This window comes from Pristiophorus japonicus, chromosome 10 (assembly GCF_044704955.1).
Source record: "Pristiophorus japonicus isolate sPriJap1 chromosome 10, sPriJap1.hap1, whole genome shotgun sequence".
NCBI classification, from domain to species: Eukaryota; Metazoa; Chordata; class Chondrichthyes; family Pristiophoridae; genus Pristiophorus; species Pristiophorus japonicus.
In genome coordinates, this window is record NC_091986.1 from 139,581,862 (window position 1) to 139,653,950 (window position 72,089).

General features: G+C 45.8%; 1 long non-coding RNA gene across 1 annotated transcript; it reads right to left on the minus strand.

Moving 5' to 3' along the window:
* Positions 1-14,609: 14,609 nt before the first annotated feature.
* On the minus strand, positions 14,610-48,997 carry LOC139274812 (uncharacterized). The gene is made up of 3 exons (XR_011595616.1): positions 48,876-48,997; positions 17,495-17,686; positions 14,610-17,032 (listed from the first exon to the last, which is right to left on the minus strand). It is a non-coding gene; the product is annotated as an uncharacterized lncRNA (long non-coding RNA).
* Positions 48,998-72,089: the final 23,092 nt, after the last annotated feature.

The window sequence follows — 72,089 nt, forward strand, 5'->3', positions numbered from 1 at the left end:
AGGACGATGCATCAGAACTAAACGTTTACGGGGGTCGTACAGGGTCAACAATTTGTTTGAACAAAGTAGGTTTCGCGCCCGATCAAAAGCCCGTTCCTGATAGGCCCCCCAAAACCAATCGCAACCCTTACGTGCTCAAGTTCGACAGAAAGTTCCCGAAATAGTTCAACAGTCCCAGGAATGAACGCAGCTCCGATGTGTTGCAGGACCTGGGTGCTCGTCGAATCGCCTCTGTTTTGGATTCGATGGTCCGAATCCTATCTGCAGCAACCCTCCTGTCCAGAAACTCAACCTCAGGAGCTAAAAACACACATTTAGACTTCTTGAGTCTCAGGCCGAGCCGGTCCAGTCGGCGTAGCACCTCCTCCAGGTTGTGTAGTTGTTCCTCGGTATCTCCACCCGTGATGAGGATGTCATCCTGGAATATGATCATTCCCGGAATGAATTTAAGCAGGCTTTCCATGTTACGTTGAAAAATCGCGGCCGCTGATCAAATGCCAAACGGGCACCTGTTATAGGTAAACAGTCCCTTGTGCGTGGTGATGGTGGTCAGTAGTTTGGATTCGTCGGCCAGTTCCTGAGTCATATAGGCTGAAGTGAGGTCCAACTTGGTGAACAGCTTGCCACCTGCCAGCGTGGCGAAGAGGTCCTCCGCTCTTGGGAGCGGGTATTGGTCTTGTAGGGACACCCAATTGCTTTTGGCCTTGTAGTCACCACAGATCCTGACAGAGCCATCCGCTTTTAGAAAGGGAATGATGGGGCTCGCCCAGTTGCTGAATTTAACAGGCGAGATGATGCCCTCTCGCAACAGCCAGTCCAATTCGCTCTCGATTTTCTCCCGCATCACATACGGCACCGCTCTGGTTTGTGGTGCACTGGCCTGGCGTCCGGGGTGATGTGTATCACCACTTTAGTGCCTTTGAAAGTCCCGATGCCCGGTTGAAATAGTGACTCTAATTGTTGTAGGACTTGTGAGCATGAACTTCGCTCCACCGAGGACATTGCGTGAATATGCCCACATTTCCAGTTCATCTCGGCTAATCAGCTCCTCCCCAACAGAGCGGGACCATTGCCCGGGACTATCCAGAGTGGCAGCCAGTTCACTAGCCCATTGTGTGTGACAGCCATCATTGCAGTGCCTAGCACCAGAATGATTTCCTTGGTGTAAGTCCGTAATTGTGTCTCAATACGTTCTAACTTGGGTCTACTGGCTTTGAGTGGCCATAGTTTCTCGAATTGCTGAACGCCCATGAGTGACTGGCTGGCCCCAGTGTTCAGCTCCATGCATACTGGGATACCATTCAACAAACCCCTCATCATCATTGGTGGCGTTTTGTTGTATGAACTGTGAATGTTCGCCACATGGACCCGCAGAACCTCGGCGTCCATCGATTCGCCCCAAAAGTCATCCTGCCTCACAGAACCCTCTTCTGGTCCCTCTGTCTCATATATCAGTCTGGTTGCAGGTTGTCTGCACATTCGAACTAAATGGCCACTGAAATTGCAGATTCTGCAGACAAAATGTTGGAATCTGCAAGATCTGGCTGAGTGTTTTCCCCCACACCTCCAGCATGAGTTAAAGTTTCCATTGTTGGGGACAAAGGGACTATGGCCAGGAATTCCGTGCTGACTGTCCCTTTGACTGTTCTTAAGTACCCTATTAGTGGGTGTCAATGGCCCCATCCCGGGCCGCATTGTCCACTGTGATGGCGTGAACGTCCGTTCAGCCTGCCATTGTCTCTGTTGAGATCCTGCTCTGGGATCTATTGCTACCTGGTAAATGTCGGACTGCCCCTGTCTGCCTGCAGGGCTCTGAGTAGCATTTATAATATTGACTCCCTGATCCATCACCGCGTTAGAGGCAGAATTGCGCGTGTAAATCATTTTCGTCTCTTCCTCCCCCGCCATGAAAGTTTGAGCTAACAACGCTGCCACTTCCAAGGTCAAGTCCTTGGTCTCAATTAACTTGCGAAAAATTCCCGCATGACCAATACCTCGATGAAAAAGTCCCTTAGCATCTCCCCCCCGCAGGCATCTGTGAACTTACAGAGGCTGGCCAGATGCCGGAGGTCCGCTACGAAGTCCGGTATGCTCTGTCCTTCAAGGCGTCGGTGGATGTAGAATCTGTGTCGAGCCATGTGTATGCTGCTCGCCGGTTTGAGGTGCTCCCCAATTAATTTGCTGAGCTCCTCAAAGGTTTTGTCCGATGGCTTTTCGGGTGCTAGCAAGTCCTTCATGAGCGCATAAGACTTTGGCCCGCAGCTGGTCAAGAGATGAGCCCGTCGCTTGACGGCCGCTGCATTCCCCAGCCAGTCTTTCTTGACGAAGCTTTGCTGAAGCCTCTCGACAAAATCGTCCCAGTCTTCCCCAACACAGTACCATTCTTCTGTGCTACCGGTGGCCATTCTCGTGGGTCGTGAATTCCCGTTTCTCGTCGCCAATGTAAAGTCCTTACTCTACAGCATGAAACCACACGAGACACATTCCAGGGACAAGGCCACCCTGTGACCTTAACTCTTTATTACAGGACTCCAGAAGTGATGACCCTGCGTGGGACCTCCCTTTATATACCTGTGTGGTCAGGTAAGGAGTGTCTCCCACAAGTTCACCTCCTGTGGTCAAGGTGTGCATCTAAGTTGAGTGTATACAGTAATACAGTGGTGTTACATTGTAGTTACAAACATGACAGACAACATCTCTCAAACCCATAACTTCGACCACCTAGAAGGACAAGGGCAGCAGGCGCATGACCAGCAAGTTCCCCTCCAAGTTAAACACCATCCTGACTTGGAAATATATCACCGTTCCCTCATCGTTGCTGGGTCAAAATAAGAACATAAGAACATAAGAATTAGGAACAGGAGTAGGCCATCTAGCCCCTCGAGCCTGCTCCGCCATTCAATAAGATCATGGCTGATCTGGCCGTGGACTCAGCTCCACTTACCCGCCCTCTCCCTGTAACCCTTAATTCCCTTATTGCTTAAAAATCTATCTATCTTTGACTTGAAAACATTCAATGAGCCAGCCTCAACTGCTTCCTTGGGCAGAGAATTCCACAGATTCACAACCCTCTGGGAGAAGAAATTCTTTCTCAACTCGGTTTTAAATTGGCTCCTCCGTATTTTGAGGCTGTGCCCCCTAGTTCTAGTCTCCCCCACCAATGGAAACAACCTCTCTGCCTCTATCTTGTCCAGCCCTTTCATGATTTTAAATGTTTCTATAAGATCACCCCTCATCCTTCTGAACTCCAAGGAGTAAAGACCCAGTCTACTCAATCTATCATCATAAGGTAACCCCCTCATTTCTCGAATCAGCCTTGTGAATCGTCTATGTACCCCCTCCAAAGCTAGTATATCCTTCCTTAAGTAAGGTGACCAAAACTGCACGCAGTACTCCAGGTGCGGCCTTACCAATACCTTATACAGTTGCAGCAACACCTCCCTGCTTTTGTACTCCATCCCTTTCGCAATGAAGGCCAACATTCCATTTGCCTTCCTGATTACCTGCTGCACCTGCAAACTAACTTTTTGGGATTCATGCACAAGGACCCCCAGGTCCCTCTGCACCACAGCATGTTGTAATTTCTCCCCATTCAAATAATATTCCCTTTTACTGTTTTTTTTCCCAAGGTGGATGACCTCACACTTTCCGACATTGTATTCCATCTGCCAAACCTTAGCCCATTCGCTTAACCTATCCAAATCTCCTTGCAGCCTCTCTGAGTCCTCTACACAACCCGCTTTCCCACTAATCTTAGTGTCATCTGCAAATTTTGTTGCACTACACTCTGTCCCCTCTTCTAGGTCATCTATGTATATTGTAAACAGTTGTGGTCCCAGTACTGATCCCTGTGGCACACCACTAACCACTGATTTCCAACCGGAAAAGGACCCATTTATCCCGACTTTCTGCTTTCTGTTAGCGACCATGTTAGCTCCATTGTACGATCTCCTCAAGAAGTGGAAGTGGATGAAAGTACAACAGGAAGCTTATAATACTTGTAAGAGAAATCGCTCTACTTGCACACTATGACACAGAACATGAGCTTAAGTTAGCGTGTGATGCTTCATGGTGTGGGCGCTGTCCTATTCCACGTAATCGATGACGGCCAAGAGAAACTAATTGCGTTCACATCGCGAACCCTCACAAAGAGCGAAAGAAACTATGCACAAATTGAAAAGGAAGCACTCTCCATAATGTTTTGAATCAAAAAGTTCCAACAGTTCCTGATCGGCAGAAAGTTTGTTCTGATAACCGATCACAAACTGCTCCCTAGCAATACTGAGGCCCAAATCTGCCATCCCTGCAGTGGCTGCATCAAGAAGCAATGTTGTGCAGTGTTGTTGTCGCAATACGATTACACAATTGAATATTGCACATCAAAGCGATTGCAATCACAGATGCCTTGTCCAGGTTGCCACATGAGGACTCGTGTTGGGAGTGAAGGTGCTATTTTCACGCTATGTGCAGTTGACAAAGACTTTTCCGTGAATGCAACTGAGATTGCAAATGAGACTCAAAAAGGACTCAGTACTGAAAAGAGTGTATGAGAACACCTTGAATGGACGGACTGATCAGTGTCTGGACACAGAATTGAAACCATTCCATAACCATCGTACTGAATTGTCCTGTGAACAAGATTGTATCAAGTGGGGAAATAGAGTGGTGGTACTGGCTTCTATGAGAGATAGAATTCTGGCTAAACTAGTTGCTTTCTATCCTTCAGCCATCCCTCGATCCATCTTAACTTTACTGCCATGGGCTTTAATCGACACAACAAATTCTTTTTTGAATAATATGAATAAATGTAAGATAACTGAAGTTGGTTCAGAAAACATGAAATGTGTGTGCATCCTGGATACGTTTTCAATTTCAACAGTGGAAAAAGAAAACTTTTTATGTAACTATCGAACATGAATTGAAATCATCCAATTAATGTCTACCTATCATCAAGTACTAGGATATGTCTTTAAGCTCAATTGAAAACAATTTATTTTACTCCTCTATAACTCACTGATAAGGTCACACTTGGAACATTTAGTGTGTTGTTTTGAGCACCCTATTTTAAAAGGACTTAGATAGAGTTCACTGAAGAATGACCAGGATCAATGCAAAACCTAAAACCTTACAGAACTGATTTTTTTATTGGAGAAAAGATTTAAAAAAAGAGATACCATCTGGGTCTTTAAATGCTGACAATCACAGCTGATGCAGATGAAAGCAGGTTACTTGATTTAAATTGTGATCACAAAACTAGAGAATGGGTATAACCTGACATATCTTTTCACAGAAATGATGGGCCGAATGGCCTCCTCTGTGCCATAAATTTCTATAAATCTATGATTCTATGACAAGCCACAAGTTAGGTCAGACATTAAAAAGACTTTCTCATAGAATAGTGATTATATAAGCTGAGCAGCTAACACCTTTTCTGTTAATTTCTTAAAAAGACCTGGCCAACTATCGAGTTAATCAAGAGATTGTAAGAGGTAAAATTTGTAAGGTGAAACGCAGAAAATCGCATATTACATGGAACACAATACTTCTAATCTTCCGAATGGCCTACTCCTGCACCTATTTTCTATGTTTCCATATTTCTATGTTTCTTGAAACCTTCAGAGTGCCATTTGTGGAATGTAGCTAGTCAAGGATGAGTATTATATCAGAATGCTAAATTGTTACTCTGGAGTTTTCCCTTTAATATTCAGTGGTGAAAGAGTAATTTATGCCTTAATTTTCTTAGAAGTTATAACTGTTCTTATTCGTTCATGTCAGATGATTCAATATCTGATTTGACTTAATGACACTGCATATTGTACATGATCTTTGGAAGAATCCAACTCAATGGATTGATTTGTCTTTCTGATTCTATACTTCGTTGTGTTCTTACATCCTTATTATAACAGAAAATATGAAATCCCCAGACCAGAATGTAAACCAACAGGGTGGTGAGAAGGTGGGGGGCGGGCTGGCAGGAAATATTGGCAGTTGTAGCCTTCCCTGTGTTGCTCCACTATTTCAATGTTTACCTCTAGGCAATGAGCCAGGGAGCTGTACCTGTTCTTATCCACTTCACTCAAGAAATTAAATCATTGGAGTTGGATATAGTTCATTATATTCATAATTTACCACATTGGCTTCTGTTATTTTTTGAGCTGTTCTGATTTGGCCAGAATATATTGTGGTTGTGTTAAAGGAACTGTTAATGAGAACATAATCAAATTATTATTCTATTCCAATTATCTTTTTTTTTACTCTTTTTGTAAATTTTGTTGTTCTAAATTCCAATATTTTTAACAATGATATGTTCATTGGATGTGCTCCCCTACTTCAACCTTATTTAACATACAGGAATCATTACTAAAGACTAGATCCAGGATAGCTTCCGACCTAGTTCACTGTATGAAAAATTGAGCAAGGAAGCAAACCAGCAGCAAATCTCGGAATATGCATCCTCCTTAGTACTTCCACTGTGGTTTTCCCAGTCAATGGTTGAGTAACTGATATCGCCTATGATTAATGTTCTGGCTTTTCTCTGGTCTGTAAAACTATTTTCTAATCTATCCTCTTCTATTGTGTGGAGGTCAGCAACCAACGATTGCCTTCTTTCCTTCATTATACTTGACTTCAGTCTACATTGAGCATCAGCCAAGGCACTTGCCATTTCTTTCTGTGGATGAGATGTCCTCTCTTATTCAGATACACATCTGAAGTCCACCATAAACGTGACAAAACTTGAACTAGGTAAAATGATGGCGTACATCTGGTGTAGATGCTTAACTTTGATCTTTAACAGCAATATATATAGAACTAAATTAAATTTGGCCACACATTAAATTAACCTAACCTGGCCAAATACACTAAACATTCATAAATCCTTTTTAAATGTGGCATCTTCCGTGAAACACTCCAGTTTCTTAAAAATTAGATTGCAATGCCTCAATGTCGCTTTTACTGGCCAGTGAAATAACAATGTCCTGACATCTTTTATCCGAGACCTTGAACTTCATAAGGCATTAGCTCTATATATAACCAAACAGATGCTTACTATGAATACAGAAGCAATACCTACTGTTAAAAATATCCATCTAAAATTGTAACAGAACTAGTAGTCTAAGTATTATACACAAGAGCAGAGATTGATAATATTTTGAAATTACTTTCTCAATAATTCAGATATCTTTCAAATTGGGGTCATGAAACATTTCCCAACAATGTCATGTAGAATTTTTCACAAAGTATAGACGCTGAAAGTCACAATGAAATTGTGTCTGAGTGCCAGCTGGTTTGTGGAGAGCTAATATATTTTCTTTTGTCTTTTTCCCCACGTACCAATTAACTTAATGGATGACAATCTGCTCGAGTGCTTCTGTACGCTTCTTACTGGACCTGTTCTTTTACATAGAATAAAGGAAGCGTGCATGAAGCAATCTAACTGCTTGACACTTGGGAATCCAATTGTAAGTCAAAACAGTTATTTTAACCCTGCAAAATTCATTGCTAGGTCATATTCAGAATATTGTCATTAATTCTCTCTGAATATTGAGTAGGTTCAAAGATAGGCTAAATTGTACATGCTCTGTGGATGGAACAGGACTGATGAAAATGGGCCATTTCTTGTTCTCACTTGGCAATATGCTTCAATCTAATATGTCGCAAAAACATAAGAGCTGATTCATTGATGCAGCACTTGGGAAATTGCCCCTCAACGCAGCCCCCACCCCCTCCATGGAGCAGCCCCTTATCACCTATAGAATGAGGAAAGTAGACATCACTGCAGTTAGCACTAAACCTCCTAATTCTGCGGGAAGCAATCATTTCCCCGTTGGAGGCCATGCTGCTAACGTACACAGGCCTCAATAGTGACGAAAAAATTAAGTAAATGCATGATTAATTTGCCTCACAATGAATTGCCTGTGCTGTTCTGCATTGCAACTCTGGATTCACTGAGTACCTGTATAGCATGGGTGTTGCAAGGCCTGCAAGCTGCTCAATGAGTTATGTCAGGGCTTTTTAAATCCCTCTCCCCTGTCTCCTCCACCCTAACCTCCAGCAAGTGTGAGGAGCTTATGGGCTTCTTTGTCTCTAAGATTGGGACCATCCATTCAACTGCCTCTGCCGCTTCCCTCCATTCCCCTAGCCCACCAGGCCAGACTTCCTCTTTGTGGCCCTCGTCCCTAGCTCTGAACTCACATCGTTCTCTAGTTTCCCTTCTATCTCCCCTCAGGCCCTCTCCAAGATCAGCTTGTCCATAAGACCCACTCCTGCTCCCTCAACCTTATTCCCACAAAACTGCTTACTCCCATGTTAGTTGATATTGTTAACAGTTCTCTCTCCTCAGGTACTGTTCCCCTCTCCTTCAAATCTACCATCAATCACCCCCTCCTCAAAAAAACTAACCCTTGACCCCTCCGTCTTTGCAAACTACTGCCCCATCTCCAACCTCTCTTTCCTCATCAAAGTCCATGAACGTATTGTCGCCTTCCAAATCAGTGCCCATCTTTCCCAGAATTCCTAGTTTGAATCCCTCCAATCAGGTTTCCACCCTTGCCACAGTACTAAAACAGCTCTTAGCAAGCTCACAAATGATATCCTATGTGACTGTGACAATGGTAAACTATCGCTCCCCATCCTTCTCGACTTGTCTGCAGCCTTTGACATGGTTGACAACTCCATCCTCCTCCAATATCTCTCCACCATTGTCCAGCTGGGTGGGACTATACTCGCCTGGTTCCATCCTTACCTGTACAACCATAGCCAGTGAATCACCTACAATGCCTTCTCTTCCCGTTCCCACACTGTTACCTCTGGTGTCCCCCAAGGATCTATCCTTGGCCCCTTCCTATTTCTCATCCACTTGCAGGACTTCAACAACAGCATTCGAAAACACAGTGTCAGTTTCCACATGTACACTGACGACACTCAGCTTTACCTCAACACCAACTTTCTCAACCTCCCCACTGTCTCTAAATTGTCAGATTGCTTGTCCAACATCAGTACTGGATGAGCAGAAATTTGCTCCAATTAAATATTGGAAAGACCAAAGCCATTGTCTTCGGTCCACACCACACAAACTCCATTCCCTAGCCATTGACTCCATCTTCTCCCTGGCAACTGTCTCTGGCTGAACTAGACTGTTCATAAACTTAATGTCATATTTGACCACATATCCGTGCCATCACTAAGACCACCTATTTCCACCTCTGTAACATCGCCCATCTCCACCACTATCTCAGCTCATCTGCTGCTGAAACCCTCATCCATCCCTTTGTTACCTTTAGACTTGACTATTCCAATGCATCCCTGGCCGACCTTCTACTTCCTAATCTCCGTAAACTTGGGGTCATCCAGAACTCTGCTGCCTGGGTCCTAATTTGCACCAAGTCCCATTCAGCCATCACCCCTAGGCTTGCTCCAATCAAGCAACACCTCAATTTAAAATTCTCACCCTTGTTTTCAAATCCCCCCATGGCCTCACCTCTCCCGATCTCTGTAATCTCCTCCAGCCGCACTACCCTCCAAGATATCTGTACCCATCCAATTCTGGCCTCTTGAGCATCCCCAATTTTAATCACTCCATCATTGGTGGCCGTGCCTTCAGCTGCCTGGACCCTAAGCTCTGGAACTCCCTCCCTTAAACCGCTCCACCTCTCTACCTCTCTTTCCTCCTTTAAGACGTTCCTTAAAACCTACCTCTTTGATCAAGCTTTAGGCCACCTGCCCTGATACTTCCTTATGCAGCTCGGTGTCAAATTTTGTTTGATAATGCTCCTGTGAAGTGGCTCGGGATGTTTCAATATGTTAAAGGCGCTATATGAATAAAAGTTGTTGTTGACTGCTGCATTTTTTTTCCTGCAGCTTGCCACTGTTTTCCTGTAATTTAGCACAGGTTTAGTACAGACCTCAAACAGGTGCATTCTTACTGCCTACAGTTTAATCCTGGAGTTGCCAACATTCAGCGTGAGTAACCAATTGAGTCTATGTATGGTCATCTTGGAGGAGGAAGGACAAATGACCCAGGCTGAAGCACAACCATGCAAGCTGGTGTAAAATACACCAATTTTTCGTGAAACAAGGCAAAGGAAAGGCCACAAACAAACTGGTTTAAAGTAAAACAAACTGTGGGACTGCCTGGGAGGGAAATAGGCACTAGCCTGAGACAAGTGGTGACTCATCACTCATTAAAAGCAATCTATGTTGCTCAAAGACGACACTTGGTTATGCATACAGACAAACACATTTGATATCCCAGAGACTACGGGCCCAAGTTTCCACACGCGGCTAGAACGGCGCAGTCCCGACCTGGACGCCCGTTTTTCGTGCCACAAAGTGCGCCTAAAAAAATCCTCGGTATTCTCCACCTACTTGCAGGTCCTCTGGCCCTCGGCGCAGCCAGCACGAGCTTTGGGGGGGCGGAGCCAGGTCCCTGCGCTGAAAACAGTGCCGGGACCTCTGCACATGCGCACTACAGTGGGCACGCAAGTGCAGTAGCTCCAGGTGCCGAACTGTGTGGGAGGGACCCGAAGCACGCAGACCCTAGCCCTGGCTGAATGGCCTCACTGGGGCTGCGTGAATAAGTCTCCTCCCACGGCCAGCTCCTGCTCCCCCCCCCCGACCAGACCCGACACCCGCTCCCCGCCCCCCCCCTGCCTCCGGACCAGACCCAACACCCGCTCACCCCCCCCCCCTGCCTCCGGACCAGACCAGACCCGACACCCGCTCCCCGCCCCCCCCCCCTGCCTCCGGACCAGACCAGACCCGACACCCGCGCCCCCCCCCCCACCCCGACTGACTCGACCCGACCCGCGCTCCTGTTCCCGCTCCCCGCCCCCCCCGACTGGACCCAATTCGACCCGCGCTCCCGCCCCCCGACCCGACACCCCCCCCCCCCCCCCACTGGACCCGACCCGACTCCCGTTCCTGGACTGGGTCCGACCTGACCTCCCCCCCTCCCTCCATCTCTCTCTCTCTCTCTCCCCCCCTCTCTCTCTCCACCCTCTCTCTCTCCCCCCTCTCTCCCCCCCACTCTTCCTCTCTCTCTCTCTCTCCCTCTCTCTCTCTCCCCCCTCTCTCTCCCCCCCTCTCTCTTCCTTCCCCCCTCTCTCTCCCTTCCCCCCCCCCCGACCCGACCCGACCCAACCCAATGCCACCTACCTGTAAATCTGGTGCTGGGGACGGGCCGGCAACCTTCGGTCCCGAAAGGCCTGCCTGAAGCACTTTCACACAGGTACGAAGATGGTTTATTTAATCTTTTCTTTGCTTATAAATGTTTATTCGGGTTGGATTCATTTGTATAATATTTGTATAAGTATAAATAAGGATTTATTATAGAATTTAGTGACTTCCCTTCCCCCCCACCTCGTTCTGGACGCCTAATTTGTAACCTGCGCCTGATTTTTTAATGTGTCGAACAGGTTTTTTCAGTTCTACAAAAATCTTCACTTGCTCCATTCTACTTTAGTTTGGAGTACGTTTTCACTGTGGAAACTTTCAAATCAGGCGTCAGTGGCCGGACACGCCCCCTTTTGAAGAAAAAATTCTGTTTCAAAGTAGAACTGTTCTACCTGACTAGAACTGCAGAAAAAAAAATGTGGAGAATTGCGATTTCTAAGATAGTCCGTTCTCCACCAGTTGCTCCTAAAAATCAGGCGCAAATCATGTGGAAACTTGGGCCCTATAAGTCTGCAAGAAAAACAGGAGTACATCATCATCATAGGTAGTCCCTCAAAGCGAGGATGACTTGCTTCCACGCCAAAAAGGGGTGAGTTCACAGGTGTTTCAATGAAGGATCCAATACTCCAGATCCTGAACTACGTTGTGAAGGGTGGAAGGTGCCTGTGCTTGGATTTGTTTAACGTGTGGCGCCAGTTGCACACCAGCCACCACACGGGCTTGACAGAGCTAGGTCTTGGTTCAGTGGCAAGGATTACCCAAGACTAACTGGAGACCAGCTCTGCTGCACAGACTGAGCGCGCACACATATTGCAGTGTGGGCTGGCCCATGCTGCCCCTGGGCTCTCGTCTCTTCTCAGCCTCAGATTCGCACCTCTCCTGGGCCCCGGTCACTTCCCTCTATGGATTCTTGCCGCTCCTTCGCTCCTCCTGCTATGCCTGCCCACACATCAATCAGCGACCTGGCTTCGTAGCCGTCGCCCTCCTGCAGCAGCATGCGCTGCTCCCTGCAGTGGTATGCCACCGCACGCTGCTCCCTCCAATGGCCGCGGCCACTACTGCAGCAAAGAACAGGCGTGGTGAAGGACCCTACGAAATACACATTTTTGAATAACAGAGCATTTAGCATAAAGTTATCTTTTGCACTGTCGACTCTGTGTGCAAATTAGTAGCCGTTCAAACTCATCACCACAGCCAGTTAAACAAATCACCACATCGATAATCGGATCTCGGAAGCAGGAAAATTATTCATACTATGGATATAAATATACGGACACAGAGACACACAAGCAGATAACACAGGAAGGCAAGCAAGCAGGCACGGAAGGAAAGGAACAGAAGCTGCAGAGAACGGCCAGAAGACGAACCAACAGGTCACAGAATCAACGACCACGAATCTCTGGTGATTGTATGTCTAAAGTCAAATTTCTCTCAGCAGTCTAGTCCTGTAGTTTAAGTCAGTTGCGTAATAAAACTGACACTGGTTAAGCCTAAATTTTGTGCCACGTGTTGTCCTTTCCCACTATAAGTTCCGAGGTCTAAGGATCAGAGTAGAGTGAAAAACAAACACCCTACACAGGTGTGTCAAGGAGTGATCGACACAACTTTTAGCTAAAATCAGCCTTTGAGCCTCTGCAGGTGCAGTCACCTTATTACCCTGCTCCAAGTGTGTGTTCCTGCAATCAATATATGCTTCCTCAGAGCTTACCCTTGCTGAAAAGGTAGGGTGCATATCACCCATTTTCTAATCATGTTTTCCTTCTAAATGCCACCTCCGGGAGGAGCTACTGTGATGGCATACTGCTGCTCCTCACTCGGGGCCTGGTGACTCCTCTGTGGTGAATGCCTTTTTTCTGTTGTACCACTACTGCCAGCACAGCTGACTGCTTTTGTCCCCCAAATGCCTCGTGTATTCTTCTCAGAGGGCTGGCTAGAAGGCCAGAGTGGTCGTCTTTATCTGTCTTTCTTCCTCTCATGGCATAGCCACTGGCAGCCCTTTAAGGATCTGTATGGGAATAGGCCTCTGACTTCCACTGAAGTCTGCCATCAAGGTGTGCTCAAACTGATCTTCCAGCCTCTATGGACAAGAATTTATAGCCTCTTATAAATTGCAGCCCAGGAGGTGATTTTCACCTTCATCAGGTGAGTACTAACCTGGTGAGTGAATCACCTGCCCCTTGTAGAACCCATCCAATTGTCATTCCATTGCAGTCTCAATTGTGGCAAATGCTTTGCGGACAAGGAAAACTGCAACAGCGCTTGAGGGCACCACACAGGATGCCCTGGAATTGCTTCAACTCCATAGTGCTCTGCATGTTCCCAAAACCCTCCTGCATGTCTACAGATATTGGAATAGCTCTGCTGCATGTTCTCTGGCATTACACGCAGGGAGTTCTGAAGGTTCTCAGAGGAGTGCATGAAGAGTTTCAGGTGATTAATCAGTGCAGCTTGGTATGAACCCTTGTAGGATGAGTGCATGAGTCCACTAGCAGCTGCCTGTCTGACCCTAATCCTCCCTTCCTCTGCCACCTCCACTTGCTCCTGCTCATTGTTTGTCAGTGCCTTCCACAGTGCTCACTTCTGACTCCCCCTTTCCCCAACAGATAACCTAAAGTGGGTGCTTCTGGGCTGGTGCTTGTGGGCTGGGAGTGCTGGACAGGTGCTCATGTGATGGGCCCTGCTGCAAGTTTCTTTATCTGAAAAAGACCCCTGCATGAAGAGAAAGGAAACATGTGCATGCAGCCAATGGCTGTGCACACGGCAGCAAAGTCACTACAGTGCCTGGCAGTACACTGGACGATGACTTGACAAGTAAAACATGTGCAGAGAGCTTAAACAAATTATTCAAATTTGCCAAGTCCGCAGAATCTGGTGGGGTTGGCCCATCACTCAGCCATTGTGGATGCATCCATAAGTGCCAGGATGTAGCAAGGCAATGTGTGCGCAGTCATTGGCACCTTGCACCATGGGGAAACCTGCAATCCATATAAAACCTCATGCTCACTCCTCCTGCTTGTCTCTAGCAAGAGGAATGAGATTAATGTGTTTCTCTTGGTATAGAGAACCATGGTGATCTCCCTTATACAGTAGTGCACTACAAACTGCAAGATGTTGCTTATATCACCAGCAGCAGCCTGGAAGGAGCCAGACACATAAACATTAAGAGCCACGGTCACCCTGACAGCCACTGGCAATGCTATCCTTGCCCTATTTTGAGGATGCAGCAATTGGCAGATTTCAGTCATGACCTCTTTTGTGAAGCGAAGACATCTCATGCATTGGTCCTCACTGAAGTTGAGGAAAGAGAAATACTCCCTCAAGACCCATGGTGTGTAAGATTTCTAAATCTCTGGCATTAAATTGACAGCAAGACCGGTCTTTGGAATAGTTTATTAAACACACATACATGCACATCTATCAGAGAAACAGCAGTGCTCAGCTATCCTACGGATTTACTTAGTTACAACAGATACATTGATGTTACAATAAAAAAGGTATACTTTACTTCCCTCTGGCAAACCACAAGCACATGGCGTTCATCCTTACTTCTGCTATGGAGGGAAGTTCCTGCTTTGCCATGTGCTAAGGAAAAAAGACCCAGCAATCTTTGGCTTGACTTTTTATATTCCTTAAGGCCATTCTTTTTCAGAAAGCCTCAGTATTGTTTCCAGGGCCATTCCTGATTGGCTTCTCCTCATACATGGTGCCATTCCTTGATTAGGTTAATGGCTTTCCAATTAACACCTTTTCTAATTTGGTGAGTTTCAAAGCCATGCTTCCTTTGTAACTTGAGCTCTGCCCAGCCAGGAGACATGAACTTGGGGAAGGTATCAATTTTGTCTCTTCAAACTTGTCTTTTCACATAATGTACCTTTTTAACACTTTATATATACAGAATCAATTTTATCATTACTAAACACTTTGGGCTGGACTTTCCCCTGATGATCCCTGGGCTATCACTCATCTATCGCCCAAATAGGCAGGCTATCGCTCATTTTACCCAAAAAGTAGAAAGTTGGGCTGGAACATCGCCCAAAGATTGTCGGCCCAACTTTCGGCACACAAGAATTTCACATCGCCGAGGTGATCGCCCACTGCAACTTTCAGCACATCACCCACATATCGCCGGGCTGATCGCTCACCGAGAAGATCGCTGGAGATCGCTGGAGAAAAGCTGCTCCTGACTGACACTGTTCACAGGACTCGGCACTATGGACGCCATTTTGAATGTCGGAGGAAGTGAGAGGCTGCTTGAAGAAGGGGCTTATCAGGAGAAATAATTTATGAATTATTTCATGGGCCTTTATGATTCTTTGGCAATCATCTGCTCACATTTCTATTTATTGAGGACAAAATTTAGAGCATTTATAGCACTAGTGATGGGGTCTGTAACTTCTCTACTGTCATGTATCTCACATTACTGTATATAACTGTATCTTACCATGATATACATGACTGTGACTGGATATAACCTGTAACAATAAGCATACCTTACCACCAGGGGTGCACTTGCAGGAGACACTCCATACCTGTCTCACTGAGGTATATAAAGGGAGGTCTCAGGCAAGTGCAGCACTGGAGAGCTGTGAATTAAAGGTACAGGTCCTGAGTGACCTTGACTTCAGCATGTGTCTCGTGTAAGTCAGTACATTAGAGTCAGGACTTAACAGTGGCGATGAGTTACGGGATCACAGAATCCACAGAATGGCTACCAACAGCTCAGATGAGAAATACAATGCTGGAGACAATTGGGATGACTTTATAGAAAGGCTCCAGCAAAGCTTTGTGACCAAAGGCTGATCTTTGTCTTCAGTAGAGGAAGTGCATCCGGGAGGGCGCTGAGCACCTCGAGTCTCATCGCCGAGAGCATGTAGAAACCAAGTGCAGACAGTGGAAAGAGCTTGTGGCAAACCTGTCCCACCCATCCCTTCCCTCAACGACTATCTGTCCCACCTGTGACAGGGACTGTGGTTCTCGTACTGTATTGTTTAGCCACCTGAGGACTCATTCTAAGAGTGGAAGCAATTCTTCTTCGATTCCGAGGGACTGCCTAGGATGATGAAAACACCCCCCTCCCTACCTGCGGCCACGCTTCCCTCCAGATCCCGTACTCCCTCTTGTCTTAGCACCCTGGTTTAATCCCCAACTAACGGCACTAGGACGACTTGCAGTAGGTGACCTCAAGACTTCCTGCTGTGGGGGGGGGGCGGGGGTGACCGTGGCAGAATCCTCTCAGGGGATGGCGGAGTAGAAGACGTTCCTGAGCAAACGACTTCTGAGCCAGAAGGGAGTACTTCCTCCTGACTCGCATCTGTGCTGGCGGTTGGTTGGACGGCACCTTGGAGTGTAGTGCCATTTCCCGCCAGTCTCTCATGCCGCAAGACATGGATGGCGGCAGTCTGTTCACGCATTTCCCTGATCATCAGCGGCATATCCTCCGATATGCGAGCGGACATCCGGGAAATGTTCCCCGTCAACCCACCAAACGCCTGGAGGAGCTAGCGACTTATCGCGACACTCTCCATACACAGTCTGTACATGCCCTCATATCGATCTGCCCGTCGCAGCACATGCCGGATTTGCTGACTCAACCTCCATGGGGTTGGCGTGGGCACTGTACGACTTGGAGTCGTCTGCTGCAAACCATTTGGTCCCGCTACTTCTGTCGAAGACGATGATGAAGTGGCCGCAGATACAACATTTTCGGAGATGCAAGGGGCATCCTCCTCGCATTCCATAACTTCCTCCTCCTCTGGCTCGGTGGTCTCCTCCGCCTCACCACCTGTGGTGATGAACACCTGCAATGGTGCAGGTGCAGGGGCAGGTGTGGCCTCCCTACGCGCCTCTGGAGCTGGGTGACCTGCAAAACACAATTGAGCTTATTGAGCATATTAGAACAGAAGGGTACACATGATTCTTGCACTGCACTGGCATACGTAGGAGGAGCAGCACTACTACAATAAATGTGACCGAGAAATGTTACATATTAATGCATCATATGGTAGTACATATGGTAGTACATCTATGTGGAATTCACTGCCCCAGAGAGCTGTGGAAGCTGGATCAGTGGCTATATTTGAGTCGGAGATAGACAGAATGATAAGGGAGTGAAGGTTTATGGGGAGTGGACAGGGAAGTGGAGCTGAGCCCTACATCAGATCAGCAATAATCTTATCAAATGGCGGAGCAGGCTCGAGGGGCCAGATGGCCTGCTCCTGCTCCTGTTTCTTATGTTATTATGTTGTTAAGCTGAGAGTAGCACAGAAACTGCATGCGTAACATGACATCATTCGTATATTGTAATGAAATGACATTACATTACTTTGAATTAACACTGCTTTACACATTATTCACGTGATGCAAGGGAGGGTTCTGCAACACCACGGGCGGCGGCCGAGCGACTGTGGGGCCCCACAAGTGCCGCCGCACACTCCTCGAGGTCCATGAGCAGCTGCAAATGAGCATGGCCTCCTCCGGTGCGCCTCTGCTCTGTTCGGTTGTTCGATATCTTCCTCTGCAAACGTGACAAGAGCATGGCATGAACTAAGGTACGATCATGGAAAGACAACAGGTTCCAACATTATATGCTCATACAGTTTGTATCCACAATTGATGCATGGTTATAACATCTACGTTTGGATAAAATATTTCATAAGATTGTGTTTAGGATCTAATGCTTGACACAAATCATCTCAACTACAATCTCCATGAGGGCCCCCAGGGAGGGGTGGGGAGGTAATCAGGATTGCTTAGGAATGACAGGAGCTAATGTCCAAAAGTGTCTGTGCAAATATCAGAAAGGTTTAAGAAGTTAGTTCAGACCTGAGGTCTAAAAAACTAACAAGCTCTCTTGCACAAAAAAAACAAGCAGGCGTTAACCTCAGGGTCAATGAGATAGGGGATGAGGTAGAGTTGTAACCATCAGGGAAAGTCACGAAATAATAAAGCCAAATGCCAATTAACAAAGCTCCAGCAATTGCTAACGATCGAACAATCAGGCTAGAAATAACAAATTGAAGACCAACGGATAGGAGGGAGTCACCCACCATCACAGGGCCAGTTGTGGCCACAGCAGGGGGGCTGATAGGAAAGATTTCAGAGATCAAATTAATGGCTGCACTCGGGAAGGGAGACTCTCAACTGGGTAATAACTTTTGTAGGCAGAGACAAGTTGAGATTACAGCAGAATGTCTCTGTATCTTGTAGAAACAAGCAGGCAATTAGTAGCAACCTATGCGGCTAACAAAGGGGCAAAAAAGGTATAAAAAGGGACACGTTGGGACAGTCCATAGCGAGAACCCGGGACTAACACTTAACAGAAGCAGGGACCAGGAAGCGACCCTTGAAGGAACAGTGTTGGACCGGATTGATCACCCGGGACGTATTGGGTAACTATGAGAGTGTGTTGAGTCAAACAGAGTATTTTAGCAGAGTTAGTATCTGTGGCAAGGAACACCCTTTGGAACACCTTGTTTGCAGAGTTAAACAGAGTTAAGTTGGATATAAGTAGTGAGTCTTGTACTTTTGTATTAAGTAATTATAGAGTATGAGTGGTGAGTCTTGTACCTTTCCTGTATCGAAGAATTATAGACTATAAGTAGTGAGTCTTGTACTTTTCCTGTATTAAACGGACATTAACGATACTGTCATTTATCTAGTGTGTAATTTGGTATTTAACTCAGGAACCGTCGCAGGCAACTACTAGTCACACGATTAGTGAAATTGCCACTTGCGCAACAGTGTCCCAGGGCAGACAGTGAGCCAGGGCAGCTCTCCCCCAGTCCAGGCTGGCTCACTGTGTAAGTGACAGCAGCCGGAGAGACTGACACAGTCTGGGTAAAGGTCACCAGACCCCTCATTGCTCAGTCGTGCCCCATCCACCAACGTAATCCAAAAGGAGACGGTGCCAAATTTAGACTTAAAAAGACTTAAGGGCTCAGGTTCCGAGCCCTGCCCAGATCTTAACAGGGATTATATGCAAGAATAACCAGCTTAATTTCAATCCGGGAGATTTACATATTATGTGGATCATTACAATGTACAATATGTTTAATATTTACTCTTGCTGAAGCAACCAAGCTATTCCAGCATTTGTGGCACAGGTCTGACCCCCTTGCCTCATTGGACGCCGCTGAGTCCACGTTGGCGATCTCACTCCACAGTTTACGGTAGGCCCAGGGTGGAGGTTTCCCACGCCCATCCCGAGTTAGTTGGCCCCACCGGCTATGTACCTCTGTTACTAACGCCTCATTCACCTCATCCGAGAAAGGCTGTGTCCTCCTCCTTCCCTCCACCTCCTGCCCACTGTCTGACTCATGACCGGACATAATTCTGTAACAAATTGCTTTTATCTTTTCTCTCTCTCCTCTCTCTCTCTCTCTCTCCTCTCTCTCTCTCTCTCTCCTTACCTTCTGCGCGTGCCTGGATGACCCCTGACCTCCCGAATCGCGGGAAAACTTCTTTGCCAAAAAAAGCGCATGTGCAGAAAGGCCGTTGCTAAGGAAGCCTTGCCTTTCACATCGCTAAATCCATTTCACATTGCTGAGCTATCGCTGGGCTATCGCCTTAAAAAAAAAGCCAAAAGTAACGATTCGAAAAATGGGCGATCTTTCAGCGATCCTGAGAGCTCAAACATCGCTAAGGCTGGAACATCGCCCATTTTTTGGGCCCAAGCAATCTAAGTGGAAAGTCCAGCCTTTTGATTCTTACAGGCGGGTATGACTTCATGCTAAAAGCTCTTCTCCCCTCCTCCTCTTTCCTCTTCTAGCATCTTGTCTTGTTCTGCGTGGTCTCCCTTCGTTCTCCCAGTCATGTTCAATTCATAGAAGAAGCCCTACCAGGCTGCCCACATCTGGAAGCAACTTGTTTCAGAACAACTAGGCTAGCAGCAGCCTGCAGTATTAGTGTGGAGCCAGGAAAATATACTTTTAAGATGTTTTGAGACCATTTTTTGACCGGCCTCCAGCAGTTCCTTTAAGGACCATTTGTTAGGCCGCTCAGCACTTGGTATGAGTAGGTGGAGTGTGCCCCATGCAATCTCCTCCCATTTGTACCTGAATTTCCGGAATCAGGTTCTTGCAAGACCTAAATTTCAATAGAAAATCAGCCTTGCTTCAGATGGGCAGGCTGTGTGCTCATTTACTGGCCCACCTGAATATAGCATCAGGCAGGCCTTGGGCATCAATGGGGACACCAACGTGCCTCCACTTCGATTTTAGACTCCTGGCCACCCGTTTCTCCAGGTGAAAAATGGACAACTGTGAGTTAAATTTCTCTCCCATAATATCAAGACTGATCAAAATATATTTGCTTCCAGAGATAACTCAAAGGAGTTACCTTCTTTATCAAAAATAACATATCATGGCTTCCCCGATGGCTCAGTGACTTTATACACTAAGTAGCGGAGTCATACCATAAGTCCCTATGATCAAACTTCAATCTGTGCTGAGTTAGCTGATCCCAGCCAGGGCAGCAGCAGCAACACTGCAATTGGTCTCAGTGTCCCTGGGTTAAAGAGGGTTAAAATTAGCCAAGGTTCCCACTCCAGGTCAGTATCCAGTGACACCGAGTGGAAGGACACATGATGCCCCTGTTTTTGAGTAGACTCTCAACCAACACTGTCAAGGCTCATACAATGGTCACTTGGGCAAGTTACGAGAGGGTGACCCACACCCTGAGTAACTCATATCCCAGTGAGGATGCATCATCTTGAGGAGGGATGGGCAATTGGCAAGGAAAGAAAAAAATAGCAAAATAATACATTGGAAATGATTAAAGCTGAAACTGTTCAAGTAGTTTCAAGTGAAAGAAATGCAAAATTGAGACTGTGGATCTGCAATTTCCTGATCAGTGGTACCTGTGAACACCACTTTAGTCCAGGAGTGCCCGATCATCCCTAATAAGAACATACAAACATAAGAACATAAGAAATAGGAGCAGGAGTAGGCCATACGGCCCCTCGAGCCTGCTCCACCATTTAATACGATCATGGCTGATCGGATCATGGACTCAGCTCAACTTCCCCACCCACTCCCCATAAGCTCTTAAACCCTTATCGGTTAAGAAGCTGTCTATTTCTGTCTAAAATTTATTCAATGTTCTGGCTTCCACAGCTCTCTGAGGCAGCGAATTCCACAGATTTACAACCCATTGAGAGAAGAAATTCCTCCTCATCTCAGTTTTAAATGGGCGGCCCCTTATTTTAAGATTATGCCCCATAGTTCTAGTCTCCCCTATCTGTGGAAACATCCTCTCTGCATCCACCCTGTCAAGCCCCCTCATTGGGGTCAAGTTTCGGGCCGCGCCTAGAACAGCGCAGCCCCAACCTGGACGCCCGTTTTTCACACCTAAAAGTGTGACAGAAAAATACCTCTTAATTCTCTGGCTCCTTGCTGGTCCCTGGGAGCTCGGCGCGGCGCACACACAGCAGCGGGGGGCGGAGCCACAGAGTCACACTGATTCTGCAAGTGGAGGGGGACGGGTCTAAGTTAAATGAGGCAACGTCGTGCCGGCAGCTCTGCGCGTGCGCGTTGGAGCGTGTGCATGCGCAGTAGCCCAGAAACATTGACACTCGGCCATTTTTAAAGGGACATAAAGAAAAGTGTTGATTTGTCTCGTGGACCCCTGGAAAGACTTGGGATTGAATTTTGGTGATTTTTTGTGACTGAAGGAGTGCTTTTAGCAGCACTGTTGAATAAATCACCTGCTGAAATCAGTGAGTGCTGCTTTTCACTGCTAAACTTCCAGAACAGGTGCTGCATTGGTGCATGCAAATTAAGGACTGTGTGTTTTGAAAAATAAGAGTGTCTATTCAATACAGCAATGGAACAACGTCCACCAAGAACAAAGAATTTCTTGCATGAGGAAGTGGAGATATTAGTCAACGTCATTAAGCAGAGATGGCAGGAGCTAGATACCAGCAACAGAGGTCGCATAAAAGTGCCACCTAAAGAAATGAAGAAACGCTGGAACCAAGTTGCAGAAGATTACTGCGCAGTGGTGCATACCATGAGATCTGGAAGCCAGTGTAAAAAGAAATGGCACGATCTTGGTCAAGTAGTTAGTGTAAGTAATATTTTCCATTTTTAATGTAATCGTAATTGTAAAAGTGACTATCTGTATGTCCCACCCTGCAGAAAGACGCACTCTGTAAAAAGTTATATTTTACTCTTTGCAGAAGAAATTGGCCCACAACAAAAGGGAAGCAACTCGAACATGACGAGGCATGCCCAATCTGCATCCACTGACACCCTTGGAACAGAGGGTAGCTGCTATGATGAGTCATACATGGAGAAAAGCAATCAGTACAGCACAAGCTGGGCCCACACGCGAGGAAGAGGGTAAATCCTGAAAATGCATCGTGGCCCTTCAAATCAACCTGCTGCCTGGCCTGCTATGTGTGAGAGTATTCATGCCACCCATCCTGCCCCCTCCCTTGCTGTTAAACATTTGACTGTTCTGATATATTTTGCAGAACATGATGATGATGATGATGATGATGCCAACCCTGAGGATCCTGAAGATACAGAACAAGAACCAGTACAACCAGATGTGGACGATCCAAACTGGATGGTGGCGGCGATGACTGAAATGTCTACAGGGGAGAGCTTCCAAATTAATGTTTATGAGCCCCCATTAAGGGGCATCAAAGTTTCAACCCCTTGCATAGGTTTTGGTTCCATCTTCCATGGTTTTGATTCCGATGTTGCAGGTCCCAGTGGTGCTGCTGGTGTAATGCAGCAGTTTACAGCCAGTGCACCACCGTCCGAACCTGCGCCTCCCACTTGCATAAGTTCTGGTTCCACCTTCCATGATTTTGATTCCGACGTTGTGGGTCCCAGTGGTGCTGGTGATATAATGGAGCAGTTTACACCCATTCACCCACCATCCCAGCCCGAGCCTCTCTCTCTAATCCTGCCGTTTGGAACACCGAGCGTCCCACCGTCTGTGCCCGCACCTCCCAGTGTAGTGGTGCCACGAGGCAGGCCCAGGCAGAGGAGAAGGAGATTGGAGACACGCTCTCCTGAGATGCAGCGTGCAACAGATGCGGCTCAGGTTGTGGCATTGGGTATGGAGACCAATGAGCTTACCCGATCACTCATCGGTAGCATCAATGCAGTGGGTGAAGAGGTGACGGTCCTGATGGGAGAATTAACAGTAATGACACGGGAACTTAGGGAGGGAATGTCCGAGGGAGTGCAATCGACGGCACAGGCCGTCAGGGAGGGCATGCAAGTGTCGGCACAGGCCGTCATGGAGGTAGCTGCTGCAATAAGGGCACACAGCCCGGCCAATCAAATGAAACCCCAATGAAGAAGTGAACATTTACCGAGATGTGGATGAGAGATGGTTGCAGCCTTTCTTTGCTGCTTCTGTTTTTGTTCTTGATGTAACTGTAGTAGCATTTTTCAAATTGAAATTGTTTTGTAAATTTTGTAACTTTACAACTTATAAGTGATCTTAGGGTTTTTAACTGATCTTATAGTGTAAATGCTCTCACATTTCATAACTTATTTAATTTTGCATCTAAAAAGTGATCTTGAAGTTAAAGTGATCTTAAGAGTGTAAGATTTTTCACATTGAAATTGTTTTGTAACTTTTGTAACTTTACAAGTTTATAAGTGATCTTAAAGTTTTTAAGTGATCTTCAAGAATCATATTAAAAAGTAAAGTTTGATACAACAAATATTTTATTACAGTGACATTAACTTTTCAATAAAATATTTTTTCATTAAAACTGATTCATCTTCCATTAACACAACACAACGTAGGAAGAACTGCAAAGAATAAACATGTCCATGCATAACAGTGGTCACAGAGCCCTCAGGCATCAGTAATTGAAGCTTTCACAGATGAGCTGCTGGCGCAAGGCTCGAGCAATCATTAAAGGAGCACGATGGACAGCCCTCCTCCAACCTCGTGCTCCGGCATCAGTCACTTGCATGCTTTCCTGATCGTCGTCATCATCCACATCCTGCTCTTCCGTAATACTATCATCATGCACTGGACCCTTAGGTGGGTCTTCTGGTTCCACTACCAGCTCCTGCTGCCTCATGATGGCTAAGTTATGGAGCATGCAGCACACAACAGTGAAGTGACCGACAATCTGAGGAGAGTATTGCAAGTGGCCTCCGGAATGGTCCAGGCATCAGAAACGCTGTTTCGATATGCCAATGGTCCTCTCTATGATGCTGCGCGTCGCAATGTGCGCCATGTTGTATTGACGGTCAGCTTCTGTCCGTGTCACGCGTAGGGGCATCATGAGCCAGGTGGTCAGGCCGTACCCTTTGTCTCCCAGTAGCCAGCTCTGCCCTTCTGGCTGCTAGTCAAACATGTCAGATATAACGCTGTCGCGTAGGATGAACGCATCATGAGTGCTGCCAGGGTATCTCGCATCGACTGACATGATGCGCTGCTTGTCGTCACACACGAGCTGCACATTGAAGGAGTGGAAACCTTTTCTATTCCTGTACTGCTCGGAATCCTCCACAGGTGCTCGCAAGGCTATGTGGGTACAATCAATGCAGCCCTGTACCTTTGGGAAGCCAGCAATCCTGAAGAAACCCACAGCCCTCTCATGGATCGCTTGTGCGGTCATTGGGAAATTGATGAAGTCATTCCTCCGCGCATACAGTGCAGCCGTGTCCTGGTAAACGCAGGCATGTATTGCACATTGAGAGATGGCGCACACATCTCCAGTTGTAGCCTGAAACGATCCTGAGGCATAGAAGGCAAGTGCAGCTGTTACCTTCACTTCAACAGACAAGGTAGTTGGCGTTCTGCTTCTGGGCTGCAAATCTGCTCTCAGCAGATCACAGATCTCAACGACAACTTCTCTGTGGAAACACAGCCTTTTGACACAATCAGCCTCACTCATGTCCAGGTACGAGTGCCTGGCTTGATATTGCCGATGTGGGTAAGGTCTCCTGCCCATCAGCCTACGGGCTATGACGTTCCTAGTGCTATGAGCTCTAATCAATTCTCTCCTATGCAGTGAATTGCTGGCGAACCATTCTGCATATTTAAGTTTCAAACTGGCTATCTGGCTGCCTCTCCCTGTTCTTGGCCAAATGGCCTCAGTCTCCCTGGCAGCTCGAAGACTGCTTGCTGTGTCTTCGACCGCTGTCAGCCACTGCCACCGCCCCTATCCCGTGGCCGAATGGCCTCAGATTCCCTCGCAGCTCGAAGGCTGCTTGCTTGCTGTGTCTTCGGCTGCCGTTGAGCCACTGATGCCGCCCCTGTCTCCTACATGGAAGGAAGGCCTGCTTGAAGCACCTCAGCTCGAAGGCTGCTTGCTGCCATTGTTGTTGGGCTGCCGTCGAGTCACTGATGCCTCCCCTGTCTCCAACATGGAAGGCCTGCCTGAAGCACCGCAGCTCGAAGGCTGCTTGCTGCCGTTGTTGTTGGGCTGCCGTGGAGTCACTGATGCCGCCCCTGTCTCCAGATGGAAGGCCTGCCTGAAGCACCGCAGCTCAAAGGCTGCTGCTGCTTCACACAGGTAGGAATATTCAATATTTTGTCTTTGCTTTGTTTATAATTTTTTAGTCAGGATGGCTCTTTATTTGTATAAGTAAGACTGTTAAACATAGAAACATAGAAAATAGGTGCAGGAGTAGGCCATTCGGCCCTTCTAGCCTGCACCGCCATTCACTGAGTTCATGGCTGAACATGCAACTTCAGTATACCATTCCTGCTTTCTCGCCATACCCCTTGATCCCCCTAGTAGTAAGGACTACATCTAACTCCTTTTTGAATATATTTAGTGAATTGGCCTCAACAACTTTCTGTGGTAGAGAATTCCACAGGTTCACCACTCTCTGGGTGAAGAAGTTTCTCCTCATCTCAGTCCTAAATGGCTTACCCCTTATCCTTAGACTGTGACCCCCTGGTTCTGAACTTCCCCAACATTGGGAACATTCTTCCTGCATCTAACCTGTCTAAACCCGTCAGAATTATAAACGTTTCTATGAGATCCCCTCTCATTCTTCTGAACTCCAGTAAATACAAGCCCAGTTGATCCAGTCTTTCTTGATATGATATATCCCGCCATCCCGGGAATCAGTCTGGTGAACCTTCGCTGCACTCCCTCAATAGCAAGAATGTCCTTCCTCAAGTTAGAAGACGAAAACTGTACACAATACTCCTCCAGGTGTGGCTTCACCAAGGCTCTGTACAACTGTAATAACACCTCCCTGCCCCTGTACTCAAATCCCCTCGCTATGAAGGCCAACATGCCATTTGCTTTCTTAACCGCCTGTTGTACCTGCATGCCAACCTTCAATGATTGATGTACCATGACACCCAGGTCTCGTTGCACCTCCCCTTTTCCTAATCTGTCACCATTCAGATAATAGTCTGTCTCTCTGTTTTTACCACCAAAGTGGATAATCTCACATTTATCCACATTATACTTCATCTGCCATGCATTTGCCCACTCACCTAACCTATCCAAGTCACTCTGCAGCCTCATAGCATGTTCCTCGCAGCTCACACCGCCACCCAACTTAGTGTCATCCGCAAATTTGGAGATACTACATTTAATCCCCTCATCTAAATCATTAATGTACAATGTAAACAGCTGGGGCCCCAGCACAAAACCTTGCGGTACCCCACTAGTCACTGCCTGCCATTCTGAAAAGTACCCATTTATTCCTACTCTTTGCTTCCTGTCTGACAACCAGTTCTCAATCCACGTCAGTACACTACCCCCCAATCCCATGTGCTTTAACTTTGCACATTAATCTCTTGTGTGGGACCTTGTCGAAAGCCTTCTGAAAGTCCAATTACACCACATCAACTGGTTCTCCCTTGTCCACTCTACTGGAAACATCCTCAAAAAATTTCAGAAGATTTGTCAAGCATGATTTCCCTTTCACAAATCCATGCTGACTTGGACCTATCATGTCACCTCTTTCCAAATGCGCTGTTATGACATCCTTAATAATTGATTCCATCATTTTACCCACTACCGATGTCAGGCTGACCGGTCTATAATTCCCTGTTTTCTCTCTCCCTCCTTTTTTAAAAAGTGGGGTTACATTGGCTACCCTCCACTCCATAGGAACTGATCCAGAGTCAATGGAATGTTGGAAAATGACTGTCAATGCATCCGCTATTTATTTATATAAGTAAGACTGTTGAATGCTTGTAGAATTTAATTACTTAACTTCCACCCCCCCCCCGCCCCCCTCGTTCCCTACGCCTGATTTGTAACCTATGCCTGATTTCTAAAGTGTAGGCAAGGTTTTTCTGAGCGTACAAAAATCTACACACTCCATTCTAAGTTAGTTTGGAGTAAGTTTTCACTGCCTAAACTTTCAAAACAGGCGTAAGTGGCCGGACATGCCCCCTCTTGAAAAAAAAAATCTGTTCCAAAATGAAACTGTTCTAACTGACTAGAACTGGAGCAAACTAAATGCCGAGAATTGCAATTGCTAAGATACTCTATTCTAAACCAGTTGCTCCAAAAAAATAGGAGCAACTCAGGCCGAAACTTGACCCCATAATCTTATACGTGTCGATAAGATCACCTCTCATTTTTCTGAATTCCAATGAATAGAGGTCCAACCTCCTCAACCTTTCCTCATAAGTCAACGCTCTCATCTTCAGAATCAACCTAGTGAACCTTCTCTGAACTGTCCCCTAAGCAAGTATATCCTTTCGTAAATATGGAAACCAAAACTGCATGCAGTATTCCAGGTGTGGCCTCACCAATACCCTGTATAACTGTAGCAAGACTTCCCTGCTTTTATACTCCATCTCCTTTGCAATAAAGGCCAAGATTCCATTGGCCTTCCTGATCACTTGCTGTACCTGCATACTATCCTTTTGTGTTTCGTGCACAAGTACCCCCAGCTCCCGCTGTACTGCAGCACTTTGCAATTTTTCTCCAATTAAATAATAACTTATTCTTTGATTTTTTTTCTGCCAAAGTGCATGACCTCACACTTTCCAACATTATACTCCATCTGCCAAAGTTTTGCTGACTCACTTAGCCTGTCTATGTCCTTTTGCAGATTTTTTGTGTCCTCCTCACACATTGCTTTTCCTCCCATTTTTGTATCATCAGCAAACTTGGCTACATTACACTCGGTCCCTTCTTCCAAGTTGTTAATATAGATTGTAAATAGTTGGGGTCCCAGCACTGATCCCTGTGGCACCCCACTAGTTACTGATTGCCAATCCAAGAATGAACCATTTATTCTGACTCTCTGTTTTCTGTTAGTTAGCCAATCTTCTATCCATGCTAATATATTACCCCCAACCCCGTGAACTTTTATCTTGTGCAGTAACCTTTTATGTGGCACCTTGTCAAATGCCTTCTTGAAGTCCAAATACACCACATCCACTGTTCCCCTTTATCCACCCTGTTCGTTACATCCTCAAAGAATTCCAGCAAATTTGTCAAACATGACTTCCCCTTCATAAATCCATACTGACTCTGCCTGACCGAATTTTGCTTTTCCAAATGTCCTGCTACTGCTTCTTTAATAATGGACTCCAACATTTTCCCAACCACAGATGTCAGGCTAACTGATCTATAGTTTCCTGCTTTTTGACTGCCTCTTTTAAATAGGGGTGTTACATTTACAGTTTTCCAATCTGCTAAGACCTCCTCAGAATCCAGAGAATGTTGGAAAATTACAACCAATGCATCCACAATCCCTGCCCCTACTTCTCTTAAGACCCTAGGATGCAAACCATCAGGTCCTGGGGATTTATCCGCTTTTAGTCCCATTATCTTACTGAATACCACCTCCTTAGTGATTGTGATTGTGTTAAGTTCCTCCCTCCTTATAGCCCCTTGACTATCCACTGTTGGGATACTGTTTGTGTCCTCTCCCAAAAAGACTGATACAAATTATTTGTTCAGAGTTTCTGCCATCTCCATGTTCCCGTTACTAATTCCCCGGTCTCGTCGTCTAAGGGACCAACATTTATTTTAGCCACTATTTTCCTTTTTATATACCGATATAAACTCTTGCTATCTCTTTTTATATCTTGTGTTAGTTTACTTTCATAGTCTATCTTCCCTTTCTTAATCATTTTTTTAATCATTCTTTGCTGGCTTTTAAAAGCTTCCCAATCTTCTGTCCTCCCACTAGTTTTGGCCAGTTTGTATGTCCTTGTTTTTAATTGGATACCATTGTTTATTTCTTTAGTTAGCCACGGATGGCTATCTTTTCTTTTATACCCTTTTCTCCTCACTGGAATATATTTTTCTTGAGAGTTGTGAAATATCTCCTTAAATGTACACCACTGTTCATCAACCCTCCTACACTTGAATCTATTTTCCCAGTCCACTTTACCCAACTCTGCCCTCATACCTTCATAGTCTCCTTTATTTAAGCTTAGTAAGCTGGTTAGAGATCCAACTTTCCCACCCTCCATCAGAATTTGAAATTCAACCATGCTATGATCACTCATTCCAAGGGGATCCTTTACCAGGAGATTGTTTATTAATCCTGTCTCATTACACAGGACCAGATCCAAGATAGCCTGTCTCCTGGTTGGTACCATTACATACTGCTCAAGGAACCCATCCCTAATGCACTCTATGAACTCTTCCTCAAGGCTACCCTGACCAATTTGATTTGTCCAATCAATATGGAGGTTAAAATCACCCATGATTATTGCTGTTCCCTTTTTACAAGCCCCCACTATTTCCTGGTTTATGCTCCGACCAGCAGAGTTGCTACTGTTAGGGGGCCTATAGACTACGCCCACCAGTGACTTTTTCTCCTTATTGTTCCTCATCTCCACCCAAACTGTTTCAACATCCTGATCATTTGAGCCAATATCATTTCTCACTATCGCAGTGATTCCATCCTTTACAAATAGCGCTACCCCACCTCCTTTTCCTTTGTCTGTCCTTCCGATTGTCAAATACCCCTGAATATTTAATTCCCAATCCTGGTCACCTTGCAACCACATCTCTGTAATGGCTATCAGATCATACCCATTTGTATTTATTTGTGCCATCAAGTCATCTATTTTGTTCCGAATGCTACGTGCATTTAGACAAATTGCCTTTAAATTTGTTTTTTTACTCTTTTTTCCTGATTGTTTCCTCTCTCCTTCAAACTCACTTTCTTTATTTTTGCTTTCTAATTCCAGCTTTACTCCCCTCCTGACTGAATCTCTTCTCAGGTTCTCATCCCCCTGCCAAGCTAGTTTAAACCCTCCCCAACAGCACTAGCAAGCCCCCCCACCCCCTCATGAGGATATTGGTCCCGGCTCTATTGAGGTGCAACCCGTCCAGCTTGTACAGGTCCCACCTCCCCCAGAAGCGGTCCCAATGCCTCAGGAAACTAAAGCCCTCCCGCCTGCACCATCTCTCCAGCCACGTATTCATCTTCTCTATCGTCCTAGTTCTGTACTCACTAGCTCGTGGCACCGGCAGTAATCTGGAGATTACTAGCTTTGAGGCTAGCTCCCTAAACTCTGCCCGCCGGAACTCATCCCTCTTTCTACCTATGTCATTGGTCCCGATTATGGACCCCGACCTCTGGCTAATATTCTGTAGTCTTTAGGTGTTTTTTGATGTAATGTAATTTGAGATTGTATTTTACATTTCATTTTTTGGTGCTGTGTTTTGAAGAGCTAACACATAAATAGCAGGATACGGACTCTCTCCAGCTTTGCTGCATTCTTTATCATTGATTTGGGAGGTGCTGGACAGAGACTACACAAACTGAGATCTCCCTAGCCTGTATAGCTCTGTGCAACACTATGTAGTGCATTTAGCCAGTGCAGCATCAGTGGGGGGCGGGAGGGGTGGGGGGGAAATTCAATTTAATTCTCACAGTCAGCAGCCTGATGTAATATTTATTCTCTTCAATATTTGGATCAACAAACCAGTTAAGAGGGAGCATATGAGTGATTATTTTGGATTGAAGATCTTAGTGTTATGTTGGAAAAGCTAATACATATACAACTAAAAATGATGATGCCCTCCCAATGTAGGCTATTACACCACAGGAAAAGCATCATACTACTAACTAATCTTGATAAAACAAGTAGTGTGGAACCTGAATAAAGGCAACCGGAAAAAAATTGGTGACTGACAGCAAAGCAGTTGGTGTGACCCTCAACTGCCGTTAACGACTGCCCAAAATGGTTGCAGCGCTAACTGATCTAAATTGGTGTGGGGGGGGCAGTGGGGGTGGGGGCATGGTGGTAGGTGGCACAGTGCTAGCCTTAGGCACAACACTGCCCTGGTGGCATTGCACGAGAGATCCGGGATAAATTTGTAGTCCTGGTGCTTCCCCAAGCGTCAGTGCGTGAGGCTGTGAAACTCGCAATGCATTGCAGGCAGTGATGAGCTCTGAAATTTAATGGGGCCATGCACACTGAAGCAAGGGAAAATAAAATGCATATTCAATACATTTTTCAGCCCTTTCTGTCTTTTTACAAATATTCAATATTTAAAAGAAGTTCCAAATGTGATTATTCAGCTCTTTAAGCTGAATTATCTTCCTGAACTGAAAAAATGGAAAAACTGCCTCAACACTAATACAAATGGCTCAGCAAGCCAGGGAAGGGGCACCCAGGGTCGCGCCTGCAGCACTCCAGCTTTGTGCAAGGGGTCAACACTGCAAGAGAGGTCCTTTACCCACAGGGGCCAGGAGGCCCTCCAGAAAGAACGATGTGGGACCACATCACCGAGGCCGTCACTGCCAGCAGTGTCGCCCCCACCACCTGACTCCAATATCCTAAGAAGCTTCATGACCTCAGACCACTGGTCAAGGCCAGAGTATGCATCTTCAAAAGCCATCACCTACCAACTGCACCACTAGCCTCACATACTGTTCAATACAGGAACCCAATCACTCATCTACCAATAATCTGCACCAATGACAAGGCACATCTACCATTCCGAGCATCACCTCACCCCCTTGGTGGAGACGGTGCAGGCCATTCTTGGCAGGGGCATGGCTGAGCCCTTGGCAGGGGCATGGCTGAAAGAGGACAAGAGGTGGGTATCCTTGTACGTTATCTCCCTTCTGGCATGCACCTCTAGGTTTCTCACCCTCCAGTCAGCACAACTCCACCCTTGTGTCATCCTCATTACACACACCCAAAAAATGCAGCCTGCCTAGCCAGTGGGTGACCAAGAAGTGGCAGCCTGCGCAGCCAGTGAGACCGCAATATCCCGGCCACAAAGTGGCTGTCTGGGATGCATCCTTCCATCTGATTCCTCTTCTTCGGCTTCCTCCTCTTCTGCATCTTCCTCTTCTGCATCTGCATCTTCCTTTTCTGTATCTTCCTCTTCTGCATCTTCTTCATCCCTCTGCAAGCAGACACTGTAAATGTGAAATTACAGCATAAGATGCTGCAAATGCTCAGTGGGTCAGGCAGCATGTCGACCTGAGACGTTAACTCCACGGATGTTGCGTGAACTGCTGCATATTCGCAGCATGTTATGTCTTCTCAAAGGCGTTCACTTACCATCCGAGCCCTTGCAAGCTTCCAGCAGCACTCCCAAAAAACTTTAAAAGCATTTTTATAGGGTGCTTCCGGTTACCGGCAGCACAAAGGGGCCCACGAATATGGCGGCCACCACGGGGACTGCCTCCAGCCCAAAGACTTTTCCTCTTTACACTTCCAAACCAGGATTATTAGAGTTATCAACTTAATACAAGTGGAATCCACACACAACTGGCAGCATGCCGCCACTTCAATAAAATCCAAAAAAAAACAAGTCCTACCCCTTCCATTCAAACTTACCTGATTGATGTGTGTGTCCCTTTAATATCGCCCCTGTCAGCATCTATCAGCCTGCTTGCAGTCAGGTTAACCTGGCGTGCATAGGACCCAGCGTTGAATTGAGCGCTAGGGTCAAAGTTCGCATAGGTGATGTAAAGTCGGACACCGCCATTTTTTTTTTACAGAGCACTTCTGGTTACCGACAGCACAAAGGGGCCCATGAATATGCCAGCTGTCACGGAGACCACCTTCAGCCCAAAGATTTTCCTCTTTAGACTTCCAATCAAGGATTATTAGAGTTATCAATTTAACACAAGTGGAATCCACATACAGCAGGTAGCTGAGAACTGTGACTCACTGAACTGAACCAGAAATAATTGTCACTGTAACAGTATGAAGCAAATGTCAACCTTAAAAAAATCTTCTGAATGAATATTTGATATTTCAGAGCCTCAGCACTAACAGAAATCATAAACAGCATTAGAAAGGGAAGAATGAAGTCGGAGATGAAAGATATCTCTTTAATTGACTAGATGGTTCACAAAGAAGAACAAGGCACTAAAGTAGATGGCCAACATAAAAATATATAGATATTCAATCCCAAGTCACTGTACTCAGTATTCAATCCTACAAGTCAGGAAGACCAAGTAACCCATGAAAACTAAAATTGTAGTCCCTGCTCAGAATGAGATAACTTCTTTATTCAATGGCTAATTAATGTTTACAAAACAAGTGTAGCACGTCATATGCAATTGTTAGTCTAGATCATTATATATGTAGATAGCACTGTGCCATTATGTGAACTGACAACATTGAGTATTAAATACATTTAAAAATATATTTTTAGCCCAGATTTGTTAAAATTAATTACAATATTGTTAAGTTCCATTAATTAATTAAGTCATACTGCCATTGTGAATCGTATTTCCCTGCTATGCTACAAATGCCATCTCTGGTGCAAAGTTCAGTATTAAAATATTCACCATCTAAAGGTGAACAAAAATGCAATTCCATCCTATTACTATTTTGTGCACATTTACTTATGGGTAAGTGCACTGATCCTGTATTCCCAGCAGGAAGTTGTGGTCAATGGGAGCGCAAGTCTGTGTAGGTTTAGCCTTATCTCTGTCCCTCAAAGACTCCTCCTCGATAGGCGCATGGGATCAGTGAACAAGCTTAAAACCTTTTCAGCAGAGGAAAATAATATGAGTGGCATCTAAATAAATAGAGCATGTGCAGAACAGAACAGGCTAAGCAAATTAATATTTTCAACAGCTGGAGGAAGCTAATTCAAAGCCAACAGTCTTTTGGCATCAAATCAAGACCGCATTCAATTTTTAGTCTTGTTTAGCATATCACAGGAAAAAACAGCACTTGGCAAAGTGGAGACCAGAGTCTGATCAATAATTCAAAATGAAGTCAGATTAAACGCCTAACAGCATCAAAGAGTTTAAGACTCTCAAACCAGCTGGAAAAATCCAGTTTTGATTTCTTTGTTGCGTCGCTAGGATGATATAACAGCTGGCAGATGAGAAGTGTAACCACAAGCTGATCCACCCTGGAGCATTGTACATGTTACTATGCCCTTAGTTAGGGAGTACAAGTGGCCATAGCAGTGTGTCCTCTGCATTCTTCTCATCCAATGAACTTTTTAGGTGAATCTAGTTGAGTTTGATGGGCTGTTGATTGCTGTACCGAATAATGATCATTAAATATATTGTGCATTGATAGCTGTTCTCTCTGATTTACTCCCAATTGATTTCTTAATCCTTGCTCTGTCATTTAATTTATTAGTTTATTAGGGCGAGAAATTGCGTAGCGCCCCATTTGGGATGATAACTTTTCAAGGAGCACAAAAGTACCATTGGGCAAAAAGGATTTGCAGCTGACGGGAACTTACGCTTTTGCACTCCAAGAGGGAAGTGGAGCACTAAATCAAGCGCTACCACTTCCCTTAGAGCTCTAGAGGGAGTGAGAGGGATGGTATCGGCAGAGCGCTGAGCAATGCTCAGTGCAGCGCTGCCATCTGTATAGGCTCCTTCCTTCCCTTAAAGGGAGGGGCCAATGCTGAGGTGAATGAGTTTTCATGCTGTCTGTGTTGGGTCAAGGCACCTGCGCTACGTGCATAGCAGCCCCAAGCACTCTAAGAGAGTCCAGGGCTGCGCAATCGTGGGGGCAAAGGAAATCAGGAGGCACCAGAATGGGGAGAGAAATAAATTTTGCTCTACCTGACCACCACTGCCTTTAAATATCGCTCTCCAAGCGGCCAGCCGAGGTGACAACGCCTCCTGCAGCTGCCATTGTTGACGCCAGGCGAACTTGCAGGGGACGGGAGCAAATATTGCATCTGGGCGGTAATGGGGTGCTGCGCACCAGATGACATCACAATCTCCGGGGTGCAAGAGAGTGAGGTAATAAGTATGATTTTGCCGTGGCCGGTCGATAACTCTTTAGCACCCTGTTACCACCCCCCCCCCCCCCCGCAGGCGCTAACAAGAGGCGCAAACCAGGCCAATTTCTCCCCCTTAGTATCTCCACTGTACATACTAAAGGTAACCTAAGATCATTAGAAACTATTAAATTGGTTCATTCATTTTTAATTTAGATCTGAACAGAGTCAGGCTTCAAAGAAGCATTTTATCACCTGTCAGTTTATTGATTACAATATATAGTGACAAGTTTATTTTGATATTTATATCACTTGATAAAGTTTCAATCATGACAATTTCAGTGCCGGGGCATCATGGATTGGATTCACCTTCACAATCCCACCTCAAATCAGCAAATTAGGGAAAAATCATGCAGTGAGGCCTACTGCCATCTCATCAACTGGCCTGCACTTCCCTCCCTGCTTCTGCCAGGTCTGCCGCTGGTCATTCCTTCTACTCCCATCTGCCTCAGTTACCACCATTTCCTAAAACCTACCAAGATGCTGATCTTCCAATCTTCGGGCCCTTTTTCCCTTTAACTGCCCTACCGCCTCTTCTGGTGCTGCAGCAGTGGTCCCACCACTGGGATTTTGTGGCTGGGCAATGATGGGCTCTCTCTTGTCAGTGGGAATCCTGCCAGAAGTCTGCCAGGCATCAGTAGTGAACCCTCATCCTATGGTTCAATAAATGTTGCAGTGGTATCAGAGGAATGGGTGGAAGTCCTGTCCCACCAGAACACCACTGCTGGGAGAAGTATCTCATCCTGGAGCTCATCGGTATTCACAGCTTTTTTTACTCAAGGTGTTCATTAGTCATTGGTATGCATTGTGGCAGTCATTACATAGTAATGGCCTTATTATAGAATAAATCTACCCAATGAACAACACACTATATATAATCTATCCATAATATATTAAGATTCTTACATAGGTCATGTGCTCCATTGAAAACATCTGTGTACACATTTCCACCCTCATTTATGCCAAACCCCAAGTTCCTCTTTCACAGTAATGCCAAATCAAAAGATGCCCTTCCCATGCCGCCAAACCCCAAGCAGACCCAATGCTGTATTGTCAAAATCCAGGAACCCCACTCCACGTTTTCCAAAACTCAGGACCATCCTCAGTGCTAACAAAGTCAAGGGCCATCTCCAAGTGCAGCTAAACCACTATAAATGTCAACTGACCCAATATCCACAGCCTTTTGAAGGAGAGAGTTCCAGATTTTCACTACCCTTTGTGTGAAAAAATGCTTTCTGATTTCACTCCTGAAAGACCTCACTCTAATTTGAAGATTGTGTTCCTTGTTCTGAATTCCTCCACCAGCGCAAATAGTTTTCTGAGTATCAACCTTCTAAACTCAAGGAAATACAAACCAAGTTTATGCAACGTGTCCTTATAATTTAACTATTTAAGCCCTGATATCATTCTAGTGAATTTGTACTGTACTCCCTCCAAGATCAATATATCTTTCCTGAGGTGCGGTGCCCAAATCTGAATGTAGTACTCCAGTTGGGGTCTGACCAAGGTTCTGTATAACTCAGGTATCACTTCCTCACTTTTGAATTCCAACTCCCTTGAGATAGCGACCAACATTCCATTAGCCTTTTTTGATTACTTTTTGTACAGGGAAGTGGAGATTAATTTAAACAGAAAAATTGTAATGAATAAAATAATTTGAATTAAAGCCAGACGGATTCTAGTATAAAAGTTTATTTTTAAAAATAGGTTTGGAGATATGACTGTATTAATTATAATCATTAAAAAATCTCTAGCATGTCACCCCAAAGGTACCCCGATTTACATCTCCAAAGGAGGATCGTCACTAGTTGGTGGTTAAACAATGGACAAACTGAGGCTTGAGCCCTCACTTAATGGACAGCAGGTACTCGGAGCACATCACAAGTGGCATGGTGAGCAACATAATTCACCATAAAACATGTGAGTGCATTGTAAATATTCTTTTGACCATGTTACCCCATCAAATGGTGGTCTACCATTTGGAGATGTATTTAAAATTTGGCATTTTTAAAAATCTCCTAAAACAATTTGCAACCTGAAGGAATGAGACTCCATACGTAAAATAGTTAATTTTCAGTGCCAGAAAGATTAATTGACTGTCATTAACACTTATCACGTCGTTAAAGGGGTACTTACGCTAATTACTCGCCCTAAATATCTGCAGTGAGTTTAGTTCATAACTACCGCGCAAATACATCAACTTTAGGACATTCAATGCATGTCAATGGTGAGGCAGACAGCAATATGCCATTTTCACAAAGCTAACAGTGGAGCAGCACAACCCAGAGGGCAACTTTTGGATATTCGCATTTAACCGCACATCAGTAACTCACCTGAAGTTGCTGTACCTTTTATGCATAAATAAAGGCAAACGCCATTAGCCTCACCATTATTTTAGCAGCAAAATATGGCCCATTAAAAGCATTGGGGTATACATCATAGAAAGTGTTTAAAGTTATGAAAAAAAGGTTTGAAAAATTGGGGCATTATTCAATGAGGCAGAGAAGGTTAAGAACAAATCTAATAGAGATGATCAAAATTATGAAAGATTTTAAGAGGATAAGTAATGAAAGATTGTTTCCAAATGAATGGCAAATTTTTTAACAATATATGTAAATTCAGGATTAGTGGTAAAAGTATAAAGGGAGAGGGGTATCAGAACATGGAAATGGATCAATGGCAGGAATAGGAGAAGTATCTTCTTTCCTCCATTGGACATGATAAATTATATCGGTTCACTTTTTAAAAATTCGTTCACCGGATGTAGGCATCGCTGGCAAGGCCAGCATTTATTATCCATCCATAATTGCTCTTGAGAAGATGGTAGTGAGTTCCCTTCTTGAACTGCTGCAGTCTGTGTGATGAAGGTACTCCCATAGAGCTGTTTTGGAGGGAGTTCCAGGATTTTGACCCAACAATGATGGGGAACGGTGATATACTTCCAAGTCAGAATGGTGTGTAACTTGGAAGGGAACTTGCAGGTGATGGTGTTCCCATGCGCCTGCTGCCCTTGTCCTTCTTGGTGATAGAAATTGCAGGTTTGGGAGGTGCTGCCGAAGAAACCTTGCCAAGTTGCTGCAGTGCATCTTGTAGATAGTATACACTGCAGCCACTGTGTACCAGTGGTGGAGGCAGTGAATGTTTAACTTGGTGAATAAGCTGCCAATCAAGCGAGCCGCTTTGTCCTGGATGGTATCGAGCTTCTTGAGTGTTGTTGGAGCGGCACTCATCCAGGCAAGTGGAGAGTATTCTATCACATTCCTGACTTGTGCCTTGTAGATGGTGGAAAGGCTTTAGGGAGTCAGGAGGTGCGACACTCACTGCAGAATACCCAGCCTTGGCCTGCTATTGTTGCCACAGTATTTATGTGGCTGGTACGGTTAAGTTTCTGGTCAATGGTAACCCCCAGGATGTTGATGGTGGGTTATTCAACGATAGTAATGCCGTTAAATCTCAAGGGATGGTGGTTAGACTCTCGCTTGATGGAGATTGCCTGCACTTTGTGGCGCGAATGTTACTTGCCACTTATCAGCCCAAGCCTGGATGTCATCCAGGTCTTGCTTCATGCAGGCACGGACTACTTCATTATCTGAGGAGTTGCGAATGGCACTGAACAATGTGCAATCATCAGCGAGCATCAGCACTTCTGACATTATGATGGAGGGAAGGTTATTGATGAAGCAGCTAAAGATGGTTGGGCCTATGACACTGCCCTGAGGAACTCCTGTAGAGATAACCTGGGGCTGAGATGATTGACCTCCAACAACCACAACCATCTTCCTTTGTGCTAGGTAAGACTCCAGCCAGTGGAGAGTTTCCCCCTGATTCCCGCTGACTTTTACTAGTGCTCCTTGATGCCACACTGGGTCAAATGCTGTCTTGATGTCAAGGACATTGGTGAGCAGGTTATTGGTGAGTAAGTCCCGCTTGATAGCACATTCGACAACACTTTCCATCACTTTGCTGATGATTGAGAGTAGACTGATGAGACGATAATTGGCCAGATTGGATTTGTCCTGCTTTTTGTAGACAGGACATACATAGGCTGTTTTCCACATTGTCGGGTAGATGTACTGGAACAGTTTAGTTAGAGACGCGGCTAGTTCTGCAGCACAAGTCTTGAGCACTTCAGTCTTCAATCTTCTTACTAACGCTTAGGAAGTGAAAATTTGTACCTTATCTGCCCATTGCCTAAAATTTTGGCTCCATGTGAAATGACAAAATTAGTTTTAGAGTGTTTATGAAGCCGGAAACTTGTGAGGGGGGCTCCTTTACAATTACAAATGTAGCAGGATGCATGATGACTGCAGTGTTTTCATATCTCCTTTGCTCATTAGTCAACAGCTTATGTTTTCAGAAGTATTACTGTGCAACTTGAAATTGTTTAGACAATCTCTCACAGGTAAATGAATACATGTTTATATGTAACTGGAGAATTGTTTATTAAAATGAATAAGCAACTACCCTGATGCAATGTTCATTATTAATAGATTCTGAAAATGTCCCTTTTTTACTGCTGAACACATATTAGAATACTCAAATGAGCTCCTGTAGAACAACTTGATTAAAAATCTACAGGAGACTCAAAGAGCAAATACATGCTACACAGTGGGACATAATGAATAAACTGTTTATTTCATTAATAACAAATTAGAGTTTTACCAAATCTATTATGAAACAAAAGTTAAATGTGTTTTTATAAAAGGGATTTGGTGATGACATATAGGGTAGAAATTGGACCTCATTGTACTTGTCTTACGGGTGTAAAATGGGTACGAAAAGGCCCAATTTTTGTGACCAACATCTAGTGCCCCAAGGATGCCTGAAAGGATGATTTTTCAGGCATTCCTTGTGGCCATCTAAAGCAGTTGTTAGGCCCCTTTCGTATGTAAATAAGGGGCCTAATGCCTGTTTTCAGACCACTCAGAAGTGTCCCTAGGAGCAGAGCAGGCATGGGCCTGTCCTCTCAACTTCATCTGGCATGGATGCAGTCTAAGAACCACCCAAAACGGTGAGTTTCCGTAATTTTTTTAAAATTCATGTGGAGCCAGGAGGAGCTCCTCCCGGCTCAACATCACTCCTGACTGCTGACTGCTGCCTGCTGGCTGTGTTTGGCCCGACTCCCACTGTTTTTCCCCCTGAGGTGACCTGAAATTTATTCATGCAGAAGCGCGAGATGCCTCTGGAAACGTGACAGACACCAGCAGCTTGCCCAACTTATTTAGATGAGGCCTGAGGCCCAATTTCTGGGCCCAGAATTTCTATTCCATATAAGTTTGTTTTTGGCACCTGTAGAACAGAGTAGATTATGGGATGATTTGCTAGAGGTGGTCACAATTATAATTAATGGTACTTGGGATTTAGGATCGCTGGAATGGCCAAAAAACACGAGGTAACTCCGGAGAAGTTAATTAATGACAAAAAATGACAAACCGCTTCTGCCAATTTTTCTGCAACAAAAATGTTCTTACCTGATTTATCCACCACTGATATGCTAAAAAAAAAAGGCAAGTACCTCCCCATTAGTTCCATAACCTTCTCCTGATATAGTGTGAGCGTTTAAAGGTGGCAATATCCACTCTGGCATCCTGCCTCTGTGGGCATTGTGTGCCAATTGCTTCTGCAAGGGTAGAGGAGATGGAGTACAGTAGTGTAGCAGTTATGTTACTGGGCTGGTAATCCAAAGAACATAGTTAAAATTTAAATTCAGGAAAGTACAATAAAGGGATGTGGGAAGCAGGCAGGCACATGGGATTAGGGCTACTGCTTGTGAGGAGAATAAACAGCAATACCGACTACTTGAGCCAAATACCTGTTTCTACATTATATTATCTGTTAGTTATATGTAAGTTATATGTAAGTCACAATGTGTTATAAATGTGACACATATAAGCCTTCTAATTTTCAGGTTTTTCATAATTTGAGTTTAAAAAATCACTTATGTGTTCATACATACTTCTTCGGTTAAAAAGTAAAAGAGGGGCTGAAATTCCTTGTGATCTTCAGCATGCACTGTTTTGCCGATCAATCTTTCTTGCGGCTTTGAGAATCTGCCCACCCAACTCCTGTGGGACTCATTTGCGTTGGAACGCCAATCACCTGGTGACACAGAGCACAAAAAATTCCTGGAGCTCTGTCGCAGATGTCAATACAGATGCCACCTGCTGTATTGTTGCCTTCAAGGAAGAGAAACCTTCGTAGATCTTGTGGCATAGGAGAGATGTAGACTTGACATTAACACCTGTCAATTGCTGCACGCCCTGGGAGATTGTCCTCAAAGCCTGCACATACAAACCATGTTCCACAAACCATTCTTTGTTCAGGTGAGAGCCCATGAGCTCTGGGTCCATGACTCTGAAGACAGCCATCTCCTCTGCCTCCACAGGGAAGTGGGCACATCCTCACACACCTCCATCATGGAAGTATCTGCCGCTGTCCTGAACCTCATTATGTACATTTTTATGGGTAGAAATCCCTGGGAAAGTACCTGGGAAAGAGGAAGCAACTTCTACAGGTGATAAACTAGGCGTGGTTGGGAATTAGGTAGACGGAGTGAAATCAGTCTGTGGCTCTGGTATTTTGGACAGGGTTTTGGGCCAGCCACATTATAGAATGCAGCCAAATGTCCCAGTTATTTCCCCCACAAACCCAATTTGTAATTATTTTGCTTTATTGCCTTTATTTCAGATCTCCCTGGCTCAAACACATCTCACCAGCCAAGAAGACAGACTAGGGAACACACCCAGGCCTCTGCAAATACTCGACTCAGCCTTTTGGAGATACCATCTGATTTCCTGTCCTCCACTCAGCAGCCTCTCCTAACACAATGGAATGATATTGTGAATTTTTATTGTTCATTTCATGCAAGATGATGTAGCGGTAATGACTCTTCACGAGGTAAAATACTTCTCGGCGTATACCAGACAGAACACAAAGAGACAAGCTGTCACCTGTCCAGAATCACAGCAAAAGTCTATCAAATGGCCATTTGTTTGGGGAACAGTTAATTTGCTCCTTTTTATCTGTATTCTCAATCAACACGCAAGCAGATTTATATGGCGAGCACTAGCAGTCATGCTCCCCTTGGCAATCACTGCTGGCATAAATAAGTAAAAGTTGACCAGCAGTGCATTCACATTCCAGATGTATAGTGCTGTACGAAGCCAAAACCACCTAGAAATGTTTTGGGCCTGTTTTCGGGTGGATACTGTGAGGGTATTTTAACATGGGTGAGCGTGTGGGATTGGGTGTGGGTGGAGGGTTAAATGGGGGAAAATTCCAAGTGCGTTGGGAATCTGGCTCCAATCTGGCGATTTCTGGGTTTTACCGAGACAGGTCATGGAGGGGCAGCCGGGGCGTTCAACGTGTGAGTTGGGAGGTCCTGTGAGTTCGGCGAGTCAGGAGGGCGACGAGTCGGGAGGTCGATGAGTCAGGAGGTCCTGTGAGTTCGGCGAGTCGGGAGTTCGGTGAGTCGGGAGGTCGGTGAGTCGGGAGACCCTGTGAATTTTGAGGCCCGGAGGTCCAAGTGCTCGGGAGGTTAGGAGTCCGGGGAGCAGGAGGCCCAGAGGTAGGTGAGGAGTTCACTTCTGGCGAGGAGCTCACAGCCCTCGGTCCGGGCAGGTTAGTGATTGACTGTTTGATTGGTAAGTATCTCACTTTTTCTTTCTCTTTTTAATCAGTTAAATTTAAATAGAGGGATGGCAGGGGAGCTCAGTCCTGTGGAGTGTACATCGTGCAGCATGTGGGAAGTCCTGGACACTTTGTGAGGCCTAGACAACCATTTGTGCAGGAGGTGTCTCCAGCTTCAACTACTCGAGCTCTGCGTTTCAGAGCTTGAGCGGCAGCTGGAGTCAATACGATGCATCCGCAAGGCTCAGAGCTACGTGGATAGCACGTTTCACCCACTGTCCCTCTGCCCGCACAGCTTAAAAGCGTGCGGGCAGAGGGGCAGTGGGTGAACACCAGACAGAGGAAGAATGTTAGGCAGGTAGTGCAGGAGTTCCCCTGCCCCCCTTTCCCCCCCTCCCCCGCCCCGCGAGTCCATCTCGCTTTCCAACCGATATTTTCTTTTGAGTACAGGTGAAAGCATTGGTGCCTCTGGGGAGTGCAGCCAGAGCCAAGCCCAAGGTACCACGGGTGGCTCAGCTGCACAGGGGAGAGGAACAAAGAATAAGAGAGCTGTAGTGATAGGGGATTCAATAGTTAGGGGAACAGAGAGGTGTTTCTGCTGCTGTAGATGTGACTCCAGGATGGTATGGTGCCTCCCTGGTGCCAGGGTCAGGGCATTCTGGGGGGAGTGGGTAAACAGCTTGAAGTCGTGGTCCATATCGGGACCAACGACTTAGGTAGAAAGAGGGATGAGGTCTTGCAGGCAGAATTTAGGGAGCTCGGAGAAAAATTAAAGGGTAGGCCCGGATGAAATGCATCCCAGGCTCTTGGCGAAGCAAAAGAGGAAATAGCACAGGCCTTGACCATCATTTTCCAGTCCTCTTTGGATTTGGGCATGGTGCCGGAGGACTGGAGCACTGCTAATGTGGTACTCTTGTTTAAGAAGGGAAAAAGGGATAGGCCGAGTAATTACAGGCTTGTCAGCCTAAACTCAGTGGTGGGAAAACTATTGGAAAAAATCCTGAAAGACAGGATAAATCTACATTTAGAAAGGCAAGGATTAATTAGGGACAGACAGCACGGATTTGTTAAGGGAAGATCGTGTTTGACTAACCTGATTGAAATTTTCAAGGAGGTAGTAAGGTGGGTCAATGAGGGTAGTGCGTATGATGTAGTGTATATGGACTTTAAAAAAGCTTTTGATAAGGTCCCACGTGGTAAACGAAGATTAAAGCCCATCGATCCAGGGCAAAATGTCAAGTTGGATCCAATATTGGCTTAAACGTAGGAAGCAAAGGGGATGTTTTTGTGACTGAAACATAGAAACGTAGAAACATAGAAAATAGGTGCTGGAGTAGGCCATTCGGCCCTTCGAGCCTGCACCGCCATTCAATAAGATCATGGCTGATCATTCCTTCAGTACCCATTACCTGCTTTCTCTCCATACCCTTTGATCCCCTTAACTGTAAGGGCCATATCTAACTCCCTCTTGAATATATCCAATGAACTGGCATCAACAACTCTCTGCGCCAGGGAATTCCACAGGTTAACAACTCTCTGAGTGAAGGAGTTTCTCCTTATCTCAGTCCTAAATGGCCTACCCCTTACCCTAAGACTATGTCCCCTGGCTCTGGACTTCCCCAACATCAGGAACATTCTTCCTGCATCTAACCCGTCCAGTCCCGTCAGAATCTTATATGTTTCTATGAGATCCCCTCTCATCCTTCTAAACTCCAGTGAATAAAGGCCCAGTTGATCCAGTCTCTCCTCATATGACAACCCAGCCATCCCTGGAATCAGTCTGGTGAACCTTCGCTGCACTCCCTCAATAGCAAGAATGTCCTTCCTCAGACTAGGAGACCAAAACTGAACACAATATTCCAGGTGAGGCCTCATTAAGGCCCTGTACAACTGCATTAAGATCTCCCTGCTCCTATATTCAAATCTCCTAGCTATGAAGGCCAACATAACATTTGCCTTCTTTACCGCCTGCTGTACCTGCATGCCCACTTTCAGTGACTGATGAACTATGACACCCAGGTCTCGTTGCACCTCCCCTTTTCCTAATCTGCCGCCATTTAGATAATATTCTGCCTTCGTGTTTTTGCCCCCAAAATGGATAACCTCACATTTATCCACATTATACTGCATCTGCCATGCATTTGCCCACTCACCTAACCTGTCCAAGTCTCCCTGCAGCCTCTTAGCATCCTCCTCACAGCTCACACCGACTGGAAGTGTTATGTCTTGAATAAAGAGTCAGCCTAGATACTGCAAACTCAAAGTAAGTGTGACCGTAATCCTTTATTACAGATCAGAGTGCCTCTCCAGCCTGTGAGGCCTCCTTATATCCAGGTGCTCCCAAGGGATTGTGGGATCCCTTGGGGCTCCAGGGGATACGCCCTCTGGTGGTTAGACATGGTAATTACAGGTTTACATACATAACATTTCCAGTGGTTTCCGCAGGGCTCAGTACTGGGTCCCTTGCTTTTTGTGGTATACATCAATGATCCAGATTTGAATATAGGGAGTATGATTAAGAAGTTTTGCAGATTACACTAAAATTGGCTGCATGGTTGGTAATGAAGAGGAAAGTCATGGACTACAGGAGGATATTAATCTACTGGTCAGGTGGGCAGAACAGTGGCAAATGGAATTTAGTTCGGAGAAGTGTGAGATAATGCACTTTGGGAGGGCTAATAAGGAAAGGGTATACACATTAAATGGCAGGCCACTTAGAAGTGTAGATGAACAAAGGAACCTTGGAGTGCTTGTCCACAGATCCCTGAAAGTAGCAGGCCAGGTAGATAAGGTGGCTAAGAAGGCATACAGAATGCTTACCTTTATTGGCCGAGGCATAGAATACAAGAGCAGGGAGATTATGCTTATAATGCATAATTCTCTGGTTAGATCACAGCTGGAATACTGCATGCAGTTCTGGTCATCGTATTATAGGAAGGACGTGATTGCACTAACGAGGGGGCAGAGGAGATTTACTAGGATGCTGCCTGAAATGGAGAATCTTAGCCAAGAGGACAGATTGGATAGGCCGGGTTTGTTCTCATTGGAACAGAGGAAGCTAAGAGGAGACCTCATTGAGGTGTATAAAATTTTGAGGGGCCTGGATATAGTGGATAGCAAGAGCCTATTTCCCTTGATGGAGGGGTCAATTATGAGGGGGCATAGTTTTAAGGTGGTTGGTGGAAGGTTCAGAGTGGATTTGAGGGAAAGCGTCTTCACGCAGAGGGTTGTGGGGATCTGGAACTCACTGCCTGGAAGTGTGGTGGATGCAGAAACTCTCGCCACATTTAAAAGGTGCTTGGATGGGCACTTGAAGTCTCGTAACCTGCAGGGTTACGGACCTAGAGCTGGTAAGTGGGGTTAGACTGGATAACCTCTTGTTGGCTGGCGCAGATACGATGGTAATTACTGCAGGGAATCGAACACAGCCACGGTAATCTCCTGGACTAGTTTTGAACGCCTGGATGGGTCGGAGAGAAATTTTCCCAGATTTTTTTTCCCCAATTGGCCTTGGTTTTTACCTGTTTTTTGCCTCTCCCAGGAGATCGCATGGCTCCAGTTGGGGTGGAGTGTAGAATGTTGCGGTGCAGGGGATGTCGCAGTTGTGTGGGGTGGAATGTTTGGGCCAGGTGCTCTTTACCTTTCCGCCATTGTTCATTGTTCATAGGTTTACATGTAGCCTTCAGGGCTGCTGACCAAGGGCCGTGTGGCTCTTTGGCGGCCGGCGTGGACACGATGGGCTGAAATGGCCTCCTTCTGTGCTGTAAATTTCTATGTTTCTCAGTTTCTAACCCGCTCCCAGGAGGCATCTTAAATCTATTAATGAGGCTGGTAGCATCTGATTTAAGCTGGTTTGGAGGTTTTACTGTGGGCGGCCAGGTTTCCCAGGTTGGGAAACCCGCAGCTGAAGCACGGGGAGAAGGTAAGTACTTTCACAGCACTCCTTGTGGGCCAGGAGGAGCAGGAGTGCTTCCTCCGGCCCTACAAACTTCCCCACCATCAGACACCCCCCTCCATACAAAGACTCCCGAGGTCTGGAATCACCCCCTAGGGTCAGAGATCGGACACTCCCGGGATCGCAACCCACACCGATGACTGCTCCCAATAGTCATGGAACGCTCCCCGCCTGACTGAAAGCCAAGACTGTCAATCAGGCTGACTTCTAAGAGGGGATCCTGTCAATTACAAAAGGCCCACGCTGTGGAGTTAAAAATGACTGCACTCCATGAAGTGCTGCATTGGTTGCCACCAATGTAGTTATACAGATTCCTGATTGAGTGACCGAGCGTCTCTTTGCAGGCACTGGTTATGGAGGCCTGGAGGGCAGACCAAGCGCTGTGGACATTCTGTATCTCGGGGTCATCAAGGCACGCCAGGTTAGCTGTGAGGAGCTGACTGAATAGGGCTCTCTTAGTTGGGTCCATAAGTGCCCCGGCATTGACTTTTTTGCGGCACTGCTTCTGCTGCTCCCTCTGCTTTGACGCTATGCTGATGTCAATGATGGATTGTATTAGGCAGTGGTCCGTCCAGCAGTCAGCAGCTCCTGTCATGGCGCGGACATCCTTGCGATCCCTGGCTCGGACGATGATATAGTCAAGCATGTGCCAATGTTTGCAGCGAGGGTGTTGCCACGATGCCTTGTATTTATCCCTCTGGCGGAACAAGGTGTTGGTGCCGACAAGTTCACGTTCCAGACATTTTATCAGGAGTAGGGTACCACTGGAGTTGGCTTTCCCTACCCCATCTCTGCCAATCACGCCTCCCCAGAGGTCTGTGTCCTTGCCGACCCTGGCGTTGAAGTTGCCGAGGAGGATCAGTTTGTCGCCCACGGGAATGCAGGACAGGGATTTTTCAAGGTTGGAGTAACAACCCTCTTTGTCCTCATCTGTTGCATCGAGTGTTCGGGCGTATGCACTGATGACTGTGGCGCACTGGTTCCGGGATAGGGTGAGTCGAAGAGTCATGAGGCGTCCGTTAGCCCCGCAAGGGGAGTCTTTGAGGACTGATTTGATGAGAATGATCAGGAGATTCAAGAGCTAATAGATCGCAAACGCAGGGCATTTCTGAGCCTTAAACAACAACCCAACTCGGGAGCAGCAAAGCAGCATTACAGACGGCTCAAGGCTGAGGTCCAACAAAATACCCGGGACCTAAAGAACAGCTGGTGGATGGAGAAAGCACAAGAGATACAGCAGCTGGCCGACAGCCATGATGTGTGAGGATTCTTCATCGCAGTCAAGGCCACCTTCGGTCCAAATACCCAAGGCCCCACCTCACTGCTCGCCAAGAACGGGGAAACGCTCATCAAGGACACCGAGGCAGTCAAGGCCCGCTGGAAGGAGCACTTCGAAGATCTCCTCAATTGAGACTCTGCCTCTGATTCGAGTGTTCTCGACTCCATTCCGCTACCCGCCACCACCTCAGTGAGACCCCCAACACTGCACGAGGTAGAAAAAGCCATAAGACAGCTAAAAAATAACAAGGCTACGGGAGCAGATGGAATCCCTGCTGAGGCATTGATGTATGGCGGAGAGGCACTGCTGGCGCAAATACATGACCTTATCTCTCTCATCTGAAGAGAGGACAGCATGCCGGGAGATCTTAGAGATGCAGTGATCATGACCATCTTTAAAAAAGGGGATAAGTCCGATTGCGGCAACTATAGAGGAATCTCCCTGCTATCAGCCACTGGGAAACTCATCGCTAGAGTCCTCCTCAACCATCTTCTCCCCGTGACCAAGGAGATCTTCCTGGAGGCGAAGTACAGATTTCGTCCCCTATGGGGCACAACAGACATGATTTTTGCAGCACGACAGCTGCAGGAAAAATGCAGGGAACAGCGCTAGCCCTTACTGCAAATGTGATGCCTCTATCATAGGGCTCAATTTTGGCAACTAGAGATTTCTGGCATACTTACCAGAGGTGCGTCAATTTTCCACTCGTGGAAGTGCGCCAAAAATCGTCAGGCCGATTTTGGCCACTGTGCCGGGTCTTCTAGCTGCTGGCATGGTGTGGCGACTGGGTCTGTGGGCAGAGCCAGCGTCCTGCACTGGAAACAATGCCGGAACGCTGGACATGCGCAGTAGGATCAGGATTACCATGATCGCGCATGCGCAGTAGAATCGGGTCAGTGGGTGAGTGAGAGCTGCAGTTTCAACTGACCGCGCATGCTCAGTAGAATCGGGCTGCCGTTAGTGGAGAAGTTAGGAAAATCAATAAGCACAACAACAATCGGTGCCCCTCCCCGCCCCCCGCAGACAGAATCAAAAAGCAACATTGCAGCTTATTGTTTATCAGATCCAGCGGGTCTTCTGTTTTGTATCAGAGAATTGAGTCGTCCCCCCTTCAGCCTCCCGATACTTTGCCACGTTTCTGCCGAGCCCAGCCAGTCCAGCCCAGCCTCTAACCCTCCCCACTCCCCGCCCCCTTCCCTTCAGCCTCCCAATGCCTCTTTGCCGGCCGCTCCTTTCCCAGGCCGAATGGCCTCCTGTATTGGCCGGCCTACTGCCTTCCCCGGCCGTGTTCATTTCAAGGAAGGATTTACTACTATTATTTATTTGTTATTCCATTGTTTACCCGAGTTCTTTATTTTGATTGAGTTGTTTCAACTTTTATTTGCAATGTTTGGTGCTTGCTGCTTGGATGCAGGTCCTTACTTACTTACCTGCGCCGATTTCTTAACTGCCCGCAAGATTTTCCAGAGCTGGCCACATACACTGACCTAAGTGGGATTTGGAGTAACTTTTAGCTGGCCAGAAGTGCCTAAATGGCCAAAACTGGCATAAGTGGCTGGGAATGCCCCCTTTTGGAAAAAACAACCTGAACTAAAAGAAATCGAACCTACCTGAGTTACTCTGGAGCAAGTTGATTGGGGAAAATGGTGTTTTTTAATGTACGCCAGAAAAACCAACTCACTCTAAAAAAATTTAAAAAAATTGGAGCAAGTCATGGCCAAATTGGGCCCTAAAAAAGGAGGCAGACAAAAAGCAGGAAACTATAGACCAGTTAGCCTGACATCTGTGGTTGGGAAAATGTTGGAGTCCATTATTAAAGAAGCATTACCACGACATTGGGAAAAGCAAAAATCGGTCAGGCAGAGTCAGCCTGGATTTAAGAAGGGGAAGTGATGTTTGACAAATTTGCTGGAATTCTTTGAGGTTGTAACGAACAGGGTGGATAAAGGGGAACCAGTGGATTTGGTGGATTTGGACTTCCAGAAGGCATTTGACAAGGTGCCACATAAAAGGTTACTGCACAAGATAAAAGTTCATAGGGTTGGGGGTAATATATTAGCATGGATAGAGGATTGTTTTCTGTTGGTTAGCCAGAGAGTTGGGATAAATGGGTCATTCTCTGGTTGGCAACCAGTAACTAGTGGGGTGCCGCAGGGATCAGTGCTGGGACCCCAACTAATTACAGTCTATATTAACGACTTGGAAGAAGGGACTGAGTGTATCGTAGCCAAGTTTGCTGACGATACAAAGATGGGAGGAAAAGCAATGTGTGAGGAGGACACAAAAAATCTGCAAAAGGACATAGGCAGGCCAAGTGAGTGAGCAAAACTTTGGCAGATGGAGTATAATGTTTGAAAGTGAGGTCATGCACTTTGGCAGAAAAAATCAAAGAGCAAGTTATTATTTAAATGGAGAAAGATTGCAAAGTGCTGCAGTACAGCAGGACCTGGGGGTACTTGTACATGAAACACAAAAGGATAGTATGCACGTACAGCAAGTGATCAGGAAGGCCAATAGAATCTTAGCCTTTATTGCAAAGGGGATGGAGTATAAAAGCAGGGAAGTCTTGCTACAGTTATACAGGGTATTGGTGAGGCCAGACCTGGAATACTGCGTGCAGTTTTTGTCATGTATTCAACCAGCATTGTAACCCATGTATAATCTGACCTAAGTTGTACACTGTGAGAACAATGACCACTAGGTGGTGAACTTGTGGGAGACATTCCTAACCTGGACCTTCAGGTACAAAAGGGGAAGCTTCACCCACTTTCATCACTTGAGTGCTAAGGAATAAAGGACAGGTCACAGACTGACCTTCTCTCAAGCATGGGCCTCGAGTGCATTTATACTGTGTAGTAAGGACGTATCAGTTTTGGTTTCCATATTTACAAAAGGATAGACTTGCTTTGGAGGCAGTTCTGAGAAGGTTCACTAGGTTGATTCCGGAGAGGAGGGGCTTGACTTATGAGAAAAGTTTGAGTGGGTTGGGCCTCTGCTCATTGGAATTCAGAAGAATGACAGGTGATCTTATCGAAATGTGTAAGATTATGAGGGGGCTTGACAAGGTGGATGCAGAGAAGATGTTAATTTGCGCAAAACATAAAAACAGATAGTAAAAGCTTTTACCGATATATAAAACGGAAAAGAGTGACTAAAGTAAATGTTGGTCCCTTAGAAGACGAGAAGGAGGATTTAATAATGGGAAATGTGGAAATGGCTGAGACCTTAAACAATTATTTTGCTTCGGTCTTCACAGTGGAAGATACAAAAACCATGCCAAAAATTGCTGGTGACGGGAATGTGGGAAGGGAGGACAATGAGACAATCACTATCACTAGGGGGGTAGTGCTGGACAGGCTAATGGGACTCAAGATAGACAAGTCCCCTGGTCCTGATGAAATGCATCCCAGGGTATTAAAAGAGATGGTGGAAGTTATAGCAGATGCATTCGTTATAATCTACCAAAATTCTCTGGACTCTGGGGAGGTACCAGCGGATTGGAAAGCAGCTAATGTAACGCCTCTGTTTAAAAAAGGGGGCAGACAAAAGGCAGGTAACTATAGGCCAGTTAGTTTAACATCTGTAGTGGGGGAAATGCTTGAAGCTATCATTAAGGAAGAAATAGCGGGACATCTAGATAGGAATAGTGCAATCAAGCCGACGCAACATGGATTCATGAAGGAGAAATCATGTTTAACTAATTTACTGGAATTCTTTGAGGATATAATGAGCATGGTGGATAGAGGTGTACCGATGAATGTGGTGTATTTAGATTTCCAAAAGGCATTCGATAAGGTGCCACACAAAAGGTTACTGCAGAAGATAAAGGTACGCGGAGTCAGAGGAAATGTATTAGCATGGATAGAGAATTGGCTGGCTAACAGAAAGCAGAGAGTCGGGATAAATGGATCCTTTTCGGGATGGAAATCGGTAGTTAGTGGTGTGTCACAGGGATCGGTGCTGGGACCACAACTGTTTACAATATACATAGATGACCTGGAAGAGGGGACAGAGTGTAGTGTAACAAAATTTGCAGATGACACAAAGATTAGTGGGAAAGCGGGTTGTGTGGAGGACACAGAGAGGCTGCAAAGAGATTTAGATAGGTTAAGCGAATGGGCTAAGGTTTGGCAGATGGAATACAATGTCAGAAAGTGTGAGGTCATCCACCTTGGAAAAAAAAACAGTAAAAGGGAATATTATTTGAATGGGGAGAAATTACAACATGCTGAGGTGCAGAGGGACCTGGGGGTCCTTGTGCATGAATCCCAAAAAGTTAGTTTGCAGGTGCAGCAGGTAATCATTGCAAGAGGGCTGGAGTACAAAAGCAGGGAGGTCCTGCTGCAACTGTATAGGGTATTGGTGAGGCCGCACCTGGAGTTTTGGTCACCTTACTTAAGGAAGGATATACTAGCTTTGGAGGGGGGTACAGAGACAATTCACATGGCTGATTCCGGAAATGAGGGGGTTACCTTATGATGATAGATTGAGTGGACTGGATAAAAAAAGGGATGAGGTCCTACGAAATGAATTTAAGGAGCTAGGAGCTAAATTAAAAAGTAGGACCTCAAAAGTAGTAATCTCGGGATTGCTACCAGTGCCACGTACTAGTCAGAGTAGGAATCGCAGGATAGCTCAGATGAATACGTGGCTTGAGCAATGGTGCAGCAGGGAGGGATTCAAATTCCTGGGGCATTGGAACCGGTTCTGGGGGAGGTGGGACCAGTACAATCCGGACGGTCTGCACCTGGGCAGAATCGGAACCAATGTCCTCAGGGGAGTGTTTGCTAGTGCTGTTGGGGAGGAGTTAAACTAATATGGCAGGGGGATAGGAATCAATGCAGGGAGATAGAGGGAAACAAAAAGGAGGCAAAAGCAAAAGACAGAAAGGAGATGAGGAAAAGTGGAGGGCAGAGAAACCCAAGGCAAAGAACAAAAAGGGCCATTGTACAGCAAAATTCTAAAAGGACAAAGGGTGTTTAAAAAAACAAGCCTAAAGGCTTTGTGTCTTAATGCAAGGTGTATCCGCAATGAGGTGGATGAATTAACTGTGCAAATAGATGTTAACAAATATGATGTGATTGGGATTACGGAGACGTGGCTCCAGGATGATCAGGGCTGGGAACTCAACATCCAGGGGTATTCAACATTCAGGAAGGATAGAATAAAAGGAAAAGGAGGTGGGGTAGCATTGCTGATTAAGGAGGAGATTAAGGCAATAGTTAGGAAGGACATTAGCTTGGATGATGTGGAATCTATATGGGTAGAGCTGCAGAACACCAAAGGGCAAAAAACGTTAGTGGGAGTTGTGTATAGACCTCCAAACAGTAGTAGTGATGTTGGGGAGGGCATCAAACATGAAATTAGGGGTGCGTGCAATAAAGGTGCAGCAGTTATAATGGGTGACTTTAATATGCACATAGATTGGGCTAACCAAACTGGAAGCAATACGGTGGAGGAGGATTTCCTGGAGTGCATAAGGGATGGTTTTTTAGACCAATATGTCGAGGAACCAACTAGGGGGGAGGCCATCTTAGACTGGGTGTTATGTAATGAGAGAGGATTAATTAGCAATCTCGTTGTGCGAGGCCCCTTGGGGAAGAGTGACCATAATATGGTGGAATTCTGCATTCGGATGGAGAATGAAACAGTTAATTCAGAGACCATGGTCCAGAACTTAAAGAAGGCTAACTTTGAAGGTATGAGGCGTGAATTGGCTGGGATGGATTGGCGAATGATACTTAAGGGGTTGACTGTGGATGGGCAATGGCAGACATTTAGAGACCGCATGGATGAACTACAACAATTGTACATTCCTGTTTGGCATAAAAATAAAAAAGGGAAGGTGGCTCAACCGTGGCTATCAAGGGAAATCAGGGATAGTATTAAAGCCAAGGAAGTGGCATACAAATTGGCCAGAAATAGCAGCGAACCTGGGGACTGGGAGAAATTTAGAACTCAGCAGAGGAGGACAAAGGGTTTGATTAGGGCAGGGAAAATGGAGTATGAGAAGAAGCTTGCAGGGAACATTAAGACGGATTGCAAAAGTTTCTATAGATATGTAAAGAGAAAAAGGTTAGTGAAGACAAACGTAGGTCCCCTGCAGTCAGAATCAGGGGAAGTCATAACAGGGAACAAAGAAATGGCGGACCAATTGAACAAGTACTTTGGTTCGGTATTCACGAAGGAGGACACGAACAACCTTCCGGTTATAAAAGGGATCGGGGGGTCTAGTAAGGAGGAGGAACTGAGGGAAATCCTTATTAGCCAGGAAATTGTGTTGGGGAAATTGATGGGATTGAAGGCCGATAAAGCCCCAGGGCCTGATGGACTGCATCCCAGAGTACTTAAGGAGGTGGCCTTGGAAATAGTGGATGCGTTGACAGTCATTTTCCAACATTCCATTGACTCTGGATCAGTTCCTATAGAGTGGAGGGTAGCCAATGTAACCCCACTTTTTAAAAAAGGAGGGAGAGAGAAAACAGGGAATTATAGACCGGTCAGCCTGACATCGGTAGTGGGTAAAATGATGGAATCAATTATTAAGGATGTCATAGCAGTGCATTTGGAAAGAGGTGACATGATAGGTCCAAGTCAGCATGGATTTGTGAAAGGGAAATCATGCTTGACAAATCTTCTGGAATTTTTTGAGGATGTTTCCAGTAGAGTGGACAAGGGAGAACCAGTTGATGTGGTATATTTGGACTTTCAGAAGGCGTTCGACAAGGTCCCACACAAGAGATTGATGTGCAAAGTTAGAGCACATGGGATTGGGGGTAGTGTACTGACATGGATTGAGAACTGGTTGTCAGACAGGAAGCAAAGAGTAGGAGTAAATGGGTACTTTTCAGAATGGCAGGCAGTGACTAGTGGGGTACCGCAAGGTTCTGTGCTGGGGCCCCAGCTGTTTACACTGTACATTAATGATTTAGATGAGGGGATTAAATTTAGTATCTCCAAATTTGCGGATGACACTAAGTTAGGTGGCAGTGTGAGCTGCGAGGAGGATGCTGTGAGGCTGCAGAGCGACTTGGATAGGTTAGGTGAGTGGGCAAATGCATGGCAGATGAAGTATAATGTGGATAAATGTGAGGCTATCCACTTTGGTGGTAAAAACAGAGAGACAGACTATTATCTGAATGGTGACAGATTAGGAAAAGGGGAGGTGCAAAGAGACCTGGGTGTCATGGTACATCAGTCATTGAAGGTTGGCATGCAGGTGCAGCAGGCGGTTAAGAAAGCAAATGGCATGTTGGCCTTCATAGCAAGGGGATTTGAGTACAGGGGCAGGGAGGTGTTGCTACCGTTGTACAGGGCATTGGTGAGGCCACACCTGGAGTATTGTGTACAGTTTTGGTCTCCTAACCTGAGGAAGGACATTCTTGCTATTGAGGGAGTGCAGCGAAGGTTCACCAGACTGATTCCCGGGATGGCGGGACTGACCTATCAAGAAAGACTGGATCAACTGGGCTTGTATTCACTGGAGTTCAGAAGAATGAGAGGGGACCTCATAGAAACATTTAAAATTCTGACGGGGTTAGACAGGTTAGATGCAGGAAGAATGTTCCCAATGTTGGGGAAGTCCAGAACCAGAGGTCACAGTCTAAGGATAAGGGGTAAGCCATTTAGGACCGAGATGCGGAGGAACTTCTTCACCCAGAGAGTGGTGAACCTGTGGAATTCTCTACCACAGAAAGTTGTTGAGGCCAATTCACTAAATATATTCAAAAAGGAGTTAGATGAGGTCCTTACTACTAGGGGATCAAGGGGTATGGCGAGAAAGCAGGAATGGGGTACTGAAGTTGAATGTTCAGCCATGAACTCATTGAATGGCGGTGCAGGCTAGAAGGGCCGAATGGCCTACTCCTGCACCTATTTTCTATGTTTCTATGTTTCTATGTTTATTCGTTGGAGTTCAGAAGGATGAGGGGTGATCTTATCGAAACATTTAAAATAATGAAAGGGATAGACAAGATCGAGGCGAAGAGGTTGTTTCCACTGGTCGGGGAGACTAGAACTAGGGGACACAGCCTCAAAATACGGGGGAGCCAATTTAAAACCGAATTGCGAAGGAATTTCTTCTCCCAGAGGGTTGTGAATCTGTGGAAGTCTCTGCCCAAGGAAGCAGTTGAGGCTAGCTCATTGAATGTATTCAAGTCACAGATAGATAGATTTTTAACCAATAAGGAAATTAAGGGTTACGGGGAGCGGGCGGGTAAGTGGAGCTGAGTCCACGGCCAGATCATCCATGATCTTGTTGAATGGCGGAGCAGGCTCGAGGGGCTAGATGGCCTACTCCTGTTCCTAATTCCTATGTTCTTTTGTTCTTATGAAAGGGCAGGGAGATGGAGCTGTGTCCATGATCAGATCATTCATGATCTTATTGAATGGTGGAGCAGGCTCGAGGGGCCAGATGGCCTACTGCTGTTCCTATTTCTTATGTCCTTATGTTATACATGGCCTTCCTCGACCTTACAAAGGCCTTTGACACTGTCAACTGTGTAAGAGATTTTGATCCTAGCCCAATTGTTGACAGATGGTTCGACAAGGTCCCACGCAAAAGATTGGTCTGCAAAATCAAAGCACATGGTATTGGGGGTAATGTATTGACGTGGATAGAGAACTGGTTGGCAGATAGGAAGCAGAGAGTCGGGATAAACGGGTTCTTTTCAGAATGGCAGGCAGTGACTAGTGGGGTGCCGCAGGGCTCAGTGCTGGGACCCCAGCTATTTACAATATACATTAATGATTTAGATGAAGGAATTGAGTGTATTATCTCCAAGTTTGCAGATGACACTAAGCTGGGTGGCAGTGTGAGCTGTGAGGAGGATGCTAAGAGGCTGCAGGGTGACTTGGACAGGTTAGGTGATTTGGCAAATGCATGACAGATGCAGTATAATGTGGATAAATGTGAGGTTATCCACTTTGGGGGCAAAAACACGAAAGCAGTATATTATCTGAATGACAGCAGATTAGGAAAAGGGGAAGTGCAACGAGACCTGGGTATCATGGTACATCAGTCATTGAAAGTTGCCATGCAGGTACAGCAGGCAGTGAAGAAGGCAAATGGCATGTTGGCCTTCATAGCTAGGGGATTTGAGTATAGGAGCAGGGAGGACTTACTGCAGTTGTACAGGGCCTTGGTAAGGCCTCACCTGGAATATTGTGTTCAGTTTTGGTCTCCTAATCTGATGAAGGGCATTATTGCTATTGAGGGAGTGCAGCGAAGGTTCACCAGACTTATTCCTGGGATGGCAGGACTGACATCTGAGGAGAGACTGGATCAACTGTGCCTGTATTCACTGGAGTTTAGAAGGATGAGCAGGGATCTCATAGAAACATATAAAATTCTGACAGGACTGGACAGGTTAGATGCAGGAAGAATGTTCCCGATGTTAGGGAAGTCCAGAACGAGGGGACACTGTCTAAGGATAAGGGGTAAGCCATTTAGGACCGAGATGAGGAGAAACTTCTTCAATCAGAGAGTTGTTAACCTGTGGAATTCTCTACTTCAGAGAGTTGTTGATGCCAGTTCATTGGATATATTCAAGCGGGAGTTAGATATGGCCCTTACGGCTAAAGGGATCAAGGGGTACGGAGAGAAAGCAGGAAAGGGGTACTGAGGTGAATGATCAGCCATGATCTTATTGAATGGTGGTGCAGGCTCAAAAGGCCGAATGGCCTACTCCTGCACCTATTTTCTATGTTTCTATGTTTCTATGAATCGCCCCAGCCTTACGAAAGTTGTAGACACGGGACAGGAATGCTTCCATGAAAAATCGTACTTATATTTATTTGGTCTAACATACACTGGCGAAAACATGCACTGCTAAACGAAATCACTGTCTCTGTGGAGAATAAAATCCAGGTTACAAACAACATACATAAAGTACAGAAATGAGATCTAGTAACATACAGTAATTCCCTGGTGGATTCTAATTCTATCCTACCAACGAATTACCCTCCCCATAATAGCCCTGAAAAGCTTCACTTCTGAGAAAACCCTGAGCCCTTTCCCAGCTTGCCTGGGATATTTGGTTACTGGCTTGGGACACACTCGACCATGCTCACAACCACACGCAGCCGGTTTCCTTTCTCAGCTCAGCTGTGGGAAATCACTGGATGGTCTTCAGTCTCGGTGGCTTCTTCTGCGGTACTGCGGCCCCTTCCTCTGGTACATCGATCTTGGTGGAGCGAGAGCGAGAGGGTGAGAGGGCTCTCTCTAGATACAAGCTGCAAGCTGCAAGCTCCAAGCTTCACTCCAAGCTCCGAGCTTCAAGCTAAAAATAAAGTGGAAAAGACCCTGTCTTTATGGGAGTTTTGCTACTCCTATCTTTCCCGCCAATTTTTAAAATCCCTTTGTTTCTAAGCACGGGTACTTAGTCAGTGATGGGCCATCCAACCCATGTGTATTGGGCTGATGGCCCTTAATCTGGGCATCTCTGAGTTTTTGTGTTGGGAAACACCCGGCTCCTCCTTGGCTGGCCAGGCTAGTGGGCTCATTGTTTCTGTTTTTCCTTCTGAGATGGAGGTGAGAAGTGCTTTTGCATATTAGATTGGCTTTGTCAATGGCCCCCCCCTTCCTGGCCGACAGCTCTTTCGTCAATATTCGTGCCCCCCCCTTCCTTTAGCTGTGACTGGTGGGCAAGCCCGTTCTAGATGGCTGATGGTTCTTTTGTCACAGCTACCTGCCATGCGGCCTCTGGAGTTTTAACAAAACCAGCTTTCTCATATATCTGCACAGGGTGATCCCATCACAGGGAAAATACCCTCAGAAAAACCCATAAAGCCCATGAAATATTCTTGACTGAGTCCATTCTTTAAACAGCAACTTTGCGATCTCTTCAATCGTGAGGGTCTATGGAGTGCCCTCCTCCATTTTGGATGCCCCCAAAAGTAAATCACCATCCTCCGCCTGCTCCACTATGACATGCAAGCCGTAATCCTTAACCAACGGATCCTTCACAGACCCAATCCACGTCCGGACCGGGGTCAAACAGGGCTGCGTCATCGCCCCAACTTTCTTCTCAATCTTCCTTGCTGCCATGCTCCACCTCAACGTCAACAAGCTCCCCGCTGGAGTGGAACTAAAGTACAGAACCAGTGGGAACCTGTTCAACTTGCGCTATCTCCAGGCCAAATCCAAGACCACCCCAACCTCTGTCGTCGAGCTACAGTACGCGGATGATGCCTGTGTCTGCGCACACACAGAGGCTGAATTCCAGAATATAGTCGACGTATTTACTGAGGCGTACGAAAGCATGGGCCTTACGCTAAACATCAGTAAGACAAAAGTCTTCCACCAGTCTGTCCTCACTGCACAGCACTGCCCCCCAGCCATGAAGATCCACGGCGTGGCCCTGGACAACGTGGACCACTTCCCATATCTCGGGAGCCTCCAATGAACAAGAGCAGGCATTGACGACGAGATCCAACACTGCCTCCAGTGCGCCAGTACAGCCTTCGGCCGCCTGAGGAAAAGAGTGTTTGAAGACTAGGCCCTCAAAACTGTCACCAAGCTCATGGTCTACAGGACTGTAGTAATAACCACCCTCCTGTATGGCTCAGAAACATGGACCATGTACAGCAGACACCTCAAGTCGCTCGAGAAATACCACCAACGAAGTCTCCGCAAGATCCTAAAAATCCCCTGGGAGGACAGACACACCAACATTAGCATCCTCGACCCGGCCAACATCCCCAGCATTGAAGCACTGACCACATTTGATCAGCTCCACTTGGCAGGCCACATAGTTCGCATGCCAGACACGAGACTCCCAAAGCAAGCGCTCTACTCGGAACTCCTTCGCGGCAAACGATCCAAAGGTGGGCAGCGGAAACGTTACAAGGGCACTCTCAAAGCCTCCTTGATAAAGTGCAACATTCCCACTGACACCTGGGAGTCCCTGGCCAAAGACCGCCCTAAGTGGAGGAAGTGCATCCGGGAGGACGCTGAGCTCCTCGAGTCTCGTCGCCGAGAGCATGCAGAAATCAAGTGCAGGCAGCGGAAAGAGCGTGCGGTAAACCTGTCCCACCCACCCCTTCCCTCAACGACTATCTGCCCCACCTGTGACAGGGACTGTGGTTCTCGTATTGGACTGTTCAGCCACCTAAGAACTCATGTTAAGAGTGGAAGCAAGTCTTCCTTGATTCCGAGGGACTGCCTATGATGATGATGATATACAGATTCATAGATACAGCACAGAAGGAGGCCAGTCAGTCCATTGTGCTGGCACTAGCTCTTTGAAAGAGCTTAATCGGAAATTAAGAAACTGTGATTGAAAGTTTGGGGAAACCCAGACTTCACGGTTTCCTGTCGACATCTCCACTTCCTCCCCCACACCACATACGTAACCTGCGCCAGTAAATATCCAGGCCTGTATATGAATTCAATTATAGTGGATACCAGGGAGGTGATTGCAAGGCTGTAATCTAAATGTGGGATTTATTTAGCAGCGATATACTGCTAGAGATTTGCTTTGACAGTTTTACGGTGTCATCAGAACCTCCCAATAAAGTTACCGGCTTGTAATCTTTCTCGGGAATTAATTATGCTGTTATGTATTTCACACTCATTGCCAACAAAAATTTTTATGTTGAAGCTTTTTTTAAATTCATGAATAGCAAACCCAAGGGCACATTCTAACATTTGTTTAAATAAGGCTTCATTATAGTTTAATGGAATATTATTAAACCTACAGATTAATCTGCTGCAGAAAACAGTGGTGAGGTTTCGTTGCTGGCAGCAATGAATTCTCCAGAGAAACGCAATCATGCCACCTGGTTAATCAGGGAGTTGATTAAGTCCAACAAGTACTGTATCAAAACGTGGCACCATCTCCTTAGCTTTAGATGAAAAATTACCAGACCATGTGTGATTAGTAATTTATGAAGGTTTTCTGGCATGAGAAACATCCAAGAGAATTTGAAATGTTTTCCCTTATTCAACTCCGGAAAGACCTTCAGTTTTGAAGGTGAGAGTATGAAATGTCAAGATAAGGAAATTACTTTATCAGAATGAGGCAGAACTGACTGTTCTCCATGAAATGCCACCACCAATGTAGTTATGCAGATTCATAGATACAGCACAGAAGGAGGCCATTCGGTCCATCATGCTGGCACCAGCTCTTTGAAAGAGCTCAATTGGAAATTACGAAACTGAGATCGGTCGATTTTTGTTAGCCACGGCACTCCCAAAGCATATTTTACGCTGTGGATTTCACGAGCGAAAGTGAAGATCTGTCCTTACTTGCATGTTTAAAGTGTCAATTGTGTTCTGTTGGAGAGAGAAAGAGAGAAAAAGAACAAGATCATAGACAGCACACCGTGAGAAATAACTTTCAGAGTCGGTTAGGAGGGAGGGAGGGACAAGATTTCCAGGCCTCTGATTCACTAGACCCCTAATCCTGACCCATAGGTCCTTAAGCATGATTCCTAAGCCCTTTAACTTGATCCTTGGGCCTTTAAGTCACCTCGGTTGCCTGAACCCAACATATTGGGACTGGAAGGGAGAGTCACTGTGATGTCTAACCCCCACCAATGCAGATCCACGTGCACTCCTCCAAACCTTGGACTTTAGTGGGGGCAGTCGGAGGTAGATGTATATACTCTAGGACTTGAGCCCACAATCCAGGTTAACACTCCCCGGTGCCAGTGTTGAGGGAGTGCTGCACTGTCGGAGGTAGATGTATATACTCCAGGACTTGAGCCCACAATCCAGGTTAACACTCCCCAGTGCCAGTGTTGAGGGAGTGCTGCACTGTCGGAGGTAGATGTATATACTCTAGGACTTGAGCCCACAATCCAGGTTAACACTCCCCAGTGCCAGTGTTGAGGGAGCGCTGCACTGTCAGAGGTAGAGTATATACTCTAGGACTTGAGCCCACAATCCAGGTTAACACTCCCCGGTGCCAGTACTAAGGGAGCGCTGCACTGTCGGAGGTGCTGCCTTTTGGATGAGTCGTTAAACCGAGGCCCTGTCTGCCTGCTCAGGTGGATGCAAGAGATCCCACAGCACTATTTTAAAGAAGAACAGGAGGTAGTTTTCCCTGGGATCAATATTTATCCCTCAATTGACATCACATCAACCACATGGATACAAAGAATGGGAATATGTAGATGCTTCAATGCACACCAAAATCGAAATTAAAAAACAAACGTGGTCAATTCTTCACTTCAATTACAACAGAAGTCTCATAATACAAACTAATACTCACCAAGATACATCATTAAAATAATGCTTTTGGAACATAAGAACATAAGAATTAGTATATGTTTCAATGAGATCACCCCTCTATCTTCTAAACTCCAGAGAGTATAGGCCAAATATACACAATCTCTCCTCATAGGACAACCCTCTCATCCCAGGGCTCAATCTAGTGAACCTTTGTAAGGAGACCAAAACTGTGCACAGTACTCCAAGTGTGGTCTCACCAAAACCCTGTATGGCTTCTTTACTCTTGTACTCCAACCCCTTTGTAATAAAGGCCAATATGCCATTTGCCTTCCAAATTGTTTGGTAACTTCCTGTGTTTCCTGTTCAAGGACACCTTAATCTCTCTGAACACCAACATTTAATAATTACACACCATTTAAAAAACACTCTGTTTTTTCTATTCTTCCTACCAAAGTGAATAACCTCACATTATACTCCCTCTGTCATCTTATTGCCCACTCACTTAACCTGTCTATATCCCTTTGTCAGCTCTTTGCGGGGAAAATTGGCCTCCTTTGCACCTCCCATTAGCACCTCCGGGTGGCGATAATGGGGCACTATCGGCTTTCCAACCGGGCACAGCGAGAGTACCGACGCCCACGAACTTCCCTTGCAGGTTAGCGGTGGCAGTAAACCTTACCGCCACAATCTCCTGCATCCTGAAGATGGTGATATCATCCAGTGCACAGCGCCCCGTTATTGCCCCAGATCCTAAATTCGCTTCCGCCCCTTGAAGCATCATGGATGTCAACACCGACAGCTGCCGGAGGGATTGAGGTCGGCCGGCCACTTGGGGAGTGGTAGTTAAACGGACTGGTGGTGAGGTAGGCAAAACTTTTTTTTAGCAATCCTCTGTGGCCGTTTTTCCATTTTTCTGCTGCCGTGATTGCTCAGCGCTGCACTCTGAGTGCTTAGGGCTGATCATCACAGATCGCAGGTGCCGTCGCCGGGCAGTCGATTTGTTTCCTTGCAGTGCCCTCAGCAATGGCTCTTCCCTTTAAGGGAGAGAAGCACTGGACATTGTGCAGCTCTGCTGCTACCGCCCCTCTTGCCTGGTTTAGTGCTCCAAGGGAAGTGGTAGTGCTTGATGTGGTGCTTCACTTCCTTCTGGAATACTAAACCGGAAGTTCATGTCCGCTGGAATTGGGTAGCGTCTGGTGGTAACAATTTTGCGCTCTCACAAAAGTTATTGTCCCAAACAGGACGCTATGCAATTTTTAGCCCTTTGTGTCCTCCTCACAGCTTACTTTCCCCCCTAGCTTTGTATCATTAGCAAACTTGGATACATTGCACTCTTCATCTAAATCATTAACATAGATTGTAAATAGCTGAGGCCCAAGCACTGATCCTTGTAGCCCCCATAAGTTACAGCCTGCCAACCCGGATAATGACCAGTTTATCCCTACTCTCTGTTTTCTGTCCATTAACCAATCCTCTATCCATGCTAATATATTACCCCCGACCCCATGAGCCCTTATCTTGTAGAGCAACCTTTTATTTGACACCTTATCGAATGCCTTTTGGAAATCCAAATATACAACATCCATTGGTTCACCTTTATCTACCCTGCTAGTTATATCCTCAAAAATCTCTAATAAGTTTGTTAAACACGATTTCCCTTTCATAAAACCATGTTGACTCTGCCTAATCATTTTATGATTATCAAAGTGCCCTGTTACCAGTTCCTTAATAATGGATTCCAGCTTTTTCCTGATGGCTGATGTCAGGCTAACTGGCCTGTAGTTCCCTGTTTCTATCTCCCTCATTCTTTAATAGTGGGGTTACATTTGCTATCTGAAAATCCGCTGGAACCGTTCCAGAATCTAGGGAATTTTGGAAATTCACAACCAATGCACCACTATCTCTGCATCCATCTCTTTTAGAATCCTAGGATGTCAGTCATGATGTCCAGGGAATTTGTTAGCTTTTTGTCCCATTAGTCTCTCAAGTACTTTATCTCTACTGATATTCTTTAACAGAGCTGAGTTATGGTAATGTTTCATCAACAACTTCTGGTTATGTGGACATTTTTGCCTGGTTGTTGTTAAGCTATCAATAACCTTTGAGTGTTAATTAACTATAATTTTTCATTAACTTCTTATTATAACAGCAATTTGCACTTCTATAGCACTTTTAATGTAAGAAAATGTCCAAAGGCACTTCAAGAGTGTAATCTGACAGAACTTGAGACTGAGCCAAAGAAGGAGGCATTAGGACAGATGACCAAAAGCTTGATCAAAGAGAAAGGTTTTAAGGAGCACCTTAAAGGAGAAGAGAGATCTGTTTCTGTATAAAAACATTGGGAGGGAGAGCTATTTAGGGAGGGAATTCCAGTACTTAAGGTCTAAATGGTTGAAGGCACGTCCAACAATGGTGGGGCGAAGAAAGTGGGGGATCCAGGCCTGGTCACAGCTTTGATATTCACCTCCTCCATGCATTGTCCATTATTTGTGGTTGGATTTAAAAAGTAGTGGTGGCAGCACTGAGTCAGTCAGAAATGATGTTTGGGTCCTGAATATGTCAAAAGACCCCCATTTTAATATATCAATTAAGCCTCTGCCAGTTTCACGAAGGAGCACTGGCCGTCTAAATTGTTGCCCGGCCAAAAATCGCGACAATCGTGCCTACTGTGTTGAGTTCCAAGTCTGGTGACACAATAAAGGGGATTTTAATAGTAAAGAGCATGTGAGATTAAATTCGGGAGGGTTGTTGAAATCGGTGACAAAGGTTGGGCTCGGCTTCCAGACAATCAACTTCTAGATTTAACTCAGGCTCTTTCAATGCATTCGCGTAACCACTCCGGAGAGGCGGATCACTGGTTATAATATGAATGAGCCACTTTGGACGAGATTTTGGCCAGTATTTAAAATTAACATCACACGCATGGGTTTGAAAGGAAGCCGAGAAGATTGCTCAGAAATTCATGGGACTGATTAAAAGTCACGAATAGGGACGTCAATAAAAACTTAGTGCTCATAGCTGCATTCTTACATCCAACTGGGAAAGGGTTTGTTGAGAAGTGCTTGTGTTGAAAGGCTAATTTGTGGACTTTGGAGGCATTGAGACTCACAAGCTCAGGATGGGTGGAGCCATGGCTGCCTAGATTGGACCTCGGACGGGGAGCAAGGTGACCATCAGCAGTAGCAATAGCCTGCTGTGGAGAGACTTGGAGGTGGTCAGCAGAGAGGGGAGAGCAGAGGGGTTACAGGAGGCACTACCCACGTAACACGGTGTACAGTGGCTCAGCTTCCTTGACTTCTCAGAACAGCAGTGCTTCCGGAGGCTGAGATTGTCACGTCAGGTGGTGGCAGATATCTGCAGTCTCCCAAAAGAAGATCTGCTCCCTGGTGGCCGTGGTGGCCACCATTATCAGTGGCTGTGAAAGTGACCATCGCCCTCCACTTTTTTGCCTCTGGATCCACCCAGAGCATTACCGGAGACATATCCAGGATCTCCCAATCAGCTGCACATAAATTCATCGGACAGGTGAATGATGGATTGTGTGCCAGGGCCAGCAATGATGTGAACTTCGCCCGCGATGCCGCCAGTCAGAATGAATGGACGCTCGGGTTTCAGTCTCGACTGGCTTCCCACAGTTGCAGGGTGTTATTGACTGCACATGTGGCAATCCGTGCATCACCAGATCAGCCAGGAGCATTCGCTCAATGTTCAGCCGGTGTGCAAGCACAAGAAAAAGTTTATGCAGGTGTGCGCCAGATTCCGGGGAACAGCCATGATGCTTGCATCCTACGGCAGTTCAAGTTCCCCAACCTCTTTGGTCCTGCAAGTAGAGTTAAGAGGTGGTTGCTAGGAGACAAAGGATACCCCCTTCAAACTTGGCTAATGAAACCTGTGGGGAACCCCACCAATGAAGCCCAAGAGTGGCACGATGACAACCATATGACCACCAGATGTGTCATTGAGTAAACGATTGGCATGTTCAAGGTGTATTTCTGGTGCCTGGACAGATCTGGAGGTGTCCTTCAGTAATTGCCAGCGAGGGTCTCCAGAATGTGCTGCACAGCTTTACACAGCAGTGAGGATTGGAATTGTATGAGGAACAAGGCGATCAGCATACATCGTCTGCAGATGATTCCAATGAAGAGAAGTGGGAGGAGAACAAGGAGGAGGCAGAGGATGAAGACATCATCCCCAACACAGCACCAACCGCTCATATTGCTGGCTGGGATGCCAGGGATTCCCTGATGGCTGTAAGATTCAGTTAGTCACTACCACTGGACCAATATAACAATCGCACCCAATGACCCCTCTAACACCACCACCCCCATTCCACTGAAAAATACCAGCTGTAGAACATAAGATAAGAACATAAGAAATAGGAGCAGGAGTAGGCTATTCGGCCGTTTGAGTCTGCTCCGTCATTCATCAAGATCATGGCTGATCTTCTACCTCAACTCCACCTTCCCGCACTATCCCCATATCCCTTGGTTTCTTTAGTATACAAATATTTATCAATCTCTGTCTTGAATATACTCAATGACTGAGCATCCGCAGCCTTCTGGGGTAGAGAATTCCAAAGATTCACAACTCTTTGAGTGAAGAAATTTCTCATCTCTGTCCGAAATGGCCATCCTTTATTCTGAGACTGTGACCCCTAGTTCTAGACTCCACAGCTAGGGGAAGTCCTCCCTATCAAGCCCCTTAAGAAGTTTATGTGTTTCATAGGGATCACCTCTCATTCTTCTAAACTCTAGTTAACATAGGCCCAGTCTACGCAATCTCTCCTGATAGAACAATCCCCCCCATCCCAGGAATCAGTCTTGTGAACCCCTCTAAGGCAAGTATATCTTTCCTTAGGTAAGGAGACCAAGACTGTACACAGTACTCCAGGTGTGGTCTCACCAGGGCCCTATATAATTGCAATAAGACATCTTTACTTTTATACTCAATCCTTTTGTAATAAAGGCTTTCCTAATTGCTTTCTGTACCTGCATGTTAACTTTCCATGATTCATGTACAAGGACACTCAGGTCCCTCTGAATATCAACATTCCCCAATGTCTCATCATTAAAAAATATTCTACTTGTCTATTTTTCCTACCAAAGTAGATAACTTCACATTTCATCACGTTATATTCCCTCTGCCATCTTCTTTTCCATTCACTATATTCCTTTGCAATCTCTGCATCCTCCTCACAGTTTATTTTCCCACTTAGCTTTGTATCATCAGCAAAGTTGGATACATTACACTCAGTATCCTCATCTAAGTCACTGATATAGATTGTAAATAGCTAAGGCCCATCACGGATCCTTGCGGCACCCCAACCTTAAAGCCTGCCAACCCGAAAATGACCTGTTTATTCCGACTCTGTTTTCTGTCCGTTAATCAATCCAGGCTAATATATTGCTCTGAATTCCATGAGTAATAACCTCTTGTGTGGCATCTTATCAAATGTTTTTTGAAAATCTAAATATATGATATCAACTGGCTCCCCCTTATCTACCCTGCTGGTTACGACCTCAAAAAAACTATTAACAGATTTGTCGAACACTGTAACTATCCATCCGCCCATTGAATATCCCTCCATTGACCCCACTCAACTCATATCTTCCCATTCATCAACAAGCAACTGAAAAGCCGAGTTGTCACCTGGCAACCAAGAATGGACAAGATGGGAAAGTGGTGCAAAATAATAAATTTTATGTATTTCCAGTAAACAAAGGAAACTTAACAACATAACATTTTATCAAACATGCATGTGCGTACCACTGTTGAACTACAAACATAGAAACATAGAAAATAGGTGCAGGAGCAGACCATTCGGCCCTTCTAGCCTGCACCACCATTCAATAAGATCATGGCTGATCATTCACCTCAGTACCCCTTTCCTGTTTTCTCTCCATACCCCTTGATCCCTTTAGCCGTAAGGGCCATATCTAACTCCCTCTTGAATATATCCAATGAACTGGCATCAACAACTCTCTGCGGTAGGGAATTCCACAGGTTAACAACTCTCTGAGTGAAGAAGTTTCTCCTCATCTCAGTCCTAAATGGCTTACCACTTATCCTTAGACTATGTCCCCTGGTTCTGGATTTCCCCAACATCGGGAACATTCTTCCTCCATCTAACATGTCCTGTCTCGTCAGAATTTTCATCCTGCTAAACTCCAGTGAATACAGGCCCAATCGATCCAGTCTCTCATCACATGTCATCTCAGGAATCAGTCTGGTGAACGTTCGCTGCACCCCCTCAATAGCAAGAACATCCTTCCTCAGATTAGGAGACCAAAACTGAACACAATATTCCCAGTTGAGGCCTCAGCAAGGCCCTGTACAACTGCAGTAAGATCTCCCTGCTCCTATACTCGAATTCCCTAGCTATGAAGGCCAACATACCATTTGCCTTATTCACCGCCTGCTGTACCTGCATGCTAACTTTCAATGACTGATGTACCATGACACCCAGGTCTCGTTGCACCTCCCCTTTTCCTAATCTGTCACCGTTCAGATAATATTCTGTCTTCGTGTTTTTGCCACCAAAGTGGATAACCTCACATTTATCCACATTATACTGCATTTGCCCACTCACCTAACTTGTCCAAGTCCACCTGCAGCATTTTAGCATCCTCATCACAACTCACACCACCACCCAGCTTAGTGTCATCTGCAAACTTGAAGATATTACACTCAATTCCCTCATCCAAATCATTAATGTATATTATAAATAGTTGGGTCCCAGCACTGAGCCTGCAGCACCCTCTAGTCACTGCCTGCTATTCTGAAAAAGACCCGTTTATCCCGACTCTTTGCTTCCTGTCTGCCAACCAGTTCTCTATCCATGTCAGTACGTTACCCCCAATACCATGTGCTTTAATTTTGCACAAAATCTCTTGTGTGGGACCTTGTCAAAAGCCTTTTGAAAATCCAAATATACCACATCCACTGGTTCTCCCTTGTCCACTCTACTAGTTACATCCTCAAAAAATTCTCGAAGATTTGTCATGCAGGATTTCCCTTTCATAAATCCATGCTGACTTGGACCGATCCCATCCCTGCTTTCCAAATGTGCTGCTATTTCATCTTTAATAATGGATTCCAACATTTCCCCACTACTGATGTCAGGCTAACCGGTCTATAATTACCCGTTTTCTCTCTCCCTCCTTTCTTAAAAAGTGGTGTTACATTAGCTACCCTCCAGTCCATAGGAACCGATCCAGAGTAGAGAGACTGTTGGAAAATGATCACCAATGCATCCACTATTTCTAGGGCTATTTCCTTAAGTACTTTGGGATGCAGACTATCAGGCCCCGTGGATTTATCGGCCTTCAATCCTATCAATTTCCCTAACACAATTTCCCGTCTAATAAGGATTTCCTTCAGTTCCTCCTTCTCACTAGACCCTCGGTCCCCTAGTATTTCTGGAAGGTTATTTGTGTCTTCCTTCGTGAAGACAGACCCAAAGTATTTGTTTAACTGGTCCGCCATTTCGTTGTTCCCCATTATAAATTCACCTGAATCTGACTGCAAGGGACCTACGTTTGTTTTCACTAATCTTTTTCTTTTCACCTATCTATAGAAGCTTTTGCAGTCATTTTTATGTTCCCAGCAAGCTTCCTCTCAAACTATATTTTCCCCCTCCTAATTAAACCCTTTGTCCTCCTCTGCTGTATTACAAAATTCTCCCAGTCCTCAGATTTTCTGCTTTTTCTGGCCAATTTATATGACACTTCCTTGGATTTAATACTATCCTTAATTTCCCTTGTTAGCCACGGTTGAGCCACCTGCCCCGTTTTATTTTTACTCCAGACATTGTTGAAGTTCATCCATGTGATCTTTAAATGTTTGCCATTGCCTATCCGCCGTCAACCCTTTAAGTATCACTCGCCAGTCTATTCTAGTCAATTCACGTCTCATACCATCGAAGTTACCTTTCCTTAAGTTCAGGACCCTAGTCTCTGAATTAACTGTGTCACTCTCCATCTTAATAAAGACTTCTACCATATTATGGTCACTCTTCCTCAAGGGACCTCACACAACAAGATTGCTAATTAGTCCTTTCTCATTACACATCACCCAGTCTAGGATGGCCAGCCTTCTAGTTGGTTCCTTGATATATTGGTCTAGAAAACCATCCCTAATACACTCCAGGAAATCCTCCTCCACCGCATTGCTACCAGTTTGGTTAGCCCAATCAATATGTAGATTAAAGTTGCCCATGATAACTGCTGTACCTTTATTGCATGCATCCCTAATTTCTTGTTTGATACTTTCCCCAACCGTTTTTCTTTTTTTTCTTTCTTTTCCTACCATTCCTCATGGTGCAACCCCTGTGGCTTTAGCAGTGATAGAACCCGGCTGCTCCGATCCCTGCTGTGACTGCTGAGATGTTCTTGGCTAATGACCTCTTGGTGTTGAAGCCCCTGAGGGCCCCGCCAAAGACTTCTGTCATGTATGTATGTTTTGGGTTACTAGCCACCAGGTGGCGTCACTGTCGGTGGTCATTGGGCTGTACACATGTGTGTGTGGCCCAGGTATAAAAGGCAAGCCATCATGTAATGTAATCACTTTGGGCCCTAATAAAGCAGAGTTTGTACCTGTGTTAGTTTACAGTATTCAATCTATCGAGTTATTACATACATAACATAACATACATTTGGTGACGAGGCAACTTAAGAACCTTCGCATGCAAAAATAAGCACATTTGGAATTCTGGAGAGATTCGTGGAGGGAGAGGACTCAGCAAATTTTGTAGCTCGCCTGGACCAGTCCTTCGTGGCAAACAAAATGAAGGAACCCACCGACGCAGTTAGGCGCAGGGCGGTCTTCCTCACGGCTTGCGGTCCTAAAATCTGTGGACTCGTAAAGAATGTTCTCTCACCTACAAGTCCAACGGACAAGGACTATGAGGAAGTGTGTGCTCTGGTACGTGACCAGCTCAAACCAGAAGAAGGCATCATTATCTCACGATATCAATTCTACACGCACATTCATTCTGAGGGCCAGGATGTGTCGGAATTCGTTGCCGACCTAAGACGTCTAGCTGGACCGTGTAAATTCGAAAACGCGTTGGGAGACATGCTGCAGGACTTTTTGTAATTGACATGAACCATGAAGTGATCCTGCGTAAGTTACTGGCGGCGGAGATGCTGGATTTGAGCAAGGCCATCACGATTGCCCAGGCATGCATGACGATGGACAAAAACTTCAAGCAGATATCATCGAAAAATCGGAACTCAGCAAGTACTGTAAACAAGATTGTATCATCGTTTGGCAGAGCTGCATATGGCAGGGCCTACTTGACTGCTTATGTGAAACCTGTGGCTGCCCAAAGTCCGCCAATGGGAATGAATCCGATATCACCGTGTTGGTGTTGTGGAGGCAATCATTGGCCTCATCAGTGTCAGTTTAAACAGTACATTTGTAAAGGCTGTTCGAGACTGGGGCATCTCCAATGCATGTGTCCGTAACTGAGCAAGAGTGCTGCGACACACCACGTGGAGGATGATGACCAGTATAGCGCAGATCCAGATATGAAATCCGTGATACCAGAGGAGGAAGTGTATGGACTATATTTGTTCCGAACAAAGAGCCAACCGATAATGATTAGTGTGAAACTTAACGGAGTGCCGATACCGCTGGAATTGGACATGGTGTGAGTCAATCAATAATAAGCCAGAGGACATTCGACAAGCTGTGGGATACTAAGGCTGTGAGGCCTAAG